This window comes from Aquarana catesbeiana, linkage group LG03 (genome assembly GCF_042186555.1).
Source record: "Aquarana catesbeiana isolate 2022-GZ linkage group LG03, ASM4218655v1, whole genome shotgun sequence".
NCBI classification, from domain to species: Eukaryota; Metazoa; Chordata; class Amphibia; order Anura; family Ranidae; genus Aquarana; species Aquarana catesbeiana.
Window position 1 is genome coordinate 602,293,776 of NC_133326.1, and position 72,089 is coordinate 602,365,864.

The 72,089-nt window shown below is 42.8% G+C and overlaps 1 protein-coding gene across 2 annotated transcripts; it reads right to left on the reverse strand.

Annotated features, from left to right (window-relative positions):
• Positions 1-2,588: 2,588 nt before the first annotated feature.
• SFTPB (surfactant protein B) lies at positions 2,589-43,942 on the reverse strand. Of its 2 annotated transcripts, none has more exons than XM_073622097.1 (11): positions 43,868-43,942; positions 18,769-18,899; positions 18,278-18,349; positions 15,480-15,605; positions 13,619-13,771; positions 10,402-10,488; positions 8,653-8,836; positions 5,289-5,428; positions 3,465-3,545; positions 2,983-3,090; positions 2,589-2,717 (listed from the first exon to the last, which is right to left on the reverse strand). In XM_073622097.1, the coding sequence occupies exons 3-11, from the start codon at positions 18,320-18,322 to the stop codon at positions 2,682-2,684; spliced, it is 960 nt and encodes a 319-aa protein (XP_073478198.1). In that variant the 5' UTR covers positions 18,323-18,349; positions 18,769-18,899; positions 43,868-43,942; the 3' UTR covers positions 2,589-2,681. The 2 variants fall into 2 exon arrangements, with proteins under 2 accessions (XP_073478198.1, XP_073478197.1); XM_073622096.1 differs by lacking the exon at positions 43,868-43,942 and adding an exon at positions 23,428-23,506.
• Positions 43,943-72,089: the final 28,147 nt, after the last annotated feature.

Sequence of the window (72,089 nt, forward strand, 5' to 3'; positions counted from 1 at the left end):
CCAACCATCAAAAATAACTTTTCCCGAGTATGCACAAATCGCTGTGTAATAGTGCAGCAGGTTGCTTAAGCCAGCCTGAGCTCAAGACAGGTCACAGAATGGTAATATATCAGGCTGCCTGGGCTCACCTGTGCCTCCATTCCCTCTTCGTCCGCGACGTTAGGCTAATCCCTGGGGAGAGGGGAGAGACAGTCCACTTCTAGTACACCCGCTAGTATGGCCACAAAAGCTGGTACCTTAACGCTGCCGGGTACCTGGGTAGCACAGGGACGCTCCTATTAGTGGCTCCTTTCTCTGAGAGCACGCGCCATCCCCGCCGTCTCCTTCCTCTAGTGCCGAAGCCGAAGCCGTCGCCCAGGCAACCGCCCCAAGCGGGGAGCCAAGGCTCCTCCTCTCCACTCCAAAGGATCAGGTGCACAGCTTCTCCCGAGCGGCTGGGCTAGTATTCCGGCGTCGCGCTCCAGGGGAGGCATTGGGGGCCGGGCAGCTGGATAGGCACCGGGTTCTGTAGGGGGAGAGAGCGCTCGCAGCCAGGTCGGAGGCGCTGGAATGATTTCCTACGGACACGGAGGCATCGGGCTGGGGGAAGTTCGCTCACCCCTCCTCTCACTCCCGCATCCGGTCACGCCCCCCCCCCCATTTCCCCTTTTTAACTCTTCACCTCGGTGCTTGCAGTGAGAGCTCTGCATGGAGGTAACGGCTGCTGGGGAGAGGGGCAGGGCATCATTCCCTGCAGAGAGAGAGGGGCAGGAGCCTGCATGGAAGGAAGAGCTGAGTGAGTGGCTGCTGTCTGGAACACAATGTAGTACTGAAGAATCCAGTGTGGTCACAGAGATCCCTACAGGTTTGATTTGATTTCTTGTCAACATCTGTTTTGTAAATGGTATTGCAGTGATAAAAGTTGCTCATATTCATGATTATCATTGTCACTAGGACATTAGGATTGCTACTGGAGATGTCATACTGTCATTATGATGTGTATGAAGATGTGGAAAGTTGTGAAAATGACTATATGCTCTGTGAATGTGGATATTTATTTGGGTTTAATATAGTTTATAATCGCTTTAATAATCCAAAAATATACATATGTTTACATTACCATTAAATAACTAACTATATAAGCACATTCACAGTACATATGGTCACTATAGCAGCTTTTCACATCTTCATACACATTATGATATCGACAATAGCAACCTAATGACAATAATAATAGATACAAGCAGTAGCATGCCCTAAATCCCTGGTGGTTGCCCAAGGTCCCTGGTGCTACAATCATCAACAGCACAGCAGAATCTCACCCGGCCGCTCCCCAGGCCCCTTCCACATGGGGTGGAATCCACTTTGCTCAGTAGGGGATCTGTCCGCTGATCCCCTTGCTCATCGAACCAGAGCAGGAAGATGGCAGGTCTGTGTCCGCTCAGTTTATGCAGAGTGGACACGGAGACATCTTATGCTGCTTTATAGGCAGCTGGGAGTAAACGGACCGGCTGTGTGTTTTACACCCAACTGCCCTCCAATCCCATCCAACTAGACAGAAGGGGCACAAGTCCTCCGCTTTTTTAGCAGACTGGTTTGGTTTGGAGATAGGTGGGTGTAAAAGGACACAAGTTAGTTTACGCCCGCTGGTCCATGGGGTGAATGAAGGGTTCGGTCAGGTCTACCTGAAAAACCGATAGGCCGACCTGATTGCACCCTTTGTGTGAAAGGGGCCTTAGTACATTTCAGAGCCAAGGAATGCTACCCCATAGTTGCCAAGTGTCCCAGAACTGCTGGGACAGTCCCATTTTCTAGACAGCTGTCCTGCAGCGGCTTGATTCCTGACCTACTGTATATTCCAGAATCCAAGCTGTGGGAATGGCTGCAGTACTGTACATGCCTGGGCAATTTAAAGAATAATTCCAGGCATAGGCTATTGTGCCAGCTCAGTCCAATGTAACTGTACATTGACATAACTGACTGATGCCCCTGAGGCTGCAGAGAGCTGGGGAATCTGTCTCTCAAAAGTGAGGCATCGGAGGTCTTTTTAGACCCCTAATATTTCACCAAAGCCCCCCAACAGGGCTCCTAAAAAAATTATAAAAAATAATATTGTAAAATATGAACTAAATCTTTGCCCCAGGTGAAAGAATGTTTAGCTTTGCCACTGATGTAAGCCCTAACCATTCACTTCTCTTATTTGCTCCATTTGGTCTGTTAAATATTCTATGTTAGGTTAAGTTTACATCTGTTCAAAAAAATGCCAGTTGATCCTGACAAAGGTCTTGTGAGCGAATAACTTCCTATGCTTTCTGCCTATGCAAACACATCCACCCTATGTTCTAAAGAAGAGGTGGTGGTGTTTTGTAGTTGTGTCCTAAGGTGATGTCTGCTTCTCCCTAGATTCAGTATGAACAATGAGCATAACCACCCGTGAGTGACAGGAAGTGTTTTACTGTCTGGATCTGGAGGTGAAAATGAAGGTATATACAGCCTTAAAAAAGAAAACAAATTCAGCTACATATAAGGACAGGCATCCCACAATATATAACGTTTTGGATACTTTTTAGTCTCTGCAGGTAATAATGACAGCACTTTTGGGGTGATTGTAACCAGACAGTATTTTATTGAAGTAAAACAGGAAAGTGTAAGGCTCATGTTCACAAAGTGCTTTGTAAGGTGCTCTGAAGAAAGCAGGTCCTTTAGTGCCATACGTTGGCCAGGCAGTGTCCGATGGCCTGGAAAAGAGAATATCCTATAAATATTCATTTAATTTACACAATTCATTTTGATCCCCCCATCTTAGTAAGATATACTGCTTCCATTTTAAAATAAAAAATAAAAAGTAGGAATGAAGGTAGAACTCCTAATCTGCATATCTGTTTCAGATCAACTCAAAGTATTGAAGCCATTCAATTAGCATAAAAGCCAGGCAACTAGCACTTTCAGAAGAAATCAACAGTGGCGGTCTCCAAATTATTAGTATAGGTTTTAATTACTCACATTGCATTCTCTTGCATTGTCCAGGTTTTGACACCAATAGGATGGCCCAGCTGCACACCCAGAATCCTCTGTGATGGCTGTAGAAGCTGCAGGACAGGCACCAACTACCTGTAAGAAGAACATAAGGGTTCTAAAGTTTTTTTTTTTTTTTTTTTTTTTTTTTTTTTTTTTTTTTTTTTTTAGGCTTTGGATTGAATGGGTTCTTGCTACATGTTCCCCCAAGGGGAATATTTTCCCCTGACATATAAGAAATTTTCACTTTTGTGTCCTGGTGGTAAAGATCACCAGCACAAATAGTAAGTACTCATCTTTACAATTTGGCTGCAGACACCAACAAATGTTTTTGTGACCCTTTCCCCACTTAATCCAGAACTAGCATAAAAAGGAGGATGGCCTGTTAGAAGCATGTAGCAGATAATATTGTGAAATGGGCTCATCTCAAAAGCTAAACATGGATAGCCCTGTATTGCCACATTATATACCTGACAGGTTGTCTTGTGATCCCATGGTTTGAGGAGAAGCTGAGACAGTTCTTTCTGGTGCTCTTGCAGGAATACATGACACTGGGGAAGAAAATAAACATTTCTGTACATTGCGAGGAACATTTCAAATTACGTTCAAGTATTGTACTCTTCATGTATACTAGACATGAGATTCTAACAAGCTCTACATTTTTACTAGAATAAAAGTCTTTACAACTGGGTTCTGAGGATGAAGAATTATGCCCTGTACACACGGTCGGACATTGATCGGACATTCCGACAACAAAATCCATCATTTTTTTCCGACGGATGTTGGCTCAGACTTGTCTTGCATACACACAGTCGCACAAAGTTGTTGGAAAATCCGATCGTTCCAAGCGCGGTGACGTAAAACACGTACGTCAGGACTATAAACGGGTCAATAGCCAATAGCTTTCGTCTCTTAATTTATTCTGAGCATGCGTGGCACTTTGTCCGTCGGATTTGTCTACACACGATCGGAATATAAAGGATCGGATTTTGTTGTCGGAAAATTTTATAGCCTGCTCTCAAACTTTGTGTGTCGGAAATTCCGATGGAAAAAGTCCGATGGAGCCCACACACAGTCGGAATTTCCGACAACAAGCTCCGATCGCACATATTCCGTTGGAAAGTCCGACCGTGTGTACAGGGCATAAGTGTTTAGTTCTGTATTAAGATGGCCTCGCAAATCAAAAGTTAGGCCAATTCCTGCTGAATCAACTTAAATTTTGTTCCATGGGTGGCCCTGTTGATACTACTAGGGTTGAAAAAAAAGGAGCCCAGTGGAAAATGCTCAGCCGAACAGCACCTGCATCCAGTCAGAGTCAGGCATTGTTCAGAAATTCTGACACGCACCGGTGCAGATTCATGCTTTTTAGGATTGGGGAAATCGGCTTGGCTAAACAAGAAAAATCTTGTATGGCCAGCTTTACAGTTTAAAACTGCTACAGACATGAATAACTCAGAATGATCATATGGTGGGAAAACTGCACAAGGTGAGGTAATGGCAATAGTCAAAAGGGCATTTCACAATGATTGGCAGACATAATCTTTGCTGGAAAAAGCCCAGTTGGGTCAGTAAGGCAACACATTGAACTAAAGTATTCATGTGGAAGAGACCAAGGACGTGCTCTACTTGAAATGTAAAGATATTCATATAACATTAGGGTCACTTCTGGTACTACTCATTGGTTTGAAATTCAGTTTGCACTAAATATATATATTCCCCTGCATATACATTTTTTTTTTCTTAGTGTTTTTCTTTTATATATATATATATATATATATATATATACATTTGAATTGTTTAGGTTTGTAAGAGGTTTACACTAAATTCTAGTTGACAGCATCGCAGGCTGTGATCATGGCCTCAGTTCCTTGAGTCCCTGGTCAGTCTAGCTTCTGTTGGACTTGAATGTGAAAATTTCTTGACTCAGATCAGTGACTCTGGAAGTACTAAATCACTAGAGATGAAGACCAGAAAAGGCAGTCTATATTTGTATCAAATAACTTGAGGCTTGTGGTGCCTTTTTGCCACTGCCATAGTATCAAAGAATCTAGTGAGGTTCAAGGCAACATTCTTCTCATAAGTGTTCATCCTACTTTACTCTTTAACAGAAAAAAAAAACCACACATATAAGCAGGAAACACACTATAGTATCTTTTTTACTCCAACTCAGCTGTGGTCCATCATATGTCAGTTCATTGCTTGGTGTATCTGACCGAAATGGAAAAGGGGGTCAAGTACAGTGAACATACTGTAAACCTTTTCTCTGTAGGAACAAGGTTTGTGTCTTTACCCACCTCCTTCCAACCCTGCTGTTCGGGGCACACACTGGATAGTGACTTGGTGATCTGCTCCTGGGTCACATTTTCCTTAGACATTGGCTTCACGAGGGAGGTGACAGCCAGGCAGGTTTCACAGGTGATGTTGTATTCTAGATCTGGAAATGCAGCAGAAAAGCAAAAGTCAGTCTGTTTACCTAGACAGCCATACAGCCATTTCAAGTCAGGCTCAGTACACCATAAGTGACTCAGTTCCATATGATGAACAGGCAGGAGTTGGCAGAACAAAACAGCCTGGATTTTAAAACATTCAAAAATGAGTTTTGAAATTATATTAACATGTTAAAGCTCCAGGCCATCCTTTATTTGCTTTGCTGAAAAAAAAATCTACCTTTTCAGTGTCAAGGTCAGCAAGCAGAGGTAGGGGCACAGGGCTTTTTAAAATCAGTGTGTTGAGCTATGTTGATCTACATAGATCAACACAGGCTAAACGCAAAGGAATAATTGTTTTCTATGTGCCCTATCCACATCATACTTGTGTGCTCTGCGTAAAAAATGCACTGCATGTCAATGCACCACAGAGTGTCGCAATGCTCTATGGTTTCATTTATAACCTTTAAGATCTATGTGAAGCTGTTTCAAACGAATTTATTTATGGCGAAGATAATGTAATACTTCATATAATAAGTACCACCTACAATGTATTCATGTCTTGTGTTCACAAAAACTGGAATAAATTAAATAATTTAAAAAAATCAACATTTTGTGACATTTAATAATAAAATAAAAAGAATCAATAAAAGGAAAGTAAACAGTGTGATATATTGTAACAACACACTGCACCACCTTTCATAACGCACACAGGCTGATGCGAGTCTCCCTTGGACTTCCGATAGCAGGACATTCTTTCTCCCAATGACAACCAACATTGGAACATTCTTTCTCCTATTGTCCAACAACACTGGTGCATTCTTTCTCACATGGACCACCAACCTCTGTCTTTTTATATCTTTTTTGATCACTAATGCCAAGGTATTTTTTTTTCTCCTTCTGGCCAATAATGCTGAAGCATTCTGTTTCACTGATCAGGGATTCTGGGGGATTTTTTTCCTCCCAATCATCAGCAATGTAAGAGACTGTTACATACTCCTGGCCATTGCATTCTGCATGGTATGCTCTACCTTACATTCTCATGACCCATACACTCTGCGCTGTACATTACAAGCTTGTCACATATCTATGCACTGCATTTGTGATATAGTGCAATACATACATTTCACACCTGTGCTTAGGGGATCTAACTGTACACTTTTTACATAAAGGTGAAATTTAAAAAACAGTTGCAGTGCTGATTAGGCTGCTAATTTTAGAGAGTTTGTTTCAAAACAGATGATGGAGCAGAATATGAGGGTATCAATACATATACATGCTGAAGGAATTAAAAGGCTCCCATTAAAAATGGAATATGATGATGATATACAGTACTTGCTTTGTGTTTATTCTTCTTTTATTGCAAAGTCCTTCATAATTGGTGAAGGTCTATGCCTTTTTTTTATCACTTTTAAGACGTTTATATATACAGTGGCTTGCGAAAGTATTCGGCCCCCTTGAACTTTTCAACCTTTTGCCACATTTCAGGCTTCAAACATAAAAATATAACATTTTTATTTTTTGTGAAGAATCACCAACAAGTGGGACACAATTGTGAAGTGGAACGAAATCTTTTGGATTTTTGAAACTTTTTTAACTAATAAAAAAATGAAAAGTGGGGCGTGCAAAATTATTCGGCCCCCTTGCGTTAATACTTTGTAGAGCCACCTTTTGCTGCGATTACAGCTGAAAGTCGCTTGGGGTATGTCTCTATCAGTTTTGCACATCGAGAGATTGAAATTCTTGCCCATTCTTCCTTGCAAAACAGCTCGAGCTCAGTGAGGTTGGATGGAGAGCGTTTGTGAACAGCAGTTTTCAGCTCTTTCCACAGATTCTCGATTGGATTCAGGTCTGGACTTTGACTTGGCCATTCTAACACCTGGATACGTTTATTTGTGAACCATTCCTTTGTAGATTTTGCTCTATGTTTGGGATCATTGTCTTGTTGGAAGATAAATCTCCGTCCCAGTTTCAGGTCTTTTGCAGACTCCAACAGGTTTTCATCCAGAATGGTCCTGTATTTGCTGCATCCATCTTCCCCTCAATTTTAACCATCTTCCCTGTCCCTGCTGAAGAAAAGCAGGCCCAAACCATGATGCTGCCACCACCATGTTTGACAGTGGGGATGGTGTGTTGAGTGTGATGAGCTGTGTTGCTTTTACGCCAAACATATCGTTTTGCATTGTGGCCAAAAAGTTCGATTTTGGTTTCATCGGACCAGAGCACCTTCTTCCACATGTTTGGTGTGTCTCCCAGGTGGCTTGTGGCAAACTTTAGACGAGACTTTTTATGGATATCTTTGAGAAATGGCTTTCTTCTTGCCACTCTTCCATAAAGGCCATATTTGTGCAGTGTACGACTGATTGTTGTCCTATGGACAGACTCTCCCACCTCAGCTGTAGTTCTCTGCAGTTCATCCAGAGTGATCATGGGCCTCTTGGCTGCATCTCTGATCAGTCTTCTCCTTGTCTGAGCTGAAAGTTTAGAGGGACAGCCAGGTCTTGGTAGATTTGCAGTGGTCTGATACTCCTTCCATTTCAAAATGATCGCTTGCACAGTGCTCCTTGGGATGTTTAAAGCTTGGGAAATCTTTTTGTATCCAAATCCGGCTTTAAACTTCTCCACAACAGTATTACGGACCTGCCTGGTGTGTTCCTTGGTCTTCATGATGCTCTCTGCGCTTTCAACAGAACCCTGAGACTATTACAGAGCAGGTGCATTTATACAGAGACTTGATTACACACAGGTGGATTCTATTTATCACCATCAGTCATTTAGGACAACATTGGATCATTCAGAGATCCTCGCTGAACTTCTGGAGTGAGTTTGCTGCACTGAAAGTAAAGGGGCCGAATAATTTTGCACGCACCACTTTTCAGTTTTTTAATTGCTAAAAAAGTTTAAAATATCCAATAGATTTTGTTCCACTTCACAATTGTGTCCCACTTGTTGGTGATTCTTCACAAAAAATTAAAATTTTATATCTTTATGTTTGAAGCCTGAAATGTGGCAAAAGGTTGAAAAGTTCAAGGGGGCCGAATACTTTCGCAAGCCACTGTATATATATTGCACCTTTTACATCAGACAAATGTTCTATAAAACCTTCTTGTACTTTTTTTTTCTTTGTCTGACTTCACATTTTCCATAAAAATTATTGAAAGTAAATAAAAAAAAAAACATCCTTGCCCTAACAGTCTTAAGACTGACAGTATGTGGTCATACTGACACCCACCTGCCTCACAGTTCTCTTCAGTAGCACACATGAGTAGTAGTCCACACACCAATTTTGGGCCCAGTTTTCCCAGTATGGTATCCAGTATAATAACTGTGTACTTCTCAATCAGACACTGGCACACTCCAGCAATCTTTCCCGGGAGGGCTAGGCACAGAGCTGAGGCACCCTTTGCAATGGCACTCTGTAAGCAAAATCAACATTTATTATGCACAGTATTTTAAGAGAACCTGTCACTAGTACAGGCTTGTAAACTTGGCAGACAGTTAAAGCAGGCACAACTAAAGGTGCTGACACAAAACTTGGTTTCAACTGTAGACCCCTGCCCCTTGGCGCTAAAATTGCAAATATCAAATTTCCAGCTATAAAAAAAAAAAATCTGATCTCCACCCACCTTCATATAATACCCATTTTTTCTGTTTAGAGAGGCCCTTTCACACCTATGTGTTCTACAAAGTGCGTTAAACCTCCTCTTCACATTTGGAAGTAGTACTGTTTACATTCTCATTAGTGGTGCACTCAACACAAATCCCTGCATTCAGCAGTTTGTTTGCCCCAGGGTGCTGTTATAGGGATTGTCATAGGATGCCTTATTACAGCACTTTAACTGCACTGAAAACCAGGTCTTTCTAACAAAAGCCTCAGTATGTCCTCAGAGTTTACGGTATGGAAGGTTCCAAATCGTTGGAACTTTTTAAATGGTACTAATGCCACTATATCAAGAGATGAAAACAACACTAAAAAATGTAAGTTGAACAGAACCCACATTACTTAGAGTTTGGCAAGTTAGTACAGATGGCTAACTCTAATATTACAGCCCAACTCTCGGCAAAGCAAGAACACCCTTCCTCCCAACCCATCTAGTTATTCGCTAAAACATTAAAAATAATTCATAAGCCCTATTTACTTACCGGAAGCCACAGCCACATGACATTTAGGTCCCAAGCCTCGTCTACTCTTGTGTACATCCAGTGGATCCTTTTTACTGATGTCCACAGCATTGCCATGTGGACTCTTTCTATTGGTGGAGGAGCATGTTCCAGCTGTGAGAGCCTCATCACAGAGGCTTCAAAGGCAGCAGAATTACAAAGGTTAGTGTGGGGACTGGTCCTCAGGAACATAACAAGTGGCCAAATCATCCCGTCTCCAGGGCAGGAAAAAAAGATTTCCAGTGTAAGTGAGAGGTGAGTGTTGAAGAATCCATCTCAACCCAGGAGAAAGGTAAGTCATTTGCCATACACTGTTAAAATTTAAATTTTGTAAAAATTTGGGCTTTAGGCTCTTCAAAGTGAAACACTTCAGAGGAAGTGCTCTAGGGGGCTAAGCATGGCCATGTAGTACAACTATAGTATATATCTTGAAGTGTGGCTTTCATAATTTCCTAAATGACATGTACGTGGGGCTGGTAGAAGCTAGGAAAAACCTGCAGCTGAGGTGGAAGAGGTGGTTTACAGTAGTGCCTTAAAAAAATAGACATAGCAATGTATATTGTCATTAAGAGGTTTGATGATAAGCAAATTACAGATGGTCTCAATGACCACATCTGTATAGGGTGATTTTTCATTAATGCCCATAAAGCAGTACAGTACTGTACATTGCTAAGCTAGATTCAATCCACTGCTCAGAGTACAGCTCTTGCATCTTGGTTGCAACAATGATAAATATAGTGGTAACAGCAATACCCAAAGAGGTTTGCTTTTTTACAACTGCAGAGGTCTAGCAGAGCATGGTTTGCTGAGGAATACATACCACTGGGATTGCTGCCTCAAATTTAGAGACAAATGATTTACACATCCAACACATTGGCTTCGGAATTGGCAAGTCTTCCTTCATATTCTGCAAAACAATGAAAAGTATTGAAATAGCCTGCATGAAGGCCCTCTTTGAGGCGGACTGAAACATCACTTTAGTCAGCTGAGTACATTTAAGATGCACCTAGGCCAATAACAATGTGTGATGGGACCCCATATCAAAACCATTAATGGCCTTGACGCCTTAGTAATCTCCATCTCAAAGAGAATTTCTTTATTGAAACATTATACCGTTTTCATAGCAATTTTATAAAGGTCACCACTCGATATATACATTTATTTGTTTGTTGTGTTAAATGCTAGTGCTGTGTAATCAGACTGTGCTGGGCCCTCTGTACTTCTGGGCCCCACAGCAGTTGCATGGCCAACTAAGTCTATAGTTAAATGCTTGAATGCTGCACACACCGAAGTGGATGTATTCAGTGAACATAATTCAGTCAGTGTTTCCTGCTGGTGGCAGATGAGATGTGGCCTGCCCTCTTCGATGGCTTCCGTACCACAATCCTCCAAATGGAGGATGGGTGAATAGGACATTGTATTCTCACTGAGAGAATGTGGTCAATGAACAGACAACTGATCACCTGTACTGACATGATACATAAATGTGTCATAGCACACAGGTTGCGTTGAGAATCACTACTGAGCTGTATATACACAGTTCCTATATAAATTATTAACTTTTTTTCATGTTTTAGTTACATAGTTGATTAGGTTGAAAAAAAAAAAAGATACAAGTTAGAGTTAAACTAATAGAAAAAATGATTAAATAAGTAAAAGTGAAAACATCCATATACAGAACCTTATACCTTACAGACAATCCAAGCAAAAAAAAAAAAAAAAAACCCTATAAAGTATGGTCCAATTTGCTCCAACAGGGGACAAAAATTCCTTCCTGATCTTCTAGGGCAATTGAATATTCCTTGGATCAACAATCTCTGGTGTTATTACTTATAAATTTTAATAGCTAGTTATATTCTGTGCATTTAGGAATGCAGCCAGCTTTTAAAAATAAATAAATAACTGAGCTAGATAAAACTAATGTCTGAGAGTCTATTCCTCATTTTCACAGCTCTTACTGTGAAGAAGCTTTTCCGTATGAGGAGGTTAAACTTCTTTTCCTCAAGATACAAGAAATGCTTCTTGTCTTTTGCAGTGATCTTAAAGTGAACAACTTTGCAGCAAGTTCACTATATGGAATATATTATGCATTTTTACATGATGATCATATGCCCCTTAAAGCGGATGTAAACCCTCACATATACCCAGTGATGTGAACAGCCTAAGATGATACACAGAGAGGAAACAAATCTCCCTATATAAGTTTTACATGTATATCTGCTGTCTTCATCTGTATATATCCTTTAGAAAGTGCACGTCCTGTTAAAGTTTTTCTCTTCCTGGGTAGCACTGGGAGTGGATTATTGGCATACAGCCAAGTAAGCTGATTGGAGGAAAGGCACACACCCCCTCTTCTCATAAGCAAAGGAAGAAAGAAAGGTGCAGAGCTCTGCTCTTAGACGGCAAGCTGACTGCTAATCTACCTCCCCCGACACACTTCTATCTCCCGTCTTGGAGAACATGTGAGATGTTATCAGGCTGATAACAGAAGAACGGGGCAGGAGAAACCTATGGGACTCAGTGCTTTGAAGAGAGATAACAAAACACTGCAGATATATGTGCCCAGCTCAAATTTCGTAAATCAGGTTTACATCCACTTTAAACACCTTTTCACAAGGAAGCATACATTCAGTTCAGATAATCTTTCCTCATAGGTGAGTTCTTCCATGCCTCTTAGCAATTTATTTGCCCCTCTCCAGTTCTCCAACATTCTTCTTATTGTCCAGTGCCCAAAACTGAACGGCATATTCCAGATTACTAATGATTGGTATAGGGGCAAAACTATGGGGTTGATTTACTAAAGGCAAATCCACTCTGCACTACAAGTGCACTTGGAAGTACAGTCGCTGTAGATCTGAAATGAGGGGAATCTGCTGATTTATTCCTTGCAGTGCACAGTGGATTTGCCTTTAGTAAATAACCTCCAATGCCTCTGTCTCTTGAACCTACATCTGCATGTTGCAGCCTTTGCGCCATTTCCTTACCGCAGTGATCAAGACTGTAATAAGCAGAAAAAAAAGATCAGATTATTTTGGGCCAATTTTCCTATGATAATAAAAAAAAATCAGTAGATATCCATAACCATTTACCACAAAATAAAAGCCCTATTTGTACTGAAAAAAACCCTGATATAATCCACCTGGATGCACAAAGCAGTTGTAATGATATGTAAGGTTTTACTAACACATGTCAAAGTTGCAAAATTGTGCTTAGGCATTAAGATTTGTTTTAGCCTTAGGCATGAAGGAGTTAATGTCTTAATTTTCAAAAAAATTGTGACAAAAAATGACAACTTCCAAAAGCTCCCCATGCCTCCATAAATACCGTGGACTATCAATTTTCCAAAATTGAGCCATTTTAGGAGTATCTGTTCTGACCTGGCATTTGTGTGCTCAGGAAATGACAACAGACTACATTTTCTAAATCTATAGACCTTAAAGAGACACTAAATTATATCCTTATTCCCTGAACATCATTCTTCTACCTCCACTGACAGTTTAATCAATCATTAAATAATTTAAAGAGTGTGGCACTGCTGTAATTCTATCAAGAACAGGCTCTCCACCTAAACTGAGCAACCATGCAGGCAGGGTACTAGTGAGGGAAGCCACCAAGAGACCTATGACAATTTGAAGTTACAAGCCTCAGTGGGTGAGATTCATTTGATAAATGCAAATGATAATTGCTACTCAGGTGCTTCACCAGTTGCAGCTTTATGGGAGAGTTGCAACAAGAAAGTCACTGTTTACTAAAACTTAAATGAAATCTCACCTACAGTTTGCCAAAAGGCACATGATAGATTCTGAATTAATTTAGTAAAAAATTGTATGGTCTGATGAGGCTAAAATTGAGCGTTTTGGACATTTAGACTAAATATCATGTTTGATATAAGCCAAACACTACACATTATGATAAACACACCATCCCCACTGTGAAGCATAGTGGTGGGAACATTGTTCACCAAAATTGCTTCTCTGCAGCAGGTCACATAAGGATTTATACTGTACATCAATATATAAAATAATAAAATATTTTACCTCTGCGTTTTTGTCATGCATAGCCTGTATATTTTCACGGACAACAGACAAGATATTTTCCAGAAAGACAGAGTCACTTAGCAGCTCCAGCTTCAAGTTATCAAAATGGTCGTGAGGACACAAGGAGAGTTGAGCGCACACTGAAGCAGGATTCTGGAACACAGTTAATTCATATCTCATAATTCATTTTTTTTTTGAGGGGGGGGGCTATTTATTAATTTTGTTTTAGGGCATAGGTCTGTTTCCAAACATGACTCTTCCACTGGGCAACTGCTACACAAAATATACCACAAGAGCTTGCAATCACTACAAAACATTACATCGGGGAGCTAATTAGTTGCTAGGGACAACACATCCATTTATATGAAGGATTATAGAAAACATTTGTTAGATTTCTTTGTTCTAGCCATGCTAGCCTGCCATACTGGGTGTGTGAGAATTCTGAAGCCAGCTCCATGCTCTGCTGAAAGTCAATCACTTTGTGGAGCCCTCAAAATTTCCACTCACCTCCTCGCATTTGGCGAGTGGAAATTAGCTGAGGACAAGTGTGGAGCAGGGACAGACAGGGCCTACAGTTTCTTGGCTGATCACTTCTGGCAGAAATGGTGCGGTCTTTTTTACAGGGTATCTGAAGCAATCAGCCAGGAAACTGTCAGGAGGATTGCCGGCCGGCTCACACAGAGCAGGGATCTCCCGCTGTGACACAGCTTGTATACGAAACGCCAGCCACTGTCAAGCAAAGTCTCACCTCCTGGACTGACTCCTATGATAGACAGCACACTGGTCCAATGCCGGTCTGGAGGCAGGACTTTGTTTGACAGCTGCTAGTGTTTCATATACAAGCTGTGTCACAGTGAGAGAGTCCCGATATATGTGTGATCCGGCAGGCAATCCTCCTTATTCCGCCCTGTGATTGCTGCATTGATGGGCACTGATGAGGCTGCACTTATGGGTACTCATAGGCTGCATTGATGGCTGATGGGCACTGATAAGGCTGCACTTATGGGCACTGATGAGGCTGCACTGATGAGAACTGATTTGCTTTATGTTACTATTGTTAAAGTTGTTGTTGTTGATATTTATTTTTGTAACTTAATTCTGCATAAAACATTATTAACAGTGTCACTTCATGAGATAATTTATGAGGGCATGTTTAGGGATGAAATTAGGGGCGGGGTAGGGTAGGGATTGGGTGGGGCAACTGGTGGTGAGTAATTCTTAAGGCCTGGCTAGTAGCTCAGGCCTTGAAATTTTGAGCCCTGACTTAGTGTAAGGTATAAACCGATACCGCTAGAATCACTAAAACACAGGCATTTAGTTGACTCCAATAAAGTTTTTCCTAGAAACAAAAGCATTAAAGAGAGTGATTAGGATCACTGCCACTAAACTGCTCATGTAACATGGCCCTAACTGGTTTATATGTAGTACAGACTCATCCATTTCAGCTGCTTCACATCTTCATGCACTTGCTTCAGCACTGGCGGCACAATATAGCCCTGGATGGATAACCTGTTGGTGGACCATGCCTGCTCAATGTGTGTTGGCAAGGGTGCTTATAGTCTCCACCAGATAAGTATGTGACAGGGTGAGAACTAAGGAACAGAACTGGGAAATAGTTGTTACCCTATTACAGGAAGTGCTTATACAAAGACCCTCATGGTGGATTCATTGAGTATTCTTTTTAATAAAAGCTGTGTATTAACAAAGATAGAATACAACAAGATAAGGAGACCTCAAGTTAGTTGAGCCTTGTGCAAATGCTCTGTTTCCCTGCCAAATGACAGCCATGCTAGACTTTACAACTATGAAGTCACTTATGTACACAAATTCATGGTAAAAGCAACATATTGTAAGTTCTTACCAGCCATTTTTCCATGGTATCGAACAGGATACTTTCATATTGATCCAATAGCTTTTTGCACTCATCCAGGAATATATTCAAAGGGTAATGATTGCACTGTTTGTGCAATAATTCTTTGATGGAGCTCTGAAGTGGCAAGACAGATACATGAAATTGGCCAGGTTGCCTGGCATTCATCTACAATATTATATTACTGTTTTACAAAAGTCAGACTTTAGGCTGGGTTCACACCTATATGAATTGGATGTGGATTTCCCCGCATCCAATTCGGATAGCAGGAGAATGTGACCAGCTCTCTATGAAGCAGGTTCACATATCTCCAGGGCGGCTGTGGAGCGCACTGCGCAGAAACGCTGTGCGTCTTTAGCTCCATTTTGGGGCTGAATTCAGGCAAAGATTCGTCCCTGAACCGGAGAATGGGGACACACAGTTGAACATTCCATTTAATTTGTTTAAATGCATTCCAGATGCATAAAACGTGTTCAATGTCTTATGCCGCGTACACACGAGCGGACTTTCTATCCTACTTGGTCCGGCACACTTTCCGACGGACTTTGTCCGCCAGGTGCGCCGGACTTTAAAACGGACGGACTTGCCCACACACGCCGGGACTTTCCGGCGGGCTAAGTCCGCCCGTCTTTCCGACGGACTTTCGCCGGAGTTCCGGCGGACTTTCAGAATGAACGGACTTGCCCACACACGGACAAGTCCGTTCATTTTGAACGTGACTCAGGTGCGACGGGACTAGAAAAGGATGTCAATCTTGCCGCTTTTATCGGCGAGATTGACACCTTGCTAGCCCCGTCGCGGGGCATACCAGGCCCTTAGGTCGACCACGCCCCCTAAAACGTCACAGTCCCAGCATGCCCAGGGACTGTGACATCATATGGGGGCGGGGTCTCCGCCTATATAAGTCACAACGCAGCCCTCAGAGACCAGTCCAGCCGGAGAGAGCGTCGTGTCAACATCTGGGGGAAGAGAAGAGAAGAGAAGCCAAGAAGCCAAGAAGCCCAGAAGTCCGGACCTCCGCTCGCAATAGAGCTACATGAAGAGAGCGGAGGGGCCGGCCGAAGACCTGCGACACCGGGAGAAGAGGCCGGAGAGCGGAGAAGAACCAACCGGACGCCGGGAGAAGATGAAGCGGAGGGACCCCCGAAGCCGGAAGAAGACCCCCGAAGCCGGAGGAAGATCCCCCCCCCGGAGCTGTTTAATAAAATATTTTAAAAACCTGTGTAGTGTGTTTTATTACTTACACTTTTTTCCTAGGTAAATGGGTAGGGGTACCATGTACCCCATACTCATTTACATAGGGTGGGGGGCCGGGATCTGGGGGCCCCCTTATTAAAGGGGGCTCCCAGATTCCGATAAGCCCCCGCCCGCAGACCCCGACAACCAACGGCCAGGGTTGTCGGGAAGAGGCCCTTGTCCTCATCAACATGGGGACAAGGTGCTTTGGGGGGGGGGCGCAGGGCGCCCCCCTCCCCCAAAGCACCCACCCCCCATGTTGAGGGCATGTGGCCTGGTACGGTTCAGGAGGGGGGGGGGCGCTCGCTCGTCCCCACCCCCTTTCCTGACCGGCCAGGCTGCGTGCTCGGATCGGGGTCTGGTATGGATTTTAGGGGGGGCCCCACGCCGTTTTTTCGGCGTAGCGGGGTTCCCCTTTATAATCCATACCAGACCTAAGGGCCTGGTATGCCCCGCGCTCGCCGCAATAGGAAGATTTGTTTTTCCTATTGCAGCGAGCGCGAGATGCAATACCATCCCCTCGTGTCGTATTTGGTCTGTCGGACCAGCACACACACGAGCGGACTTTCCGCCCGAAACTGAGTCCGACGGAAAGATTTAAAACATGTTTAAAATCTAGGTCCGGCGGGCTTTTGGGAAGAAGTCCGCCGGAAAAGTCCGCCGCCGCCCACACACGGGCGGATTGTCCGGCACACTCTGGTCCGCCGGACCAAGTATGCCGGAAAGTCCGACCGTGTGTACGCGGCATTAGTTTGTTTTCTTTCTAAAGCAGCTACAGCCTTAGTAGAAAAGCCTGTTCTCTGCCAGCATCCTGTAGATAAGGACCCTGGCTTTCTTTGTGGAAGCAGAGGCCCAACATTCGCCCCCTGCTGAGTCAGGCCTATAGCTCTGCAATTGGCAAAGCTGCTTTTCGCTGAATGTAGCCCTCTGGCTCTAACACTGGGGGCATGTGTGGCCTCTACAGAGAGAGCACCGCTTCCCCACAGAGAGCAATGGTCCCACTCTGCAGCATGTTGGCAGGACACAGACTTTTGTGCTCTGTAAACTGTAAGGCTAAGTTTAGATGTGAAGCTATCATCTGTGGTGGATCGCTCCTTAGAGGCTTCCGACAGGAGGTGAGAAGGTGATATGTTGCCTCCTCATGGCCTGTTTTAACCCTGTAAACTCCATGTTATTGTGCCACATCTGCATGCATCACATATGGTTCATGTGCGGCCCCATTTACTGAAATTAGTTGCATTTAGCAGTGGTACTGCCGAACCCAGCAGATGATATAATTGTTACCACGGCTGCACAACAAAGCATTGTGGCAAGTTGCATGTGTACACCTCCATCCAGCTGCCTTTACAGCTTAAGGGGATACGACAGGGGGCAGTAACAATACTCCCCAGCTGTCTCTTTTTACTGCTCCCCAACCATAAGTGTAATCAAGCCCAAGAGCCCAATTGCTAATATCCCAGATCTAAGCTTTATGCTGCCCATACATACATACAAATTTAACACATTCCCCCATCCACGCTAAACAGAGCCTCTTGCTGTGGCCATTGTATTACCTGGAGATGAGATGACTTCACCATGCTGATGAATAATGAGATCATCTGCTTACATTGGAGGCATACTGGGTCCTGTTTATGTGAGAGAGAGAGACAGAGGCATTATTTATTGTTAGACTTCTTCTAAGGAGAAGGTATGAATCCCATCACCTACATTTAGACCTCATTCTAAATAAAAACTGTGAATCTGACCTAGGAAGTAGAGAAAAGATGACGCACAACTAGGCTTCTGATTTTCTGTTTCTGAACAATTAGACCAGATACCATTATATCCTACCTGATACATGAAAATGTAATTAATTGTTTAGACACGCCCTTAGACCAGAATGCAGATTGCATAAATAAATTAATTTAAATATTGCCGATAGCAGCCAGAGTAATTTAATATTCAATTTTTCAAATTAAAGAATGAAAGCAAGCATCCTGTTCTGGGCCACCCTTTTGCTTTAAGTTGGCCATAAACCAGACCTAATTTTCTCTCCCACTCTTACCAGTTCTTCCTTCCACACATTCTGCTTGCAGTGATCCACTTCTCCACACTGAAAGGCACTGGCCAAATCCTGGCACCAGAACTCTGGACCCTGGGCACATCCATCTTTCACCAGAACCTTCCCAGACACAGCTGTGGAATGAAAACATAATATAATGTTTTAATTAGAATACCAGAGGAGGCTGAACTTATAGAGGTGACTACAAGGGATGAGAGTCAATAGAAGGTGACATCAATTTTTTGGAAATTGTATGATCATAAGATGGTTTAAAGCTCTATTTTTAAATGACCAGTTCCTCTGTTATGTATAAATGTATGTGTCCCTTTGGTTTGTTTTTCAGTCAGTTGATTTGATGTCATTTTCAATATTTGTGAAAATGGTGGACTCCTGAATAACTTCAACAAGCGACATCATGCACCTCTATTGCCTTTCGGTCAGTAGAAAAGCCCTACAGCCTATAGCAAGGAAAACTTTGGTCAGTCCATCCGAAACCGACATTTTATTTTTTTGTAATTGCTGCTGTTGGTGAGATATCATGTCCTTCTGAGGACACTTTCTCTGTTAGTTTTTTTAGTTTATTTTATAATATGGAGACTCCAAAAGGAGATGCTGGAACTTGATCAATGGGAACACCAAAATCTCCCAGGTGGTCAGGAACAGATTCAGAAACTATGGCAGGAGAGCTCACTGTTTGAATATTGAAGTCTAAAAAAAAAAAATCAGTGGCCAATTCAGCCAATGATGCTCCATCTATAATGATAATATCACTTTTAGGTGGACCAGTCCATTCCTAATGGACTGGCCCAACTGATTGCACATCATCAATGCACTTTGTACCACTACTATTATTTTTTCTTTTTAGCTAAACTTCAGCTTTGAAGATCTTTACTGCTTGTTAAGACTCTGTATATGGTTAATATCCATGGTCTAGGCACAAGTACACTGTTTCGTGATTCCCCTGGTCACTCCATCAAATGGGGGAAATACTAGGATATCTACCTGCATACACAAAGTTTAAAATAAAAGGAATTTTACAGCTTATAATAATGTATACAGCTTTAGTCATATCACTTACCTGTAGTGAAGGATGTCCCACATTGCACAAACATTTGGATCCTGGAAAAATCTTCACTGCAGGGATGACTGTCCTCTTCCTGTTTCTCTTCCTGTTTCTGAACTTCTATCGCTGCAATGGTTAACAGCTTCAGGTCTTCAGGCAGAACAACGGTACAGATGGTCTGAAGGGGACACATCCCCTCCTTCGTCCTCCTCCATTTTTTCATTGATTAGAGAGCTTGTAGCATGATCTGTGAATGATGGAGAGTCTAATCAGTCACATGATTCTCTCCCCAATTCACAGATCATGTTACAAGCACTGTAATTATTAAAACAAAAATAATTTATCAGTGGAGGAGGAGGAAGGAGGGGATGGTCCCCATCAAACCATCCGTACTGCTGTTCTGCATGAAGACCTGGAGCTGTTAGCTATTGCAGCGCTGGAAGTTCAGAAACAGGAAGAGGACAAGCATCCCCACAGTGAAGATTTCCCCGAGCACCAGCTGCCTGTGGGACATACAGGTAAATAAAATGACTAAAAATGTAGGTATATATATATATATATATATATATATATATATATATATATATATATATATATATATATATATATATATATATATATAAATATATATATATGCATATTGGCTGCAGATGCTAGATTTGTACTCTATACAAATCAATGGCTGGTGCCTCTGCTGTTCACACGTAACTGCTTATCTAAGCAGGAACATACAAATATTGTCTCCGACCAGCCCTGTGGTCACAGACAGTGTGTCTATGGTAGGCGTTTCTGTTGAGTTTTGGCCACAAAGAAACTGGCTGAAGCTAATCGTGCAGTTTGTACGCCACAATAGCACAGTGTTGCCGTTTAGCCACCTCTGAATACAGCAAACTATCCACTGCTAAACTGCCATGTGAATGTAACCTTAAAGATAGCCTCTAATGCCCCGTACACACGATCGGATTTTTCGATGGAAAATGTGTGATAGGACCTTGTTGTCGGAAATTCTGACCGTGTGTAGGCTCCATCACACATTTTCCATCGGATTTTCCGACACACAAAGTTTGAGAGCAGGATATAAAATTTTCCGACAACAAAATCCGTTGTCGTAAATTCCGATCGTGTGTACACATATCCGACGGACAAAGTGCCACGCATGCTCAGAATAAATAAAGAGATGAAAGCTATTGGCTACTGCCCCGTTTATAGTCCCGACGTACGTGTTTTACGTCACCGCGTTTAGAACGATCGGATTTTCCAACAACTTTGTGTGACCGTGTGTATGCAAGAGAAGTTTGAGTCAACATCCGTCGGAAAAAATCCTAGGATTTCGTTGTCGGAATGTCCGAACAAAGTCCGACCGTGTGTACGGGGCATTACTCGTTGATACAAAAAAACAAACAGAGTTCTGAAGCGCTAAAACTGGCAGTCATTAGAAACTTTTGTCATGTCATAACAATTATGCAAGGAATAGCTGGAGACCAGTGCAGCTGCAAACTTCTGGAAGAAAAGTAGACAACAAAAAAAAAAAGCTCTGCATTTTTGTTTATTCTTACTCGTTGATACCTGTTGCATCAGCAGTGCAGGTAGTGAAGGTAAATCTCCCTATTTGGACACAAATGAGTAAAAAAAAGCAACAAAATTATATGAAAAATTGAAAAAAAAAAGTATTGACTTTAAATATACAACTTTTAACTTTAACTTTTGAGCCCTAGTGTTATTATTATCAATTCATGAATATTTACAACTAAAGTGGATGATGATTCGTACTATGAAATATATTTTCACCTATCGCTAACACAGAGCATAAGTCCAGCAGCACGAAAATACTTTGACTCATGTTGTTCTAGTCAATATAAGTGACATTTTTGGTTCAATTTTCCAATAATATGCATATGAAGTGACATTTTTAAAATTCCCCTGCACACAATACACATACAGTATGAAACAAATACCCGTTAATTTCAGTAAATAAACTCAAATAAATTCAAAGACATAAGGCATAAGAATTTTCCTATAATGGTAATAATCCAAACATCCACTCACCAATTCAGTGTTGTCACTAAAACCAAAAAAAAACGAATATAATGAAAGGAACCCCTGTAATCAAGTTACCTTGGTAAAAAAGGGGTTACTTTAATTACAAAAGGCATGGTTGAGTCTATTCAAAAATTAAATAACTTTATTTAGAAATTTAGAAAATTGTTAGTGTATCAAAAAATTCCACAATTATGAAAAAAAAAAATTTTGGAATTTTTTGAAACACTACAATTTTCTAAGTATCTAAATAAACATATTTTACTTTTTTCATACTGTATTTCCCCGAAAATAAGACCTACCCTGAAAATAAGATCTAGTTTAAAATGCTTGTAAATCCTATAATCCAGTAGTATATAATGTACAATGTGTGTGTTTCTGTAATATTATTGTGGGGAAGAGAGCTCCGGCGGGTCACAGAAGCGCAGAGCGGCGCTATAACGAAGGTATTTGGTACAATTATATTACAGAGACATACATATTGTACATTATATACTACTGTAATATAGTAAATGATAGGATTTTACAAGCATTTTAACTCAGTTCACGCTGGGGATTCCTGACAGGCAGGGAAAGAGAGGGGGAGAGAAGACCACACATTACATGGTAAGACCTACCCTGAAAATAAGCCCTACTGTGTCTTTTGTTGCCAAAATTAATATAAGAACCGGGCTTATTTATGGGGAAACACGGGAGACCCAACCATGACTTTGTCACTTTTGTCTTCAAACTCTACAGTATATTTTCATTTGTAGCGTAAAAAATACAAAAACCCAGTAGTGATTAAATACCACCAAAAGAAAACTCTATTTGTGTGAAAAAATGATAAAAATGTCATAAGAGTACAGTGTTACATGATTGAGTAATTATCATTCAAAGTGTGACAGCGCTGAAATTTGGCCTGGGCAGAAAGGGGGTGAAAGTGCCCAGTATTGAGGTGGTTAAAGTGACCTCTTTTTACCCAGGTAACCTGATTACAGGGGTTCCTTTTATTATAATTTCAGTAAATAAGCCTGTGGTTCTGTGACCCCCCCCCAGATGCTATTACTAATAATATTAGTATTATCAGTAACCTAAACCTAAAAAAATTTAAAGGAACACTAACCTATTTTTTAAATTTCTTTTAGTATTGACTTTTGCAGTAAAAATATCTTACAAATCTATAAAATCCATGCAATAATACTTTTAGTGAACTGAAAATTTTTTTTTGGGTGAATAAAAATCATATAGCCTATGATGTTGAAAATTTTGCATGCATTATGCTTTTGTGAATACAAGCAGTAGTATCCTTCCTTATCAAAGTGCTGCTGAACCTATATAATCAGGTAGGGACTATTTTTTTTATTAGAATAAAAGAAACTCTTCTTTTATTTTACCCATTTGGAAAAAAAATGCAGCCAGCAGGAGAAAAAGTTTTGCTGAGTACTGGAACACAGTGATCACTTGAGGATGGACATACTGTCCCCTTTTACTGAATTTAATGACAGATGTATTACTGCATGCCCAGCCTATTCTCATAATAATCAGCATAGTACAGTTCATAGTCAATGGAAGTCACTTACCTGCAATGCCAGCCAGGAGACAAAACAGGCTCACCGGAGTCCTTTCCATGATGAGGTGGAATTGGCAGTGCCCGGTCATCGGTGACCCTATATATCCAGGCTGGAGGAGCCAGAGATGCAAATCACCCTCCAGAACACTGTGACACTCCCACATCTCTCAATGTCTTGGAGTCATATGTCACCTTCTTGTTCCTGTGTCACTACAGACCCTACATATTCTGCAGATCTCTGCTTCTTATAGAAAGTTATCAGATAATTATTGAGGGTTGATTAAAAGTATATTCAGGTTGTTTTTTATCTCTTAATTTGTATTTTGATCATAATAACTGTGATCTTAACCATAGGAGAAATGAAATACTACTATTGCTCTTCTTCTAACAATTCTGGCTGTGATACTTATCCTACAACAAGTGTGATGCCAAAGACTTTATTTATGTCATCCCTTCTATTACCTAATGCATTTACAGTTTTAATACTTTGACCACCTCTATCATAGGAGCAACTCACAATATGAGGACTAGAGCAGAGGAGAGCATGGTTTAACCAATCTTTCTAGTTACCTTATCTTTCTGAGGTACTGATCAGAGATAAGTGTAAAGATAAGTATTTCTGACTTGCATTTGCTGTATGTTTGTTCATAGTTAGTGACACAGAAAGTATTAAAGATGAACACAAAAACACAACTAACTACCATTTCCATACAAAAATACAATTAACTACCATTTCCAGATGGAAGCCACTCCTTCTCTTGCAAAAAATATACTTTAAAGGAGACACCCGGCCAAAAAAAAAAAAAAAAAAGATAAAAAGCGCTAGCCTGTAGAAAAAACAGCTTTAATTGGAATATTCACTTTCAATCTGGAGGTGTCTCCTGCAGTACTTCTTTTCTCCCACAAGATGTCCTCAGTCTAATGGCCAGGATCATGCTACCCACTTTCTTTAATGGGGTTGTAAAGGTTCTTGGTTTTTCACCTTAATGCATCCTATGCATTAAGGTGAAGAAACACCTGGCAGTTACCGGCCCCCCAGCTCCCCCCATTTTAGTTAACTGAACCCCTTCATGCAGGGACGCGCTGTCTCTCTCTCCACGGGCTCCCAGCTCTTGATTGGATAGATTGATAGCAGCACAGCCATTGGATCCCGCTGCTGTTAATCAAGTCCAATGACACTGGCGCTGGGGGGTGGAAGGTAATCCCCCGGGAAAGTGCTTCTCCCAAGGGGTTATCTGATGCGGGGTTGAGCCGCCAGGGGACCCCAGCAGAGCAGGTTTGGGGCCACTCTGTGCAAAACGAGCTGCACAGTGGAGGTAAGTATAACATGTTTGTTATTTAAAAAAAAAAAATTACCTTTACAATCACTTTAAGCCCAAGTCCTCCTGGACATGCCCCTGTCTGTGTGCGGGTAATGAAGAACACACAGATAGAAGCACCTTTCTATCTACACCCTGCATTCGCTTGCTATTAGCATGCTTCCTGTCAGTACATGAACTGATTGGCTCCTTGTACTGCTTCTTCCTTTCATACTCCTGCCCAGCTAAACAGGGATAGCAAGAGGCTGATACCAGGTCAAATTAAGGTTCTTACATGGTTAAATAAAAAAACACATTTAATAATGTATTAATGATTACTGTGCTTCATTAATGTGTGTGTTATTACATCATGGCTAGAGTTAATCTCTAACCACTTCAGTACTTTTACCCCCTTCCTGCCCAGGCCAATTTTCAGCTTTCAGCACTGTCACACTTTGAATGACAATTGCGCGCTCATGCAACACTCTACCCATAGGACATTTTTAGCATTTTTTTTCACCCAAATAGAGCTTTCTTTTGGTGGTATTTATTACCACTGGGTTTTTATTCTTTGCTAAATAAACTAAAAAGACTGAACATTTTGAAAAGAAAACAAGTTTTCCTTAGTTTCTGTTTTAAACTTTTGCAAAAGAAAAATAATTTTTCTTCATAAATTTAGGCCAAAATGTATACTGCTACATTTCTTTGGTAAAAAATAATCCAAATCATTGTACATTTAGTCTTTAGGAAAGTTATAGAGTCCACAAACTATGGTATATATCCAGGGCCATCTTAATAGCATCATGGGCCCCTGGGCAAATGAATGCACTGGGGCCCCTACAAGCCTTCCCCAATTTACGCACCTACTCTCAAGAATCAAGTATAAATAGTTGATAGACACCAGTAGATAGACACCAATACAGTGATTAGTGCTAAAGACATGCACTGTCACTGTACTAATGATACCTGGGGGTTAACTGTGTGCCTAGCCTGTGCTTGGTTACTGTGTAGGAAGTGCTTTTACTAGAAGGCATTGATCCATGTTCCTTATTTTGTGGGAACACAGGATCAATACCTTCCCTACTGACAGAATGGCAGTCTGTCTTGTTTACATAGGCAGACTGCTGTTCTGCTAGTGTCCCGAGCGATCGCAGGTGTCGGTGGACATCAAGTCGGCCGGACCTGCTGATTGGCTCCCGCTGTATCTAATCACATTGGGAGTGGATTGAGAGCGGCGTGTGTGCTGCACTTCCAGACCTGGAAGTTCAGGATCATGTACTAGGTATGTGATGCTGCGCAGGAGAGCCACTCCGCCACCGTAAAGATATAGATACAGTATACGGTTGGCAAGTGGTTAAAAAAGAAAGCACAGCATGTTGTAATGCGGCAGTTTGAGTGAATTGCTGACAAGGCAGTAGCTGGGGGTGTACACATCCTGGAGCCACGTTGCTTTGATTCGTGACTGCGGCAAGAATTATATCACCAGTTGCATTTGGCGGGCACTACTGCTTACCAAATACAACCAAATCAAATAAAGCCGCGTACACACGGGTGGACTTTTCGACCGGACTGGTCCGACGGACTTTCTGATGGAATTTCAACGGACTTTTGACGGACTTCCGACGGATTTTCTAACGAACGGACTTGCCTACACATGATCACACCAAAGTCCGACGGATTTGTACGTGATGACGTACACCGGACTAAAATAAGGAAGTTGATAGCCAGTAGCCAATAGCTACCCTAACTTCAGTTTTTGTCCGTCGGACTAGCATACAGACGAGCGGATTTCTGGGTCCGGCGGAGTTGCGACGTAAAGATTTGAAGCATGTTCAAAATCTAAAGTCCATCAGATTTTCGACTGGAAAAGTCCACTGAAGGTCCAATGAAGCCCACACACGATCGGATTGTCCGCCAGACTCGGCCTGTCGGACCAGTCCGGTCGAAAAGTCCGACCGTGTGTACGCTGCATAAGAGTCTGTGCTGCAACTTTCCCACAACCATGTGCAATGCACATAGTTGTAGTGAGGGTGATACAACATTTAGGGGGTTAAAATAGGTGGTGAGGAGGCAACATATCACCTCCCCACTGCCCATCTAATACCTCTGAAAAGCAATCCATGTGCAGCAGTTTTTCACAGTAAGAGACTAAGGCTGCTTTCACACTGAGGCGTTGGGGGCGTCGGCGGTGCTTGCCGTCCCCGACGCCTCAGTTTGAAAACAGCCTCAGTCTCTTACTATAAAAAAGGGTTAAAACCGCCCACAAAGCGCCACTGCAGCGGCGGTGCTGCCCATTGATTTCAACATCGCTCCTACAGTGCTGCAAAGATGCGGCTTGCAGGACTTTTTTACCATCCTGCAAGCGCAACGCTCCAGTGTGAAAGCCCTCGGGCTTACTGGAGTGAGAGGAGAGGCTCTTTGCAGGTGCTATTTTTAGCGCTATAGCGCCTGTAAAGCGCCTCAGTGTGAAAGCAGTCTAAGTGCCGGTTCACACTTTTGCGCTCTGAATTTGCAACAAATTCTGTGCAGATTCCACACCATATCCAAATCACAACCTGTTTATGCGAACCGCTGCAGGTGTGTATGTTAAGGTAACTACACCCTGAAATTGGTTCGCAAAACGCAGTGAGATTTGCAAAATTGATTTAGGGGCGGCCAAAGGGTCCTGCACCACTTTGGTGTAGATTTGGTGCGATTTGAGCCATACAGAATGTATGGCTCAATTCGCACTGCTGAAGAATTGCATGTGATTTGAACAGGAATGCAGTGCGATTCCTGTTCAAACTCGCATGCAGTTCCCGCACCACATGGTGTGAACCGACTCAGAGAAGCAGAAAAGAACATTTGTTATGTTGAAGAGGTGTCTGAACAGAGGACTTACTGATTTTCCAGCCTCTTCTAGTCACCTCCATTTGCAGTTTTTGTGCTGCAGGCACACCTGTCTAGCACCATGTGTGTGTGCACATCAGGGGGTGGGGTTGCTAGCCTAGCTGGGCACAGCAGGGAATCGCGGACTGGTTAGATTACAGGGGTCTTCAGCACCCTGAGGTCCTGTGCTGTTCACTTTGAATCCTCCTGTAAGATATATAGAGTGACAGTGCAGGATCGGCAGTTACAAGGCAGCACACTTCACTGGGAAGTTCTTGCCCCCTGCCTTCCCTGCCTCAGAGGTCGTAGCCAAATTTGCTGGAAAAATCCTAAATTCTTTAATCCATTTTTTAGCACATGTGGCACCATATTTTATTTTTATTGTTTCCAGTACTATACATTTTTCATCCTGCACATCTAAAGGGTAGAGCCTACATCGAGGAGAATTATTCATTTGATGGTATAAGAAATATACAGTATGTTAAATCTAGTCAAAAGTACAGATTAGACTAATGTGATGGCAACTTTGGAAAAATTAAGTTGGGTGGCTTATTGATGCAGCTAAAAATCCGACTACACCTTCATGGTAAATCTGATATTTCAAGGCAGGGTAGTGACTGGGGTCTGGGGAGTCCCAACCTTCTGCCGGGGAGAGTGGAGACCGTGGAGGCAGAGTTGCCATCTGCCAAGCAGTGCAGACATTCAGATCTCTCAGACAGTGAAGCAGAGAGGAGAGACAGTGAGACACTTGTCCCTCCTGACAGCCAGCCTGTCCCCGCAGGCAGAAGCAGACGCCCGACAGTCTCCCTAACCAGGCAGCCCCAGTGGCGCACCGATGATCGTTGTCCCACACTCACAGTGACAGTGCAGAGACCACACAAGTGCTTCCACACCTCAGCTCTGCGAACCGGCCCTGATGGGGCCCCAGGAGCAAGTGGGGCCCCCGGGCATTGCCCAGGGGTGCCCGCTCACTAAGACGGCCCTGTATATATCTGAAAATCGTTCAATCCTGATGTACTGACTGAGGCCCCATAATGCCAAGACAGTACAAATATCTCCAAAAAGACCCCTTTTTGGAAAGTAGACAGCCTGAGCTTAGATTTAGTAAGAGGCATGGGGAGGTGATCAATATATATATATATATATATATATATATATATATATATATATATATATATATACACATATATGATTTTTTTTTTTTTTTTTACACAATTTGATAATTACTGTTATAAGCAACCATTTTTTCTGAATGAAATCAATTCATTCTGTATGTGCTATTGTGATTAGCTGTGATTGGCCATAATTAATCGCATGGTACAGATGGGCTGTCATTGGCCCTGTCTGTACCGTGTGATCACTGTGACCAATCACAGAGATAATCAGAATAGTACACAATGAATTTTATGAATGGGAGCCATACATTGTGTACAATTGTCATGTGATCTGCTGTGATTGGTCACAGTGAACACATGGTACCAGAATTGGCCTGGTACACTGATCTGTTATCTGGTGGACATGCGGCTGACAAATCGCGCTGCAGTGTGGCTTGTGGTGGATGCTATATGATGTCCACCCAGAATGGAAGAGCTCCCACCCAGCTGTCATAGTACAAAAGGCAGGACGGGAAGCAGTTAAAGTTGACCTAAAGGCAATTTTTTTTTTTTTTATCTTGGATAGAGTAGGGGAGCTTTATAACCCCTATCAGGTTATTTATTTTTGTTTTCTTTGCTATCTGTGTCCCATTGGGGGATTTTTTTCACTTCCTGTCCCATAGCCAGAACAGAAAGTAAGGGGAAGTCTCACTAAAGTGAGAGAACCCCTGGTTGTCACTAGGGTCACCAGAACTATCGCTCCCATTGGAAGATTTCCCCTCTATTCCTGTTTTGCTGAAGACCCAAAATGTGAATTTTCTTTCACTCTAGGTAAACAGGACAAATAGAGGGGATGAATCTCCCTAATGGGGATACAGACACCAGAAAAAAACTGACAGGTGTTGTAATCCTTCTCTACTCTATCCAAAATGTAAAAACAAATGTGTTCAATTATACTTTAAGGAAAAGATTGAGTTTGTCACTTTATGCCATAAGGCATCAGGGCCCCATGAAACTCTCCCTCCTACTAATTCCCACTGATTTATTGGTAGCAATAGAGACTGCTCTACAATCACTGGCACAAGACACTAAGACCTACAGTATACAGTATGTTTATCATTGGTGTGGTATTTTACATTTTGTTAAATTTATTGGTTAGCAAAATACAGTGTAATGCCCCGTACACATGAGCGGATTTTCCGTCGGAAAAGTCTTGGATGGTTTTTCCGATGGAATTCCGCTCAAGCTTGCCTTGCATACACACGGTCACACAAAAGTTCTCTGAACTTACGACTGTCAAGAACGCGGTGACATACAACACTACGACGAGCCGAGAAAATGAAGTTCAATGCTTCCGAGCATGCGTCGAATTGTTTCCGAGCATACGTAGGAATTTTGCGCATCGGAATTTGTACAGACAATCGCATTTTCGGATAGGAACTTTTCCCGACCGAAAAATAGAGAACCTGCACCCAATCTTTTGCTGGCTGGAATTCCGCCAGCAAAAGACCGATGGAGCATACATACGGTCGCATTTTTCGCCAAAAAGCTCTCATGGGAGTTTTGCTTGCGGAATTTCCGATCGTGTGTACGTGGCATTATGATCACCAAACCTAGTACTTACTGCCACTATCCGTAGATACTGCCTGGAAAAGGAGGTCAATGTATCTGGAAGGCTGGCACTACAATTAATTTAGATACAATAAATGATATTGCCCTGAATCCAGACTTTTACTTTTGTTGATGACTAACGGTACAATACTCTGCTACTGCCATTGCTAAAGGCTTGACTACAACCTACCAGAGTGCCTCTGCTAGGAGCTTTGAGAATTACTCCACGGTGTCTGCAGCTATAGAGGTCAGTGAGGCCATGTTTTCTTTTACAGGTTGTTAATAATATGTAAATAAATGTAAATATTTCATTGTAATGGCTATAAGCACAACTTAAGAAAAGCTAGGATTTGAAGCATAATGGAATACATGTAATTTTGAAATACCTTCAACCAGTGCAAACAGTCATTTTTCCTGGACAGACAAAAATTACCATATTTTGCTAATTTTGCTAATTTTGGAAACAGTTTAGTCTTGACTGTGTTAATCTGTGTTGACATCATTTCATTTTACTCCCTCCCTCCAACATTGCTCCTATGTCTCAGTTTTCAAGGGCTCTTGAATCCTAAAAAAATTACAAGACCTCGTATGAAGTGTCTTACAAACACCAATTGTCCCTCATTGTGTTCCACAGGAAGGGATCCATGACTGTGAGAGGAAATTGAGGAACCTTTTTTTTTGTTTTTAAACAGGCTATAAGGCCCTTAAGAGTTAGTTATATTCAACTGTTTTGCAGTCAGATAAATTAAATCTGCTTTTAGATTAAATGCTTTCTAGACTACTGTGCTGTTCACACCAATATTGCTCTTCATAGTTACTTCCTAAATAACCCTAATTGAGTATCTTTCTTCAGAACCTGAGAAGAACTTTCATGCCCCTTTATTAGTAAGATAATTCCACTAAAGGTTTCCTCACAAACCTGGCCCTAGGATGTCCAAGGGACATCCTGGAAGGAGGGGAGTACTGTTAGGACCAGGATCTGTACCCACAACCTCTGCTGCATCCGGTGTAGTGTCGATGAGTGCCTCCCGTCGAATAGGCGTTCTTATATATATCTTTCTATTTTTGTTATTTAGATTTATTTTTATTTTTAATTTTATTTTTTTAATTTAATTTATTTATTTATTTATTCTTTTTTAATATTATTTTTATTTTATTTACATTTATATATATATATATATATATATATATATATATATATATATATTTTTTTTTTTTTTTTTTTGTTTATTTTGTTTGTTTTTATTTGTATTCATTTTTTAATTATTATTTTTTTATTCAATTTTTTCATTTTTTATTTTATCTCATTTTATTTTATTTTATTTCCATTCTATTTCTTTTTTCTTCCTTTTTTTCATTTTTTCCTTTTTCCCTCTGTTTCTGCCATTTCTGCCTTTTACCAGTTCTCTCCTTTCTATTGCTGTTCTTTCTTGTAATTTTTTCATATATTTTATGTGCTCTAATTATCTTCTCTTTTGCTCTCTTGTCTCTGCCTTGTGATCACTTTTGCTTTTCTCGAGCCTCGCTCCTACACTGACACTGTTTTCTCTACCTCCGCGTGCTCCCCGTGTCCCGTCGAAAATGCCTCCTACGTACTGCGCATGTGCAGTCGATACACCAAGCCGTTGTGGGCACGCGATGCTGCGTGCGTGCGACATCGCGACATCGCGCTATTACGGCGGATGTGACGGCTGTGCCGGGATATTTATCTTCCTGAACGCCGGGGGAGCCACATGTGGAGGGTTAATCCCTGCTGGAGGAGGAGGGGTGGGGACAGCCTGCATGCACCTGCAGCCTAATTAGGCATCCAATCAGCGGCCAGCACTTTATTTATAATGACCAAGCAGATTGGGGGATCTGCTTTTAGTTCCTACTGTTTCATCAGACTGATCAACTGACTTATACTCTGGAGACAGGTAATCACCAGTATCTGAACACATTGATGAGTTGGACCTGACATACCCTGTATTGTGGGTCTCTGTCACGTCATTCCTTCCCACTGTGATTAGTTATACTATCTTGTACAATTTACATCCGATTCTACCCACCCTCAATACATGTCCACCTTTATGGCACTTCAACTTGTGTGTTTCTTTGTCTCACCTTTGTCCCATTTTCTTCCCATCTTTACACCTCATGACCCCTTTTCCAGCACCCATGCATTTTTCAGTACACTATCACACACACCCATCTCTCACATATACACGGTTGAATATGTTTTTTGCATATGTTTTTGCTTTCACTGCTTTTTGATTGTTTTATTTGGCCCCTTGCACTGCACCTTCCCATTTCCCCACCCCCATGCTTCCCTTCCACTCACATGCATCACCCCACCTGCACTATCCTCACACTTCACCTATCTGTTCCCTTTTTTCCCCTGGATCTTTTCCTCTTAAGCCTTTTTTCCTTCACTCCCTGATCTTTTTTTCCCATTCTCCCCTTAACCATCCCCCCCTCCTTCCCGTTCTTTCTTTCCCATCCCCTTCCTTTCCCCTGGTTTTTTTTTTTTTTTTTCCCTAATAGTCTGCCCGTCCCCTTCTTTCCTCACATGTTCTCCCCACACTCGCCTTTTTCTTTATATTCCTATATTTTCACCCTACTTCGTCACTTGTTTCACGGCCAACACATAGACACCACTATTTACCTATTACATTACATACTCTGATATACTGATATCTATATGCAGTCCTACTTACCCTTGTTAACCCCTTCCCCTCCCCCCCTTTTGTTACCATCATCACTATAGGAATATTCATACATCGCTGACCCCAAGTACAGACAACATCCAACAAATATTTAATTAAATAAATTACAGAGTTATCTCTTTTTTTCAAAAAATGACACATGATACATATATCTCTATCCGTGCTAAACCGAACGCACTGATGGTACAGTTGTCTGTTATTTGATGCTTTGGCTGCAGGTCTCGCTCGCTTGCCCCTATGCTCCTCCCCAGTTTTGGGAGATATCCACTTGGTGTGACTCCTTGTAAGACACGCATGGACGATTAACCCCCCCTTTTCCCCTGTTGACGTGGTGGACGGCCGGGGACTCTTGTCGGGACCCGGTGGGGGAGACGTCGGAGAACTATAAGCTCAGGAGAAATTGCTCAAACACAATGTGATTGGTAATTATACTGTTAAACATATATATATTATATTGTATTTTTATGGTCACATCCATGAACTCTAATACGCAAATTTTGTCACAGCGCCTCAATCCTCTGAAGATGACCCAACGGGGTCGAAACGCGTCAGGATTATCATCCTATTTTAGCGCTTGATCATTGTATAATACTTGTGCCAGCTTCATTTGTGTTATCTCCTGCAGCACAGCTCCTATTTTAACCATTATGGTTAAGTTCCATTAATAAAAAAACTCTTTCAAGTAACAACCTATTATTTTCATAATTTTTTGCTGCTTTAAAACCCCACGGGGGATACCTTCTTTTTCTTTTTGATATATATATATATATATATATATATATATATATATATATATATATATATATATATATATATATATATATATATATATATATATATATATATATATATATATATATATATATATATTTTTTTTTTTTTGTTTATTTTGTTTGTTTTTATTTGTATTCATTTTTTAATTATTATTTTTTTATTCAATTTTTTCATTTTTTATTTTATCTCATTTTATTTTATTTCCATTCTATTTCTTTTTCTTCCTTTTTTTCATTTTTTCCTTTTTCCCTCTGTTTCTGCCATTTCTGCCTTTTACCAGTTCTCTCCTTTCTATTGCTGTTCTTTCTTGTAATTTTTTCATATATTTTATGTGCTCTAATTATCTTCTCTTTTGCTCTCTTGTCTCTGCCTTGTGATCACTTTTGCTTTTCTCGAGCCTCGCTCCTACACTGACACTGTTTTCTCTACCTCCGCGTGCTCCCCGTGTCCCGTCGAAAATGCCTCCTACGTACTGCGCATGTGCAGTCGATACACCAAGCCAGCTGATCGGGAAATCAGCTGGCGTGACGTCACGCACTGCGCATGTGCAGTACGTAGGAGGCATTATTCGACGGGAGGCATCATCGACACTACACCGGCAATAGCTCTCATTGCTGAGCCACCTGAGATGCTGGACAGCATCCTATCATCTACACCCTTGGATAATCTTGTCTTGTACCTTGTTTCTGGTGAACATTGTACTTCTTTCTCCCATGAATTTCCTATTTAAAGAGGAACTGCAGTCTGCTCACATAATTTTTAATAAAAACATCTTTGCCATTCTGAAGCTTCCCTCCAACCACTTTGCATATTATGTTATATATACTGTGATTCTGTACTTGCCAAACATGCTGCAGAAAGCTCCCTCCACTAAGTCTGGCTACAACCATGTTTAACTGTGGCCAGCTGAAGCTGCTGCCTGTTTACTTCCCGGATTTACACAGACACACAGAGGCACACCTCAAGCTCTGCAGCTCTCATTGAGCCCCCTTTACCAAACAAGAAACAGGAAGTGGCCTGTATAAGGTATTTACTGGCAGAAAATACATGTTTTTCTATCCAAAGTTAAAACAACAAGGGCAGAAGAATTAATAGATGGAAAGTTGAAAAAAGTACTGAAGGTCCGCTTTAAGCCATGCCTTTGCACTTCCTGTTTGCCAGATTATTGTGTTCTCTCCAGCTGATATCTTGTCCCTTTGCATATCTGCAGCTGCCTTATCTCCACTACCACTCGTTGCTATTCTTCCTCTTGGTCCCAACCTGCAACCACTTGTTGCCGACCTTTGGCTTGTAACAGTCAGTAAGACTACGATTCTGCTTGATCCTCACCTGCCATATTTGCTGTTGGACCTTGGCTTGGCCACCTCCTGGTGAGGTAATCCTGAAGACCATGACCTGGTACTAACATGCAGCAAAACCCATCACCACCATCAGGAGCTCTGGTGAATACTGGTTAGTGCTTAGACCTTGCACCTCGGATGAGCCTGCATCATCCATTAGGGTGGCTTGCTTGTGTACTTATCCAGCTGGTCAGTGGGATCCTCACTACTGCTATGGCTACTGGTTTTCAAGCCTGACAACCGACTACGAGAACTGCCTTAGATTCCCCCAACAAATACAATTCAAAATGCTAACAACAACATACAAAGCTATCCATTACTTCTCCCTGAGCTACTGTATATCACCAACCTCATCTAAAAATATCACCCAAGCTGTTCTCTTTGCTCCTGCCAAGACCTCCTGTGCTCTAGCTACCATGTCATCTGCTCCCATGCTTGCCTCCAAGAATTCCCCAGAGCCCCTCCAATCCTCTGGAACTCCCTAATTCAATCTGTCTGGCTATCTCCAACTCATCTCATCTATCTAGCCTCTTGTATTGAATCGTTTGTAACTATATGGTCTACTATAACCCCCCCCCCCCCCCCCAATCCAATTTTCTATAAAGGCTCAGTCCAGTTGAAACTAAATTTTTGTTTTGGTAAAGGCTGGAAAGGTAAACCACCTAGATATTTGTGGTAAAATATCTGTAGGAGTGGGATCACCCCAAAACCACCCAAAACTCCAAGGTAGGCAGAAAGAGTTCCAGGAAGATCGGGCTGCTGGATTAGAGTGGCAAAAAAACAAAGGATGACTCTACTGCACCCCAGATCAAACTAAAATATCTATTTATAATAAGACTTAAATTGTTAATACCCAGGCTATGGAAACAGACTAGATGTCCAACTCTGTTGGACTGGAAGAGGGAGGTCAATTTAATAATGGAGGCTGAAAGATGGGTACATACAATTAAAGATAGAAAGGAAAAAATTAGGGTAATATGGGCAGGTTGGGAATAATGCTCTATGGAGATTGTGTAGAGTAATAATATATAAAGCCGCATGGTCTCTGGGCTCGGATGCGGTTGCCCCTGGGAGGGAGGAGGAGAGGGGTTTTTTTTTTCTCTCCCTTTCCCCTTTCACCTCCCTATCCCCCCTCTTTCTTCCTTTTTTCTAGGTGATATAGGTAGGGGGAAGGAGTGATGCGCTTGATGTCGAGGAAGGTGGGATTAATAATGGGAAGAGGGGACAAAGCACATAGGGGGGAAAGGTAAAGGAAGGTGGATATATAGGATGGGAGGTAGAAGGAGTAGATATGGTTAAAGGAAGATGAGGTGTATATTCACTATAGATAGGTAAGGGGTGGAGGATGACTTATAGAAGCCTTGTAATTATTTATTTATTTATTTATTTTTGTGTCTGTTTTTTTTTTTTTCTTTTTTGGGTGTTAAGAGTAATATGGACATGGCTCATAGAAGCCTCTTAATTTTTTTTCTCTCTCTTAGTTTGGGTGAATTGGGAGCACATTTAATATAAGGTATTTGGAGGAGGGGGGAGGGGGGAGAAGGGAAGGTTTCCCCCTTTTTTGGGGGGGGGGGGGGGATTGGGAAATGGATAAAGATGTGTTGACTCTTTGTGATAAATATAAATATGCTATGAAGGTGGTTTTAATGGATATGTCAAATTTAATAAAAATGTAGTGATTATAAAAAAAAAAAAAATAATAAGACTTTAAAGTCTAACATAGAATCACTTTTACTGAACCAAATTCTAACTACTCGCATCTCTTTTAGATTGCAAGTTCTTATGAGCATTAGACATTTGCATTGTTTGTTACATTTGGTTAATCATTGTATGTGTATTTATTTAGTACTAATGAGTGCAAACTTGTATAATAGGTTGCATGTAGCATTTCTTTTTTATGTGATGTCCCTTCATGGAAATGCATGTTGCAAATGTTGCAGATTGCAGTAGGTAAAGCGTCTAATGAAAGAAGATTATAGGATGAAGGAATCAAACTGCATTGTAAAACATGCGTGTGTCAGAGTACAGGTCCTCTATACAGTGCACCTTGTGCCTTTTTATGTTTACTGACATTTATATTGATTGTAAACAGAAAGGTGTGTAGTGTGGTCTTTTCCATAATTAAACCTCTTATCCTGCTGAATATTTTCCTAATTTATTTCAGTGAAGTGGATGGTGGGAAACATTGATAAGGACTCTTCACTGTTGTGTGAAAAGACCTGTAAGCCTCCTTCATATTTAAGTTGTTTATTTTACAGGTAAGCGGTTCACATGACACAACACTGACTCGCCGTGCAGGCGTCATACAAAGAGTCAGCTCTTGTGCAATCAAATACCTCTCCAAAGACATTGTGCAACAGCCAGTTTTATGGATTTTCAAGTGGCCTACATTCTTGCTGAAATCTTTCTGACATATACTGTACATAACCAGCAAGGAAGATGGCAAACTCCAACCTTCTGATTTGATTGCCACTGGATTGATGGCATATGTATGTTTCCTTTTACTGTATTGGTGGTGGTGAACCTGGAAGTTTTTGGAGTGAATATAATGGGCTCCATTGACACAACGAACAAATCAGGATAAGTACTGTATATGTAGCGCCCTCCTAGTATAGGTCCTGGGATGTAAATTGTTAGATTAGAGTAATTTGCTCTTAAGTCTAACGGTGGGGCTGGAGGCAAATCTTTCTTCAGCATTCTGCATAACAGAATGCTGAAATTCATTAGTTAGGACTCCTCATGGTGTTCTGGTGCTGGGCAAATAGGCAGCATGAGTATGTAGCAGCCTCAGCCAATTACAGGGGAGGTGACCCTGGGCATGCTGGGATTTGCCTATATATTCAGGGAACATTTGAGTTCTGGGTCCTTCCCAGAGAGTGGAGTGCACCAGCCAGGGGTGAGGCAGGCTAGCCTCCCCTGGCACCTGCTGCCATGCGGCCTTAGGTGTGCGACCTGAGGGCCTGAAGCTAAAACAGGGTGGTCCTGGTACTTCTGAAGAGCTGACTGAAGGGGAGCTGTGCCTGAGAGGATCTGTTTGCAACTCCTGTGAGTACAGACCAAAGATCTATGGGTAGGGTTGCCACCTTTTCTTCAAGTAAAACCCGAACACTTTCGCGGCCTGGGACACTTTTGGGTGCCCTGAAGGAGAGTAGTAATGTGGGTGTGGCCAAATTGATCTTGCTGACATTATCGGCCTGCCCCTCAGTGATGCTGAACCTGCCCCCAGACAGCTGCCACAATTCCCAGACAGCAACAGATTTGTGTGACTATCTTCATTACTTGGGGAGCCACAGCTAGGCCTGAATAATGTGTCCGGGTTTCAGTCTGCCTGAAACCTGGACACATAATTCAAAACCTGGACTGTCCGGGTGAATCCTGGACAGGTGGCAACCCTATCTATGGGCTGTTTCTTTTTGGCTACCCCATGCCGTGCATACAGGGTGGACAAGGTGTGCCTGAGCACACCCTAATCACCCCATGCGCTTTAGCATTATCGATCTGTGTGTCAGTAGGAAGATGGGAAAGATCTCCCTCTTACTGGCTCTGTCATAAAAGAAGTGTTTAAGCACTTCTCTTTCAATGTGCCAGCAGGGAGATCAATATGCCGGGGTCATATATATGTAGACGCACACACATGTGTTTGAGCTTTAGGGTGCACACCCTTATCCAATAGGCTGCACACACCTATGGGCTACCCGTTTGTGCTAGTACATTCAACCAAGGGTCCTACTAAAGAGATCACTGGCTAGTGATCTGAAGAGCTTTGTCTACCTGTCCTTCATTACAAGAGACTTTGCTCATACTCTTTGTTCCTACACTGCTACACAGAAGAAGTCTTCCATCTGCTCCCAGCAAGGGACTTCACCTACTGTTCAATTGTAGATCATCTAAAGTCCTCAAGTTGTGGATAGTTTTGTTCTGGAGTATTCTACTACAAATCCCCTACCCTATCCAAGTTCCTCAAAAATAAAGCTAAGAATAACACCCCTAGACTTGTCTTTGATTACTTCGAGCCTAAGTGTGTGTACCTGGCTACAGGAAATACCTTGTACATGACTGCCAGTGAAGAAAGAAGGACTATCGGGGTAATACTCAAATGGCTGCTACGGGGGTAGCGCTACATATATTTATTTACAAAAATTGACACATAGTTAGCCAGGTTGAAAATAAACACAAGTCCATCTAGTCCACCCAGTAAGTATCCAGTTATCTTTTGTGCGATTAGGAATGCATTCAACTCCTTTTTTTAAAACAATCTACAGAGCTGGGCAGAACTAGTTCATCAGGGAGTCTATTCCACATTTTCACAGCTCTTACTGTGAAAAAGCCTTTCTGTATGTGGAGATAAATCTCTTTTCCTTCACATGTAAAGAGTGTCCCCTTGTCCTCTGTGATGACCTGAAAATGAATAACTCAACACCAAGTTCACTATATGGACCTCTTGTGTATTTATTCATGTTGATCATACCCCCCCCAATCTTCTCTTCTCAAGACAGAATTCATTCAGTTTCTCTAATCTTTCCTCATAGATGAGCTCCCCCATGCCTCTTATCAGTTATCAGGGGCAAAATGATATCTCTCTCTCTGGAGTCCATACCTCTCTTAATACAAGAAAGGGTTTTGCTCGCTTTGGCAACCGCAGCTTGGCACTGCATGCTATTTTTAAAGTGGTTGTAAAGTCACAAGGTTTTTAATCTTAATTCATTATTTAAGATAAAAAGCCTTCTGTGTGCAGCAGCCCCCCTAATACTTACCTAAGCCCCTCTCAATCTAGCAATGTCCATGAGTGCCTCGGCCGTCCAGGACTCTACTTCCTGATTGTCTGAGACACAGCAGCGGCGCCGTTGGCTCCCACTGCTGTCAAAGTCAGTTAGCCAATGAGGAGAGAGAGGGGGGCAAACCGCGGCTCCTTGTCTGAATGGAAACACGGAACTGCGGCTCGGTTTGGGTGCCCCCATAGCCAAGCTGCTTGCTGTAGGGGCACATGGCAGAAGGGAGGGGTCAGGAGCATCCAAGAGGGACCCAAGAAGAGGCAAAACCAACTGCACAGAGCAGGTAAGTATAACATGTTTGTTATTGTTATAGAAAAAAAAGGAGACTTTACAATCACTTTAACCACTAGCCGACCAGCTCACGCAGATATACTGCAGCAGGTCAGCTCTCCTGCGCAAACCAAAGTACCTGTACATCGGTCCGTGCAAGGAGGATTATCTTCCGGCAACCGCGATTGCGGTGAGGAGAGGCAGAACGGGGAACTGCCTATGTAAACAAGAGGATCCCCGTTCTGCCTAGTGACATGACAGAGATCTTCTGTTCCCAGTGATCGGGAACAGTGATTTCTGTCATGTCCCTGGCAGCCCATCCCCCTACATTTAGAACACACCTCTTCTCCTGAGGCTGTCTTCCTCTGATGTGACGTCCCCTGCTGTCTGACATCCCTTATGTAGCAATGGGGGCGTGGCCATCTGATGTCACCCGGAGAGCCCATCCCCTTGTGACGTCACAAGGCGACATAAGGGATGTCAGATAACGGGGGATGTCACAACGGAGGAAGACAACAACAGAAGAAGAGCGTCTTTTTTGTTTTCACCGGGTAACTGGCGGGGAGGAGAAGACAGCTTTGGGAGAGACAGCGGCAGAAGAAGATGGCTCGGGGAGAAGACAGAGCTAATTTTTTTTAAATAAAAGACAGATAACAGCTCTTGTTTTTTTTTTTTACATTTCACTGCATTTTTGGTGAATGGGTAGAGGTACGTTGTACCTGATACCCATTCACATGGGGGGGCGGGATCTGGGGCCCCCTTGCTAAAGGGGCCTTCCACATTCCGATAAGCCCCCCGCCCGCAGACCCTGGCATCAACATGGGGCAAGGTGCTTTGGGGTGGGGGGACGCAGAGTAATTTGAAAATTACTTTCACATGGCTAAATTAAAGAGTCTTATCTTTGCATTAAAGTAGAATTCCAGGTGTTGACTTTAAATAGCTTGTTTGGGCCCAGCTGTCCCAAGCAAACTATTTCCATTACTAATGAATGCGATCGCTGTTTGTGCTGATTCATATTAGAGAGAATAAGCCGAAAGTACCTTAAAATTTCCCTTTGCTTATAGCATTAATTTTTGGAATGAATGGAATTTCCCAATCAAAACCACATTTACTGTTAGAATTTCCATTCGTTCAAGAAAACATTTCTATTCTCCTCTTTCATTCCACTCTTTTTCCATCTATATGGTTGTAATCTATTGTAGATTTGACCCTATTGACTATTAGAAAATTGAAAGAAAGTTCCCAAAAATAAACATTTTTGAAGATTTTTTGTACACAAATTCTATTGATGTATGGCCCACCCTCTTTGTTGCTGCATATTTGAGCTATGCGGTCAGCAAAAGGTTAAATGTTTAATGATAAAATGGCGGCCGTTGTACGATCATTTAAATATTTTGAGTGGCTTTCCACTCTCACAAACCATCCCCCTATGAATACCTATTGTATCAAAGAGGAATTCCAGGTATGGATATTTTATACAGTTACACTGGTCCAGCTTGGCTTAATGTAAACTATGTATATACCATACCTGGCCTACCCCCCCCGGGAAGCTGGAAATCACTGTATAATCAAGTAGACACGGCTAATCTTAGTGATCTCCACTTGCTTCCAGGTCCTGTGCTGAGTGGCTGGCCTGATGCATTGTGAACACAGGAGGTCGGCTGCTCAGCACAGGGCATTATTCAGAGAATATGCATTCTCGCAATGATTGCGAAGAGTTCTCTGATTGGAGGAGGTGGAGAGGCAAGGAGGTGGCATTACACTGTCCACCTCGTTCAATCAGAGAATGCTTTGCAGCGCGGTGCCACTCAGCACAGGACCCGGAAGCAAGTGGAGATCAATGGGTTAGCGATGTGTACTTCTGTGATTTCCAGCTTCCAGGGGCACCAACCAGGTGTGGTACATACATAGTTACATTGGAATCAGTAGTGGACACTCATTAGGGGCGCACGGGCGCCGCCCCCCCTAATCCATGCGCCGGCCCCCTAATCTACATGCAGGGCGCCAGACACATTGATTTCTGTGGATTTTTTTTTTTTAGAAGCATATGATTAGAGCCTGAGGCTCTGATTGGCTTAAAAAAGGGTGGGCACTGCGCCCTGAGCCCACCCTGTTGTGTGACATTAGCAAATTATTATTCGCTAATGTCTTCCTGTTTCTCCTCCCAGACAATCAGGAAGCATGTCCTGAGACCCCATTGGCAGGGAGTCCGAAGACCCAATTGTTTGGGAGGAGAAACGACGGCCAGGACATGGAAGAGACGGAGGGGGGAAGCCGCCATGGGGTAAGTGCAGGGCTAACTGGGGCTTGGCGGGCGAGAGGGTGAGCTGGCGACCGGGGAGGGGGGGTGGGCGGTATTGTCAATGGTGTGCGGTGGCAGGCTGGCGTGACATCTGTGGTCTGGCCTGTCTGTTGCCCCCTGGCCAGTGGAGCACCAGCCAGAATTCTTTCTTTAATAGAGTAAGTATTCACTTACTTGTCATGGTTTGTTAGAGTAAAAAGCCAGACAAAGTATTTGAATGATCAAACAAAAGCCGCCATTTTATCAAAACACGTTTAATCCCTTGCCAACCGCGTAATGCGTGTATGCGGTGACAAAGAAGTTAGGCTTTAATACACAGCTGCTGCACCTATGCATCTACAATGGCCTGATGTTGTGTGCTAAGAGAGCGCTCATTGTGTGCTCCTAGCACATTGACCGAGCTGTCACCACCAGCTCTTGGTCACGGCTTCTGATCAGGAGCCAGCAACAAGGGCTCCCATTCATGGAACCACTGTGAGAGCCAACCAAAGCAGTCATATGATACAGGAGATGTCCTGCCACCTGGGCATATCTCTATTTTAAAGTATATGTAAATGATCACCTTGTAAAACAACCTGTCGAGAAAGGCTTTCCAGCAACCAGAGTGACAGAAGAATACCCCATTAGAAGAGCAGTTCAGCGCACGTGCATGCGCAACGGCGCAAATGACGGTGCTCGGACACACACAGGGACGCGCGCCCACTTCATGACAGCGCTGGGTGCCGAGATGCGCTATTTAAAGGAGACTGACGCCTTGCTGCCTTGCTGTCCGGTGTACAGCGTTTCCTGAGACCCCTGCTACTTGTTACTCTGCACATCTGATTCCTGTTTGACCTGGCTTGTTCTTGACCATCCCTGCCTGCTGCCCGTCTCCGATCCCAGCTTGTCCTGACTACTCTTCTGCTGCTCCTTTGGCCTGTTTGCTGCCTGCCTGCTACTGACCCGGCTAGTACCTTGACTCCTCTTTGACATCTGTTCCTGTACCTGATCTGCCCGCCAGTTTTTGACCCGGCCTGCCTGCACCTGCTCGTGATCGGAACTACAGAACACCTCCCTACCGTCTGCTGTATCCTGCTTCCTGCCTGACTACTGCTCCAGCCTGCCTCCAGCTGCCAGTCTCTTCTGCCTGCCACCAGCTGCCAGTCTCTTCTGCCTGCCACCTGCTGCCAGTCTCCTCTCAGTTCCATCGGAGGTCCGGACCAGCCCCCTGCATTGCTAGCCTGTCAGGCACTTGTGCACCTTTGGATTGCTGAGCCAATGTCAGCTCTATCAGGGGTTCTCGAGTCAGAGGTATACGAGAGGCCGCTCCTTGCATACTGGGCTCCATCACCAGGTATGTGACACAACCCATTTGGTTTAACATAGAAATGAAAAGCAAAACATTTGTGTATAGATATTAAAAGCCATTAAAAATACCTTTTTTTCCTTTTTCTTAAGTGATCACATTCCCTCTCAGCTGCATAGAAGCTGGGGAAGGAAAATCAGAATTACACTGAGCTTCCCAGCAAAAAGCTGTACAGGGGGATGTGTCTGGACAAGTCTGATCATTGGAGGAGAGCAGGCTGAGTTCCCAGCACAATCTAGAGAACTGATGACACCATGCTCTCATGCCTAGCGTGGTCAGTTTTTAATAGGAAAGGGATTTTACATAAAGGAAATTATACAAAGAGAACAGGATATTTTTATATACAAGTACATGAAACAGCATTGATATATCAGGAATATTAAGTGTTGGGTTTAATGCCAGACCCAGTGGCAGAACTACAGCCATAACGACACACGTGGGTGCTATGGGGCCCACAGCCAAGTGGGGCCCGGTGAGGACAGGCGGCTCCGTGGCTGAGAGCAGGTGGCTCTGCGGGTGAGAGCGGGCGGCTCCAAGGGTCCACGGGTGAGAGCACGGGCGGCTCCGAGGGCTGTCAGGCTGCTCAGTTGGTGAGACAGCTGGGCGGCTCATGGGTGAGCGGGCTGGCCAATCAGGGATCTGGCGGGCGGGGGAGCATAGAGATGACATCATCTCACACCGCCCTGCACCCGCCCTGCATCCCTGCAGTGCAGTTCCCCCCTCTCTGTGCAGGCAGCTGTGGGAAGCAGAGAGATGAAATTATCTCTCTGCTGCCTGACTGATAATCTGCTGCCTGACTCTGGGACACAGCAGGAAAGTGACACAGCAAGTGACAATCCGTAACGTGTGGCAAGTGACAATCAGGGATGTGGCAAGTGACAATCCGTAATGTGTGGCAGGTGACGGAGCAAGTGATAATCCGTGACGTGGCAAGTGACAATCCGTAACGTGTGGCAGGCGACGTGGCAAGTGACAATCTGTGACGCAGCAAGTGACAATCTGTAATGTGTGGCAGGTAACATGGCAAGTGACAATCCGTACCGTGTGGCAGGCGATGTGGCAAGTGACAATCTGTGATGTGGCAAGTGACAATCCGTAATGTGTGGCAGGTGACGTGGCAAGTGACAATCCATAATGTGTGGCAGGTGACATGGCAAGTGACAATCCATAATGTGTGGCAGGCGATGTGGCAAGTGATAATCTGTAATGTGTGGCAAGTGACAATCCGGGAGGTGGAAAGTGACAATCTGTAATGTGTGGCAAGTGACAATCCGGAACGTGGCAAGTGACAATCCGTAATGTGTGGCAGGTGACGTGACAATCCGTAATGTATGGTAGGTGACCTGGCAAGTGACAATCCGGGACGTGGCAAGTGGACAATCCGCAACATGTGACAATCTGCATCTGGTGGCAGGCGACATGGCAAGTGGACAATCCGCAACGTGTGGCAGGTGATGTGGCAAGTGACATTCTGTGACAAGTTGCATCTGGTGGCAGGCGACGGTGGCAAGTGACACGCTCAGGGCTCCCACTGATTCTGCATTATGGTGAGTTGAACTATTTCATTTTATATAACAGAACAGAAATTGGTTATGGCATTAGTTTTTTGTGTGTGTGTGTGTGTGTAGGGGGGGGGGGGGGCATATAACATTTTGCTTTGGGGCCCTGTGATTTCTAGTTACGCCCCTGGCCAGACCATTCATTTAAGAAAAGATTATATTTACTTTTTTTAGATAAAATTTTTATGCAGATATCCAAGCCCTGAGACTACTGTTGGGAACTGCCATCTTGGATGCAAAGTCAGCAGACTCAAAGCTGTTAATTACCCTCCACTCCTCCCACAGCTACATAAATGATTATATAGGGAGCGCAGGGGTTGAGGAGCTGGGCCAGCACAAAGAACAACAAGACACTTCCAGAAGAGCAAAGGCCCGTGACATGCAAGGAGAGAGAGGGCTGTGACTCTTCTTGAATTAGTCACATTGTCCGTCAAGTTCAAGGGCACATTGCAAATGAATTACAAAAAAAAAAAAAAAAATTTCAAATATTGATTTTCCTGAGCTTTTACCTTTCAGTTTTTAAAATGGTGACAGGGTCTCTTTAAATTAAGAAAGAAGTGACACTTCTGACCTCTCCTTCTGAAAATGCTGGTTTACTGGTTGTCGTGCTGAAGGTAATTGCAGCGGGGATACAGTTGTGATCCCACCACAGAAGTCCCATAAGATTTTTAATAACCAAGGATAACATTTTCCTTCAGTTCATGAAAAATGAATTACTGTTTCAGTTGGAGTTGTCCTTTAACAAAACATTAGGAGACAGAAAAATTAGTTTGGAAGGCCTGATTTTTGCTTCCATGTAAGATCAAATAGATGCAAATTAATATTTCAATTTGCAAATCGACTAAATAGGAAATCCATCTCACAACAAGAAACTGAGGATGTGGGGATACTGAGGATACCTATAGCATTGGAAAAGTGGTTTGGTTAAATGCAAATTTACTTTAGACTAGAGGTAGAACAACAGCTCCACCTGCTGGAGACACTGGGGCTTAACACTGCCTCTTTCATGTACAAGTGGTACTATGATAAAATACATGCAGAGTGATGAACAATGTGGTAAGAGAATTCTAAACCATTACAACCTGAACAAAGGAACAGATCACATATGGAGATCTAGAGTCTTGGGCTTAGTGGGGATGTTACAAGATAACCTAAAGTATTCAAAAACATTTAATATCTTGCAGTAGAAACAGGAAATTGACTTTAAAGTATAATTAAAGTGGTTGTAAACCCTTAGAAAAAAAAAAAAAAAAACATGCAAGACAAAGGCATAATGAGCTAGTATGCATAGCATACTAGCTCATTATGAATTACTTACCTTAGATCGAAGCCACTCCGGCGGCCGACATCTCTCCGGGGGGTTACTTCCGCGTAACACGGCTCCGGCGCTGTGATTGGCCGGAGCCGTGATGACGTCACTCCCGCGGGATCCCCCGGTGTCGGCACAGTATAACTGAAGCAACGCCACGTATGTGCCATTGCTTTAGTTTGCTTAAGTGCGCATGTGCCGATGACGTCGGCACATGCAAATACAGGTATGTCTCCTAAACCATGCAGGTTTAGGAGATATCCGAGATAGCTACAGGTAAGACTTATTATAGGCTTACCTGTAGTATCAAGTGGTTGCAAAGGGTTTACAACCATTTTAAGACAACACTTTATATTTAGATTTGGATCGAGTGGTGAGGGGTTAGAACCACGGTCAGGTTTTTATTGTTGTCTGTGTCCCCATTATGGAGAATTACTCTAATCACCAATGTCACCAGGAATGATAATGAGGGTAAATCCAAATGTTTGAGTTGCCACCAGAACAGGGACACGGGTGACATTTTCTGATGGGGAGACCTATTCCTGTGACAACTGTCTAAGGCCGCATACACGGGCGGACTTTTCACCGGACTGGTCCGACAAGCCGAATCCGGCGGACAATCCGACCGTGTGTGGGCTTCATCGGACCTGCAGCAGACTTTTTCGGTCAAAAATCTGACGGACTTTAGATTTGAAACATGTTTCAAATCTTTCCGACGGACTGGAGTACGGACGAAAAGTCCACTCGTCTGTATGCTAGTCCGACGGACAAAAACAAACGCTAGGGCAGCTATTGGCTACTGGCTATGAACTTCCTTGTTTTAGTCCGGTCGTACGTCATCACGTACGAATCCATCGGACTTTGGTGTGATCGTGTGTAGGCAAGTCCGTTCGTTGGGAAAGTCCGTCGGATAGACCGTCAGACCAGTCCTGTTGAAAAGTCCGCCCGTGTGTATGCTGCATAAGGGCTCGTTCACACCAAAACGCGGTGCGTGTGCATTTCCCACACAGAGTTCAAAACTCACTGGATGTGAGATTTTCTGTGGCTGTCAATGTATCACTAAGGACACCCCAAACGCAGATCTGAAATGCAGTGTGTTTGACTGGATCCTCTTGTTTCCTGGCTGCTGGATCAATGCCATGTTCATTCTGCTCCTTGCTATGGATACACAAGCAATTTTTTTCTTACAAATACTGTATATGTGACTTAAATCTTGTATTAGATTGTATTCAGTAGTTGAGCAATGCTGCACAGATTTGCTGTCAAAACGATGAGACATAAGATCAGACATTGTGATCTTTATCATGGGTAAAATTATTTCCGAATGGAGGACTGGATGTCAAACAATGCTAGAAAACGCGCCTTGACTGCTGTTGCCAAGATTTTGTTTAGACACCTTGGAACTTTCATTTCTCTTTACAGCCACAAGATGGCGATAACAATATACATACATAGTTGGTTGTTGTTTATGGTAACAATATGCAGTAAAGAAAAAGCGTAACAAAGAAGGCTTTTCCAGGAAACTACCATCATAAACCTCCCTATTGTAGGTTGTAAGGTATATTTAATGACTTAATTGTTAGGTTCTCCTTCTGTGGTTATAGTATTGAAAAAGTCTTCAACAGCAAAGAAGAGTAATGGAAATGATCATGGAAAATCAGCTCAGCTAGTTATTCAATGAAGAGGACTCCATTGTTCTTTCTGGTGGGAAAGTTTCCACTTTTCACAAAGGGATCAACACTTCAGAGTGGCAGAAGCCCCAACTCCCATCCTCACCCAAAAGTGTTCTCAAGTCCCAAGTCCTCTGGGTGACACTTCCCTAAAGAGAAATGACTTCTCAGATGGTGAAGAAACCCCCTTCGATGAGCTTTATTCTCCTGACCCCCTACACTGCATTCACTATGCTGTACATTGTATACTGTTGCTCTGTATATGCTATATTGTAAATTATACTCCTGACCTCTGTACTATATACGCTAGGATGTACATTATACTCTTGACTGCACTATGTATGCTATGTTGTACAATATACGCCTGACCCCTGCACTGTATTTGCTTTGTTGTATGTTATGCTCCTGACCCTTGCACCGTATATAGTGTATGGAAACATGTATTCACACCCCTTGAAATTTTCCACATTTTGTCATGTTACAACCAATAACGTAAATGTATTTTATTGGAATTTTATGTGATAGACCAACACAAAGTGGCACATGATTGTGAAGTGGAAGGAAAATGATAAAATGGTTTTCAACATTTTTCACAAATAAATATGTGAAAAGTGTGGTGTACATTTGTATTCAGCCCCCCTGAGTCAATAGAACTGTAGAAACCACCTTTTGCTGCAATTACAGCTACAAGTCTTTTTGGGGATGTCTCTACCAGCTTTGCACAACTAGAGTGTGACTTTTTTTTTCATTCTTCTTTGCAAAATAGCTCTGTCAGATTGGATGGAGAGCGTCTGTGAACAGCAATTTTCAAGTCTTTCCACAGATTCCCAATTGCATTTAGGTCTGGGCTTTGGCTGAGCCATTCTAACACATGAATATGCTTTGATTGAAAGCATTCCATTGTAGCTCTGGCTGTATGTTTAGGGCCGTTGTCCTGCTGGAAGGTGAACCTCTGCCCCAGTCTCAAGTCTTTTGCACACTCTAACAGGCTCCTTCCATCTTTCCATCAACTCGGACCAGCTTCCCTGTCCCTGCTGAAGAAAAGCATTCCCACATGATGCTGCCACCACCATGTTTCACGTTGGGGATGGTGTGTTCAGGGTGATGTGCAGTGTTAATTTTCCGCCACACATAGCATTTTGATTTTAGGCTAAAAAGTAACATTTTGGTCTCATCTGACCAGAGCACCTTCTTCCACATGTTTGCTGTGTCCCCCACATGGCTTCTCGCAAACTACAAACAGAACTTCTTATGACTTTCTTTCAACAATGGCTTTCTTCTTGCCACTCTTCCATAAAAGGCAGATTTGTGCAGTGCACTACTAATAGTTGTCCTGTGGACAGATTCTCCCACCTGAGCTGTGGATCTCTGCAGCTCCTCCTGAGTTACCATGGACCTCTTGGCTCTTCTCTGTTTAATGTTCTCCTTGCCCGGCCTGTCAGTTTAGGTGGACGGCCATGTCTTGGTAGGTTTGCAGTTGTGCCATACTCTTTCCATTTTCGGATGATGGATTGAACAGTGCTCCATGAGATGTTCAAAACTTGGGATATTTTTTTATAACCTAACCCTGATTTAAACTTCTCCACACCTTTATCCCTGACCTATATGGTGTGTTCCTTGGCCTTCATGATGCTGTTTGTTCACTAAGGTTCTCTAACAAACCTCTGAGGGCTTCACAGAACAGCTGTATTTATACTGAGATTAAATTACACATAGGTGGACTCTATTTACTAATTAGGTGACTTCTGAAGACAATTTGTTCCACTAGATTTTAGTTAGGGGTATCAGAGTAAAGGGGGCTGAATACAAATGCACGCCACACTTTTCAGATATTTATATGTAAGAAAATTTGAAAACAATTTATCATTTTCCTTCCACTTCACAATTATGTGCCACTTTGTGTTGGTCTATCACATAAAATCCCAATAAAATAAATTTACGTTTTTGGTTGTAACATGACAAAATGTGGAAAATTGCCAAGGGTATGAATACTTTTTCAAGGCACTGCATATGCTATGATGTATATTATATTAATCTGAGAGACAGGGTCCTAAATAGCTTTATTAAACTTGATTATTTTTATCCCACTGACACCACTTATGTGGCTTATTTAACTTCCACTGGCACCATAATGGGCCTTTTTTTACCACTGTCACCGACAATAAGGAGTTTATTTTATCCCACTGTCACCGACCAATAGGAGTTTATTTTATCCCGCTGTCACCAACAATTAGAAGTTATTTTATCCCGCTGTGACGGACCAATAGGAGTTTATTTTATCCCGCTGTCACCAACAATAAAGAGTTTATTTTATCCTGCTGTCACCAGCAATAAGGAGTTTATTTCATCCCACTGTCACCAACAATATGGAGTTTATTTTATCCCTCTGTCACCAACAATAAGGAATTTATTTTATCCATCTGTCACCAACAATAAGGAATTTATTTTATCCAACTGTCACCGACAATAAGGAGTTTATTTTTTCCCACAGTCACCGACAATATGGAGTTTATATTATCCCACTGTCACTGACAATAAGAAGTTTATTTTATCCTACTGTCACCGACAATAAGGAGTTTATTTTATCCCACTGTCACCGACAATATGGAGTTTATATTATCCCACTGTCACTGACAATAAGAAGTTTATTTTATCCTCCTGTCACCGACAATAAGGAGTTTATTTTATCCTACTGTCAACGACAATAAGGAGTTTATTTTATCCCACTGACCCTTATTTCCACACACCATGATGGGGTTTATTTTTACTTCCATCAATGGTGGAACTTATTTTACCCTCACTTTGTCCACGGTGTACCACCAGGCACGATTTTGTTTATACACAATGCAACACATAAGGAGAAGGGCACTGCAAATCATATGTCATAAAGTCACACCTATATTTGCCATTTCCACTTTTAGCCATACCCTATGCGTCTGGTCCCCTCTTCCACTCCATGCACCACATTTTTTGTATCCAAAATATCCTTCCTGGTTCTTACTATATGTAACACTTACCCCCTAAGGAGCTGATGGTTTTGATTGGGCCTGTACTCTGCTTTAGCACCCCCAATACTTGGCTCAATCCCCTTGACACAGCTGTGGTGCAGTGTTGGTGTGAAGCTAGCAACACAGGATAACCACACAATGTACAATATTACAATAGTGTACCTTTACCTTTAATATCCATTGTTCCACCTGCAGGGAAAAAGGAACAACGCTTCACACCAATTGTAATTAACCAGAATGTATTCTTTACTGGAACTGGTATAAAACAATAATTACAATGCCGTACCGTCACACAAACGTAATGCAACAGCACAGTGAATATTCACAACAATCTTAACACATAAGGAACTCCTAGATGACCCATACAGGAGCGTCTCCAAGTGGGACCAATGCTCAGAATGACAATGTCTTGACTCTGAGCACCATCCCACTTCCAGCACGCTGTAATAAACACTGTAAGGCAAAGTTATCTACCCAGCCCAACACAATTGGTAAAGAGCTCCCCCTGCTTGATAATACAGCAGTAACTTTAATCATGTAAAGTATATGTGTACTCCTTCCCTGGGAATGAACTTCCAGCGGCAGTCACTTAGTAATGAAATCAGGCTTGAGGCCTGTGTAAGTGTAACTCTATTTAATTGAACTGTTCCGTGGGACTACCAGTCCCAGCAATACTCTGCAATCAGTTTAAGTGTGTGAAATGCGGTACAAACTTCTGGGCATCAGCCCTCTCACCACACTAGGTCCAGACGGATGGATGCCTCCACTCCACAAGATCTCAGTTTGTTTGCTGCGGCCACGCCGTCACGCTGTTCCGTTCACAAGATGACCGGGAGTCCTCAGTTAACTCCGTCAAGGGTCTCTGGATCCTTCCCGATCCGACCACACTGCTGCTTCAGCAGGCTGTGGCGTGAACTTCTCCTCAGGCTTCAAGTTTGCTCCGCACAATGTAGGCCGCGGCTCTGTGGGACACACACCCCCACAGGGCCCTGCTGGCAGACAATGCATCCCAGGAACAAGAGAAAGAAAATGGCCACATGGGGCCTTTTATTGTCTACCCAGTATGCAGTTCAGTCACCCAGTGTTCATGGGTAGGTAGATGAGCATTCTGGGTAAGTGAGTTCTTTCACAAGGTAAACATTAAGTCACTTCCTGCTTAGCTTGTGTGAAAAATAAAGAAGTCTATTCACATTTTTACCACTGGAGGGAGCCAAATACCAGTATATAACATTGTCTATCACTTTTGCATTATATGGCATTAGAAAGTAAAAATATCAGCGCTACATACTCCCCCTGCTTTAAATCTTTGGTCCCCAAAGACATTTAAAATCTTATCTCTATAACACATTTTTTGCCTCTAGGCGATTGTACAATACCAACAGAGGAGCCTCCCACCAATTCTCATATGATGGGAGATGGTTCTGTGTACCCACAGCTGACACTATGGTGTCTGGTACAGATGTGTCAAGGGGTGACATGGGGTTTTCTCTTTCTGAATTGGCATTAGAAGGATCAGCCATCTCAGAGTTTCTTTTGCTGGTAACTTGGCTCACCTCAGAACATTCGCCCAATGTATCGTAAGTTAGTCTTTTTGGTGGGCGAATGTCTCTTTTAACCCTTTGTCCTTTGGGCATTTTCAGCACTTTTGAGCAAGCATTCTCATTTCTCAATTTAGGCTCTTGCACTTCACTGTCAGTAGGAGTCAATTGCTCTTCCGAGTGCCCAGTTAGTGGCACAAATTCTGAGGCTTCTGCCCTAAGAGTTCCATTATTTCCTCCTCCTGCCTGAGGTGAAACAACGGCTTCAGTTTCAGGTATCTCCGATGACCACAGCCAGCTTATCTGTTTCTTCTCCCTCACAGTCTTCAATTTCGAAGGGTTCAGGCTGAGACCTAGTTACTGGTCGACGTACAGCAGTGGATGTAGATGGTAGATCCTCCCGTGAAGTTATCCTGACCGCTTCTGTGAGAGGTAGAAGGTGGTTCCGATGCCAGGTCTTAAGTGGTCCAGTCCTCCCTTCCGGTCTGATCTCATACACTGGGATCCCTGGAAGCTGTCTACACACAACATATGACTGTGACCTCCAACGGTCAGCCAGCTTATGTTTCCCTGGGATGCCCAAATTTCTTAATAGGACTCGGTCACCAGGTTGCAGGTCCTGAATCCGTATTTTGAGGTCGAAGTTCCTTTTGTTCCTACTTCCTCTGGTATCCGACGTGGCTCGAGCTTTTTCATATGCGGTCTTCAGACTCTTCCGCAATCTATTCACATATCCTCGATGAGAAGTCTCTGAGGTGTGATCCAAAAAGGTTTCAAAAGCCAAGTCTATTGGTAACTTGGCTTCCCGCCCAAACATCAGACGGTAGGGTGAATACCCTGTAGCGTCACTCCTATTGCTGTTGTAAGCATGTACTAAGGCAGTGATGTGCTTACTCCATGCGGTTTCTGTTCAGAGGCCAGTATCCCCAACATGTTGAGAAGGGTTCTGTTAAACCTCTCTGGTTGAGGGTCCCCTTGTGGATGGTAGGGAGTGGTCCTAGACTTCTGGATACCTAGTAGATCCAACAGTCGTTTGATCAGAGTCTCTTCCCTGATCTGAATGAATCCGTTGAGGTAGGCCATAGTGGATGAAGAACTTTTCCACCAGGATCTTTGCCACTGTAGACGCCTGCTGATCTTTTGTAGGGAATGCCTGAGCATAGCGTGTAAAGTGATAAGTGACTACTAGGACGCTTCCCTGCCCACTCAAATCAGATTCTAGACATAGGAGGTCTATGCATACCAGATCCATTGGCCCTTGACTCTCTAAATGGCCCATTGGGGCGGCTCGCTGGGGCAAGGTCTTCCATTGTATGCACCTGAGGCAAGAGCTCTCCACTTCCATCCTCAAGTGAGGCCAATAGAACCTGTCTCTTACTAGCTGAAGGGTCCTTTCGAATCCCAGATGTCCATGATGGTCATGTAAGGCGATCAGCACCCTCTCCCTATGTTTCTCTGGCAAAAACAATTGCCACTTCTCTTCAGGATCTTCAGAGGGGCCCCTTCAGTGGACCACCCCTTGCTGCAGCTGCAACAGATCCCACTCTTTATGCAGCAGGTGAGCTCCCTTCTGAGGGCTCTTGAGTAGTAGATCAGGGTGTTGGCTCTCCAAAGCCTTTAGTGCCAGGCTACAGAGTGGATCTTCTTGTTGGTCTAACCGGAGGTCCTTTCTGGATAGCTTAGGTAAACCCTCCTCCACAATCTGAATGACATTGCAGTAGCACTTGGGCACCCCCACAGCAGACACTCCGATTTCCTCAGCTCTAGCTCCACCTTTCCCGTGTTGCTCTGCCCCTTCACAACTTGGCTGCTGTGACAGGGCGCCCAGTTGACTCCTTCACTGGGGCCCTCTGAAGTTTTCCGCCGGCTTTTGGCATTTTGTTTCAGCTTTTGGACTTGGGCATACTCGCCTATGATGCCCAACCCCACCACAGTTGAAACAGGACTTGTTTTTTTCCGCGACTGCAGGGCTTTAACCCCCCTGGCGGTATTCCCGAGTCTGGCTCGGGGTGAGATTTTAGTACCAAAAGAGGTAACCCTGAGCCAGACTCGGGATCGCATCGCTGGATCCTGGAAGACGCGACTCACCTTGTCTCCGGGATCCCGCGATGTTCTCACACTGTGTTTGGCGGCCGGATCTTCCGCCCGATGCACTGTGTGCTCTGTGTGCCCTGGCTTCCGTTCCCTGCGAGCGTAGCGACGCAGGGGGTGGAACCGGCGGCAAATTCAAATAGTATATAACACAAACACACTGATACATTGTAATCCTATTGGATTACATTACTAAATATAGTAAATATAATAAAATTGACCTCAGATTGCCCCCCAGTGCTTTGTCCAGTGCCCCTGCCTGCAGTTTTACTGTACTTTGTGTCTGGAAACTGCAGAGCGACCATGGCATCCAAAAAGCGCGCTTCAACCTCAAAAGCGACATATGACCTGCTGGAAAACAGCGACAGCGAGACAGAATCGCTTGCAGAAGTGAGTGATAGCGAATCATGGGGAAGTTCATCATCAGGCACGGAAGGCGATTTCAGCGATGATCCTGCAACTTTGCCCAGCGATGTGCGGACTTGGTGCTCGATTGATTGCGGTACGGAGCACACAGCACCCCCAAGATTCCCGTTTACCGTAGCGCCTGGTATCAAAGTGGAGGTTGAAGATGACAGCCCCTTGGGATACCTCCAACTCTTTTTGACTGATGAGGTCATAGAAAGAATTGTTACGGAGACAAACCGATACCAGGAGCAACAAGCTGCTATACCTCAGAGGTTTTCAAGGAGCAGAAAATGGGAACCAGTGACCAAGGAGGACATCTGGAAGTTTCTGGGCCTAATTATTCTCCAGGGAGTGGTGGTGAAACCCCTGCAGAAATGGTACTGGACAACCAACAAAATATTAGCCACTCCTTTTTTTGGCACCATCAAGTCGGAATACAAATTTTCTCTCATAATGAAATATCTGCATTTTCAAAATAATGACGAATTTGATGAGACTTCTCATCCAGCTCCAAAACTGAAAAAAATTTGGGACTTATATCAAATTATTCAGAAAAATTTCCAGCAGACCTATATACCAGACAGAGACGTCAGTATCGACGAAAGTCTTATGGCCTACAAAGGAAGACTTAGCTGGATACAGTACATGGCATAAAATCATTCATGCTCTGTGAAGCCAGCACTGGTTATATATGGAATTCGGTCCTTTACACCGGCAAAGGGACCAAATTCAACGACAGATTCAGTCAATATGGAATGGCAACCGCTTCTGTTCTCACTTTGATTGAGCCATTGTTGAATCAGGGGTACTGTGTAACCACAGATAATTTTTATACTATCAGAACTCTATGAGTTCCTTCTACAACACAAGACGGATGCATACGGGACTGTTAGAGCTAACTGGCGTGACATGCCGCCAACCTTTGCCAATAAAAAGCTCAAGGCAGGAGAAATAGTTGCCTGGCAAAAAGGCAAAATGATGGCACTAAGATGGCGAGATAAAAAAGATGTGTGCCTAATGAGTACCATTCACAACACCTCTACTCTCATGGTACATACAAAAGGTGGAAAAGACGTTATGAAACCTCAACTCGTAATGGACTACAACAACACAATGGGAGGTGTTGACAGAGCTGACCAGGCCATGACTTTTTACCCTGCTATGAGAAAGCAACAAAAAAAATATTACAAAAAAATCTTCAGGCATCTTCTTGAACAGTGCCTGTGGAACGCTTTCATTCTTCTAAAAAAAAAGAGTGACAGGCCTATGATTCATGCAGACTTCGTTTGGAAAGTTGCAGAACTCATATTTCTGAAGCACCAAACACCCACCACTGTAAATAGATCTGGACGTCGTGCTGCTGGCGTTGTGAACCCGGAACGTCTGACAGGTCGACACTTTATGGACCACATTCCACCAACGGAAAAGAAGGCAGCACCCACAAGGATGTGTGTGGTTTGCTGCTCTAAACGTGACGACACAGGAAGGAAAGTCAGAAAAGAAACCCGGTTCTACTGTCCTGACTGTGACGTCGGACTTTGTGCTGTACCCTGTTTTAAAATTTACCATACCCGAGACGTTTACTAAAGCAATATGACTACTAATATTGCACTCTTGTTTGGCCAAAAAAAATGTCAGTGTTTTTGATTTATATTATTTACTAAAATTTATTGAATAAAAAGTATTATTACTATTATATTATATTATTATTTGTTATTATTTATAGTTATTTATTATGTTATAATTTATGATTTTGTGTTTTAAACTTTATCATACCCAGGATGTCTACTAGACTCTTGTTTGGACAGATTTCAGTGAGTTATTCCTAAGAATTACAGGCCAACAATATAAAACGCCACATTTTGCAAAAATAATGGTACCGCTTTCAGCACCTAAAATCTGAAATAATCATACCGCCAGGGAGGTTAACAGTGTTTTTGGTACTTAATCTCCTCCATCAGGTGGAATAGTGGGCCTGGCGGTCAGCAGAGCCATCATCACCTGAGTCTTGAGAAGCTCAATCTGAGGGTCGCCATCAGTTGCACCAGCCGTCCTGACTCCAACAACAGGTTTTGCCCTTTGGATTTTTCCTTTTTTCCTCTCAAGGATGGGCTCCTCTTCCTGCACAAATCGGATCAGGTCTGGGTACTTCAGGATGCCACCATCTTGGCGGGTTCTTAACTGGAGTGTGATGGGGTCCAAAGGCTGGGCACCCCTCAGGACTTGCTTGGCTCGGACTTCATCCACCTTCCAGGGGTCTAAACCCTTTTTCAGCAAGATCTGGTGTATGATTTTATCCAAGCGCCTCAAATATTCTGACAGCTTCTCTCCTTCATCCTGGTAAGTGTGCTCCAATTGATAAATTAGGTTGGAAACTTTTTCTGTCTGCCCAAACACATCCTGCAGAATGTCTAAGTAGTCCTGAGCCACACAGTCCCGTTTGCTGAGCTTCAAATTTCGGATAGCTTCCGAAAGCAGGCCCTCTTAAGCTCTCTGCGATTCTATGCTTCTTGTGAGCCTCAGGGATGTCCCATTCATCTAGGGCTTGTGTGGACTGCTCCAGCCATTCTTCAAAGCTGTCTTCCTCTGTGGGTATGGGCCATTTTCCAGAGAAAATGCTAAGTTTCTGGTATGCATTTCCTGAGTATGTGGGGTGTCCCTTCTGGCATTTGGCCACAAAGCCCCCCAGGGCTGTGAAAAGCTCTGGTTTAACCACGGCCAGAGGTGACTGGGTGGACACCTTTGCTTTTGCTGATTTCACCTGCGTGGAGCTGGTGGGGCTTTCACCTGGTCCCTCCGGGTGTGTCAGGTAAAACTTGGTCTCATCAGCTAATTTCACACTGGTGCCTTTAAAGTTCTCAGGGACTCCCTTTCTCCACTCCAACAGGGCGTAGGTGCGGGAGGTCTCATGGTCTGGCCTTACAGCAACCACCACTGCCTTTCTATCTGGGGACAATGCCTTCACCACTTTGCTGATTTGTGCTTTCTCCCAGACATCTCCCCAGAGCTCAATCGCCATGCTCGCTTCTGAGCGGGAGCCTTCTGCTTCGCACCACTGCGTCACTGTGAGGGGGTCCATTCTAGGGCTATGGAGGGTGGGCTTGATTGCAGAGTAACAGTTATCCCGGACGAGCCCCCACATGTAGCACTTACCCCCTAAGGAGCTGCTGGTTTTGATTGGGCCTGTACTCTGCTTTAGCACCCCTTGACACAGCTGTGGTGCAGTGTTGGTGTGAAGCTAGCAACACAGGATAACCACACAATGTACAATATTAAAATAGTGTACCTTTACCTTTAATATCCATTGTTCCACCTGCAGGGAAAAGGGAACAACGCTTCACACCAATTGTAATTAACTAGAATGTATTCTTTACTGGAACTGGTATAAATGAATAATTACAATGCCGTACCGTCACACAAACGTAATGCAACAGCACAGTGAATATTCACAACAATCATAACACATAAGGAACTCCTGGATGACCCATACAGGCGCGTCTCCCAGTGGGACCAATGCTCAGAATGACAATGTATTGACTCTGAACACCTTCCCACTTCCAGCACGCTGTAATAAACACTGTAAGGCAAAGTTATCTACCCAGCCCAACACAATTGGTAAAGAGCTCCCCCTGCTTGATAATACAGTCCTTCCTTAGTGTGATGGAATGCAAGGCCTTGCAATAATAGAGGTAGTCCTTTATCTTCTGTCTTCTGCTAGCTATTGTGTTGTAATACTTATAATTCGCAAGATTTCCGACCAATAAAGCAGTGTAGAATAATGTACAGCAGTAACTTCAATCATGTAAAGTATTTGTGAACTCCTTCCCTGGGAATGAACTTCCAGCGGCAGTCACTTAGTAATTAAATCAGGCTTGAGGCCTGTGTAAGTGTAACTCTATTTAACTGAACTGTTCCGTGGGACTACCAGTCCCAGCAACACTCTGCAATCAGTCTAAGTGTGTGAAATGTACAAACTTCTGGGCATCAGCCCTCTCACCACACTAGGTCCAGACAGATGGATGCCTCCACTCCACAAGATCTCAGTTTGTTTGCTGCGGCCACGCCGTCACGCTGTTCCGTTCACAAGATGACCGGGAGTCCTCAGTTACCTCCGTCAAGGGTCTTTGGATCCTTCCCGATTGACGCTGTGGTGTGAACTTCTCCTCAGGCTTCAAGTTCGCTCCGCACAATGTAGGCCGCGGCTCTGTGGGACACACACCCCCACAGGGCCCTGCTGGCAGACCAAGCTAACCCCAGATGAAAGAAAAATGTTGATTATCTTAATGTTGATGAAAGCCAGATTTACGGTAACTAGGCTATATTGAGAAAATAACACTTCCTAATAAGTCACGCCCACCTTAGATAAACCCCGCTCAATCTTCACCATCCACTCACCTACATGGACAAAAAGGTGGCAAGCCAAGTATGTGTATGTGTGTGTTACACACTAAAGCTGGCCATACACTAACATTTTGTTAATGGAGGAATCTCCCCCCGCTGGTTATTGCATTCTGACAATTCAAACCCTGGTTAGATTAGCTGACAATTTTCTTCCCCAATGTCCATGGTGCCAATTGGACCAGCCATGGAACTGGATGAAACTTGTTCTGTGTATGGCCAGTCTAGGGAGTTTTTCTTATCTGTATATATCTATCTATATATATAGATAGATATATATCTATCTATATAGATATATGTCTATATATATATATATCTATAATATATATAGATATATATCTATATATATATAATAACACATATTTACATTCACTGCATGTGTTTTTGCATGCAATTCATGGGAATTTAAAGCAAACTCTGGGGTTAAAACAAAAAATAGTCTTGCAGTAGAGATCCCCCCACACCATCTAGGTGGTAGATGTAAAATTTAACTTATTCCATGCTTTCCTGGCTGCCGGAGCCCTTCTCTCTCTGACACTCACATACAATTCAGGACTATTGGTGCTGCATTGTATGTGATGATGTCAGAGTGTAACTGCCAACAATAGCGCCTTAGAGAGGAGGTGGTGGCTACAGGAATGCAAGGCATTCTCTGATTGGACAAGGTGGATAGGTGGGGAAGGGACACCAAAATCCTCACCTTGCCAATCAGAGAACGCTTATTATTAATGGAAAGAAATGCAGCGCAATCTCTAAATGGCACCCAAGCAAGCAACTCCCTGTGGTTAGTGCTTTCTCGATGCTGTCTCGCTAGGAGGACGGGAGTCTGTTTACAGCCGGCCGGCTCTGTAATTTTATGCACGATTTTTAAACTTTCAAGATGTAAGTGCAATACTGTTTTTTTACTATTAAATTTATCCGAAGCAATATTACACTATGGTAGTTCTCTTTCCTTTGGGTTACTGCTGAGTGAGTTGCTGATTTAGTGGTCCTGGATTGAGCGGTGTCACCAGTGTTTGAATATACCTGTGAGATTATCCATCCATACCTATCTCTACAATCTCCGGTGCAAGCAAAGGCCTTGGCTGGGCTATAGCCACATGCTGGTTTTGCTTGCCATCTGGTAAGCGAGTTTTTCTTCAGGTGGTGGCACACTTATTGAATTATACTCACTGTGGTGCTAATTAGACAATTGACGTATATTATCCCACATTATGAGAGATGTCTTCCATTTTTACAATCAATTACTGTATTTATTGGCGTATAAAATCGGGTGCAAATAGCGTGTGCGTGTTATACGCCAATACTTCAATTTCAGCTGCCTCGGAGGGGACAGGGAGGGGGGGCGGGACGAGCACCGTCAGATTACATACAGTGAGAATCTCCTGTTTACTTGGCGGCCTCTGTAATAGGAAGATCCCGTCTCCTGGGCCACTATTGGACCACTGTTCTGTCTATCATAGGAGATTCTCACTGTATGTAATCTGTCGGCGCTCATGCCACCCCCCTCCCTGTCCCCTTTAGGTTGCAGATGGGCATCGATCAGGGTTCACCGATGGAAATGGAGAGGCTGCTACATTAACGGCAATGGTGAGGCTGCTGCATTGATGGCAATAGTGAGGCTTCTACATTGATGGCAATGGTGAGGCTGTTGCATTAATGACAATGGTGAGGCTGCTGCATTGATGGCAATGGTGAGGCTGCATTGATGGCACTTGTGAGGCTGCAGATGGGCATTGATCAGGCTGCATTGATGGCAATGGTAGGGCTGCAGATGGGCACTAACCCTTATTTTGCTTCAAAGTTCCTTATTTAAAATTTAAGTTTTTTTCCTGAAACTTCCCTCTTAAAATGAATGTGCGTGTTATACGCCGATAAATACGGTAACTGTTATTTGGACTTTACTAGCGCAGCTTCTTCTCTTTTTTAGGTGAATGCAACCTACCACCAACAGTTTCTGCCCACACTCTGAAAAGTTTGTGGTAAGATCCTTGATCTGGTTGGTTTTGTCATTAAATGCTGAATCAATTTGTTGTGTAAAACCAAATAAATGTACCTTTTCTTTTCTGTTGGCACAGAAAGACTCGTCAACCTGAAGGACTGGTGAAACAATATTTGAACTGGTGTTATGGAAGATATGCAATTATACACTTGCTCAATAAAAAATAAAAAAAATCTACTGTAATTGATGAATCTCAGAAAATGTAAAAGAATAAAAGTAGTAAACTGGCCATATACTTGGCAATTTTCAGTCAATTTCAACTACTTTTTTATTATTATTATACAGAATTTATATAGCGCCAACATTGTGCACAGCACTTTGATCCAAAGATGCAATTAAAGTAATTGCTGGAAACTAAGCATTTTACCACTCACAAGTTCAATTGAAAAGTCAAAACTGGGCAGTAAATTGACAGCTTTAATACAGGTCATTTAGGCTCCATGCACAATGGGCTTAAAAAAACGTCTGTTCCCTTGGCAGAAAAAAAATGCTCATTAGAGTGTTTTTTGTACAGAGTTTGGGCGCGTTTAAGAGAGTTTTGCATTTTTTTCTGCCAGAAAGCTCCAATCAGAAACGCAAACCAGAAGGTTTTTTTCCCGCCTCTAAACGCTGAGCTCAAAATTTGCCTGTAATCGTCCTAATGTGTATGGACACATAGGATAACATTGAGCTGCTTCTACAAGCAGAACACAAAACTCCCGTAAAAGCAGCGATTTTTAAGCCAGTGTGCGTGGACCTTTAACGATCAAATAGAAAATTAGTATATAAATACAGATTATTGAAAGATCAAATAAAAAAATGTTCCAATAATTCCATTGAAATTGATTGGAGTTTTCCACTACATTCAATCTGGGCAACTGGAACTAAAAGCTGGATTGCTCTAAATTTGCAAAATGTATGGCTAGGATAAGTTACTTGCTAAATTGAATATACATATTTCTTTGGTTTATAAATGGCCATTGCAGTTGTGGGACTGGAGATTCAAACATAGCTCCTGGCAATAATGACATTGACTGCAAAGCTCATAAATACCTGTAATGTTTTAATTTTGTAAGGAACTTTCCTGGTGAAATAATTATCAGAAATTTGCATTGTACAAAGTGTTTGGCCTATAGTGGCCTATGGAGATTAGGGCTGGGAACCGGCGATCTCACGATGCATTGATCAGCGCTCATTTCTCTATAGCTGCCATTTATTATCTGTAATGGCTAGACTATGGGGGTTATTTACTAAAGGCAAATCCACTTTGCACTGAAAGTGCACTTGGAAGTGCAGTCGCTGTAGATCTGAGGGGGACATGCAAGGAAAATAAAAAACAGCATTTTAGCTTGCACACGATTGGATGATAAAATCAGCAGAGCTTCCCCTCATTTCAGCTTTTCCCCTCACATTTACAGCGACTGCACTTCCAAGTCCACTTGTAGTGCAAAGTGGATTTGCCTTTACTAAATCAACCCCTGTGTGTCTTTATTTCTGTATTAGATCTGTCATTGATCCCTTTTTTTTGTTTTTGTTTTCACGAAGCTGGTAAAAAGTCGCAGCACTTGAAACTTGGAAGATCTATCTTTTAGCCTGTCTGTCTGGATAAAGTTTTCAGTGGAAGCCAAGTTCATCGCTAAAATATGTCTTCCTGATAAATAAATTGTAATTATGGTCAAACTGTTTCCTAATTCAGACAGCACAGCCAGGCTCTGACCTTACTTTCCTATACAAGTAGTAGTAGTAAAACCTGACATGCTTACAGTGCTAACCCTTCCTCTTCCAGTTGGATTCATGCTAGTCAGTGAACTATAATGCCCCGTACACACGGCCGGACATTGATCGGACATTCCGACAACAAAATCCATGGATTTTTTCCTACGGATGTAGGCTCAAACTTGTCTTGCATACACACGGTCACACAAAGTTGTCGGAAAATCTGATCGTTCTGAACGCGGTGACGTAAAACACGTACGTCAGGACTATAAACAGGGCAGTGGCCAATAGCTTTCGTCTCTTAATTTATTCTGAGCATGCGTGGCACTTTGTGCGTCGGATTTCTACTTTACTCACTGACAGTACTTGTCCTGGCCGGCTGAAACCCATTTTACCTTGTTCCATCGCTGGCTGTACAGTGATTACACGCAAGAGGCGGGATTTATGATTTCTCCAATCAAAAGCAGGGGGTGGGGATTGTGCCTCTCTAGACATTCCCGGCCAGGACAAGTACTGTCAGTGAGTAAAGCGGCGATGTGGCGGCCTTTTTTGGGGGCATCAGATGAGCCCTAGGGGTGGGTGGCAGTGTCAGTTTCATTCCGGGACACTGTATTGTCCTGGAATGAAGGTGCCCGGGACAGACCTGCAAAATGCAGGACTGTCCCGGTCAATCCGGGACACGTGGTCACCCTAATAGCAGGAGATTGTGACTGGCTCTCTATGGAGCCGGTTCACACATCTCCGGTGCGAATTGCACAGGAGTCCTGTGCGTTTTTGGTCTGTTTCAGGACCGAATTCAGCCTAAAATTCAGGCTGAAATAAAACCTGAAATGGTGAATGGAGACGCACCGGACTCCTGCCGTGAGCCGCTGCGATCTCTAGTGTGAACCCAGCCTTAGTGAGACATACCTCTGGATGAAAGAGCACAGGAGGCACAGCAGACAGCAGCACAGTTAGTCTGGGAAAGGGGAAGAGGGAAGTGTTCATTTATTTATAAGTGCTAAATGTATTAGCTGATTTAAACACCCTAACATATTGAAGCCAAACTCCAGCTCACACTTTATAATCAGTTACAGCAAACATTTTTTTTCCTATTGGGATAAAGGTTTTACGTGAATAAACAAAAGCTGATCAGTTTAAGCACCCTTGCCATTGTTAAATGGTTTGTCTCATCCATATAAACTGATACATTCTGCTGGAGAGCTTGTCCTTTTGAAAAACAAAAGCCTTGTTGGCAGGATCACCAGATGGAAATAGTAGAAAGAAAGCCTAAAAAAAAGAAAACGAATGCAGCCATCACATCTAAGAATTGGTAAGCTGTGATATAATAAATGTTTGTTTTTGGATTTAATACCTCTTTAATTTAAGTTTTCCTAAACACAATTTTTTAGGGGGATATTCTGGGTTTACCAATATGCACATCAATACTTGCTTACTAACCCAGTTTCCTTTACCTAAATTAATTTAAAAGAAGTTGTGACTATAGATCTCGTCATTCCTTGCCATTGTTGTTGTGAAGATATCCTGATGGATGGGACAGCAGTTTCCCAGTAAAAATTCTGGATTTCAAATAGACCTTTAGAATGAATGATAACTTTCTTTCAGAGAAGAGTCAGGTGCAGAAAGTGAAACCAAGCCTCCAGAAATCAAATCTTCTGCTTGGTTTTCATAGGGTAAGCTGATAGCTCCTGGCAAGGAAAGGGTTAATTGGCCCCACTAGAAGCCATGGGAGAGAAGACTCAATAGAGCCTTGTGTCCTGGCCAGTGACTGATGACCATCTGACCTCTAGTCTTCTACTGACTAGCACATGAAAGACCAGGGGCTAATTAAAATGATAAAGAAGAAGGGAGGAAATTGGGAGTTAATTAATATAGACACTTTAGCCAACTATTCGCAGATTCCCCTCTGTATCATTAGAAAGACCTTAGAGCAATGCAGAGAGGTAGAACTGGATACCTAGTACACACACTCCCTACAATTAATACAACTTTGTGAGGCTCTCCTGGAAATGGCTAACAAAGGGGGAATACAAACTTGGTATCGTCTTTTAATCTTGTAAGGCTTATTTATACTAGATCAAAGGAAAAAAAAAGTAATTTCTAATAACAGCCAATCAGAAGCCATGCATTATTTTTTAGTATACATGGCACCTGATTGGTTGCTGTGATAACATACATTTTTGTCTTTGCTCCAAACAAATAACGTTTAGAAAAATTGTAAAATATTGTATTATCTGTATTTACTAGGGCTGTTACTGATTAAAATTTTCGTGTTCGATTAATCGTTTTTTTTAAAAATCGATTAATCGACTAATTTCGATTAATTATAACGCACATACAGATCCAACTACTTTTAACTGATTTAGCACCGTTGTTATGGCAACGACCGAAGCCGGACATAGCGGGGCATGGCTAGGACGTCACGCGTCATAAACTCAGCCTTACCGTGCCCATAATTGCAGCCTTACCGTGCCCATAATCGCAGCTTTACCATGCCCATAATGCAGTCTCACCGTGCCCATAATCTCAGCCTTACCGTGCCCATAATGCAGCCTCACCGTGCCCATAATCGCAGCCTCACCGTGCCCATAATACTATCTCACCGTGCCCATAATCGCAGCCTCGCCGTACCTATAATCACAGCCTTGCCGTGCCAATAATGGCAGCCTCACCGTATCCATAATCGCAGCCTCGCTGTGCCTATAATGGCAGCCTCACCGTACCCATAATGCAGTCTCACCGTGCCCATAATGCAGTCTCACCGTACCCATAATCGCAGCCTCACCGTGCCCATAATCGCAGCCTCACCGTGCCCATAATGCTGTCTCACCGTGCCCATAATGCTGTCTCACCCTGCTCATAATCGCAGCCTTGCCAATAATGGCAGCCTCACCGTATCCATAATCGCAGCCTCGCCGTGCCTATAATGGCAGCCTCACCGTACCCATAATGCAGTCTCACCGTGCCCATAATGCAGTCTCGCCATGCCCATAATCGCAGCCTCACTGTAGTCAATGCCTGTGCCTGGATTACACAGTCTACGGGCATCTCCCGCTGTGTGTCTCCGAGCTGTGTGTGAAGACAGAACACTGCGTCTATCACATGAGCTGATCTAGGAGGAGGGCGGGACTTTTCTCATAGTGCGGCCAAAGTTTTCACATTCAGCTCAGAGACACACAGTGGGAGATGCCCGCAGACTGTGTATGAAATATAGTGGAGGAGGAGAGATCGGAGCGCTGCGCTGCAGCCACAGCTTGGCCCAAAGCGGCTCCAGGGCAAGCTGCCTAAATTTTGATCGATCAAAAAACGTAACGATTAATCGAGGAAATTAATCGTTAATTTCCGCAGCCCTAGTATTTACTGAAGCACACAATATTTATTGGGGGTTCCGAGTATAGAACATTAAAGTGGTTTTAAAACCCAAACCAAAAATGTAATGTATTGAAGCTTACCAATTCTTAGATATGGTGGCTGCATAAAATTTTTTTTTTTTTCATTTTTTTACTTTTCCCCCTTCTATTTTTACCTGGTGATCTGGCCAGTAACATACCTGTTATGCCCCGTACACACGATCGGACATTCCGACAACAAAATCCATGGATTTTGTCTGACGGATGTTGGCTCAAACTTATCTTGCATACACACGGTCACACAAATGTTCACACGGAAATTCCGAACGTCAAGAACGCGGTGACATACGGAATATTTACGGCAACGTTAGAGGCAGGAAAAAACACCTTCTGGTTCACGTTTCTGATTTTAGCTTACTGGCAGAAAAAAGGTAAAACTCTTCTAAACTCATCTAGACTTTGTACAAAAATGCTCTATATGAGCGTTTTTTTACTTCCAAGAGAACACACGTTTTTTTAAGCCCAGTGTGAATGGAGCCTAAGGGTGCCTCCACTCTGGATGAAGGAGCAACAGAGACACCTTTTGGAATGCGGCATTGTCAGTCTTGGGGGAGGAGAGTGTTAGATGTACTAGCAGATTTAGATGCACTAACAAATAGAAGCCAAACTCCAGCTAACACGGATAAGCAGTTACAGCAACAGTTTTTTTTTTTTTTTTCCTTTTGGGATAATAGTTTTAAATAAATAAATAAGAGCCAACCATTGTAAGCACCCCTGTCAGTGGTTTGTCTCAAACCTCTTACTGCTAAATTCATTTATTTATTTGAGGTACTTATATAGCGCCATCGGTTTACGCAGCACTTTACACAATATTTACATTAGTCTCAGCCCTAAGAGCTTACAATCTAAGGCCCCTAACTCACATTCATACACATACTAGGACCAGTTTAGACAGGAGGTAAGTTTGTTGAAAAACAACAAACTTACTGGCCAGATCCCTAGAGGAAAATAAAAGAAAAAAAGCCTAAAAAAAGAAAACAAATGCAGCCACCCCAATTTAAGAACTGGTAATCTGCAATATAAGTGTTTGCTCTCAGGTTTAAAACTGTTTTACGTAGATAATCATAAATAAAGAATAAAGTGGATGATTAATACAAAATGTTCTTATTCTTATATGTATTCAAGTATTGTACTTTCAAATTGTGTTTTTTTTTTTTTGTACTATTCTTTTATATCCCTCCTGCAGGGTTCTCCTGCTTATCTCTTCTGCTTTATTGCAGTCTTCTATTTTTTTTCTAGTTTACTTACATCAATCTAGCACATGGGGTCAAGTAGGGATTTAACTTTTTGCCACCAAATGGTGCTCTCATACATCCCTGAGTACGCAGAATTATACAGGCAACCAAAGCCATGCTCAGCAGTTTATTTTTGGGATGTAACTTATCATGGGTGACCAATTAACAAAGAAGTAAATAAATAGTATTTTAATTAAATAGCTTCTAGCACAAGCTAAAAAAAAAAAATCACCAAACAGATACAAGTTGGTTGCAGTTGTGTAGTATCTTTTTTTAGACATTAAATTTTGTGAATAATACTGAAATAAATCCAGTGTAATTTACTAGATAATTTCTCAATAAATATGCTCTGTATATGGTAATGATTGTATGATACAGTTACAGACGGTAAAATACATTTTAAATCCTGCTCTGCTCATTCCAGTGGAGCAAAGCCTTTGCGCAGACACTTTGCATATCTTCTACACACTTCAGGTACAGGGAGAACAATTGTATTTACAGATCCACCAGGAAATTCCTACCAGCACTGGCTGGGGAGCAAGGCTCGGGAGCAAGTTCCTTCACATCATGAGCAATGCGGGGCAGACACAAGCACATTGGCTACAAAGAGAGAATTAAAAAGAATTAATAGCTAGCTGGCAAAGGGATCCTCTGGGTATATTCATGTGAATGCCTGCGGCAGAGTAGGGTATTGTGAAAATTAAAAAGGTGCTTAATCTACTATATGTTTTTAGGTAATTGGTTTATACTAATTATTGAAAAAAATACAAACTAGAATTGAAATTAACTTTATTGTTCCCAGATCACATAAGCAAATATATAGATTACACGAATGTGCAAAAGTTTTAGGCAAGTGTGAAAAAATGCTGTAAATTAAGAATGCTTTCAGAAATAGAAGTGTTAATAGTTTTTTTTTTTTTTTTTTTTAATAATTAATCAAATGGAAAGTAAACAGAAGAGAAATCCAAATCAAATCAATATTTGGTGTGACCTTTGCTTTCAAAACAGCATCAATTCTTCAATTCTTCTAGGTACATTTGCACACAGTTTTTGAAGGAACTCGGCAGGTAGGTTGTTCCAAACATCTTGGAGAACTAACCACAGATCTTCTATGGATGTAGGCTGCCTCAAATTCTTCTGTCTCTTCATGTAATCCCAGACAGACTTGATGATGTTGAGATCAGGGCTCTGTGGGGGCCAAACCATCACTTCCAGGACATACTTACATAGTAGGTGAGGCTGAAAAAAGACACAAGTCCACCAAGTCCAACCTATGTGTGTGATTATATGTCAGTACTTTATGCTGAAGATAGTTCTTAATGACATTGGCTGTAGTTTTGGGGTCTTTGTCTTGCTGCAGAATAAATTTGGGGCCAATCAAACGCCTCCCTGATGGTATGACGTGATGGATGAGTATCTGCCTGTATTTCTCAGCACTGAGGACACCATTGATCCTGACCAAATCTCTAACTCCATTTACAGAAATGCAGCCCCAAACTTGCAAGGAACCTCCACCATGCTTTAGGCCCCTTTCACACTGGGGCGGTTCGCAGGCGCTATTGCGCTAAAAATAGTGCCTGCAAACCGACCCGAAACAGTCGCTGCTTTCACACTGGGGCGGTATACTGGCAAGTCCTGCTAGCAGCATCTTCGGAGCGGTGAAGGAGCGGTGTATACACCGCTCCTTCACCGCTCCTGCCCATTGAAATCAATGGGGCAGCGTGGCTATACAGCCGGAAAAGTGCCTCTGCAGAGGCGCTTTGCAGAGGTTTTCAACCCTTTCTCTGTAAAACCGCCCCGCTAACGGCCAAATACCGACGGTAAAGCGCCGCTAACAATAGCGGCGCTTTACCGCTGACACCACCCCCGCCCCATTGTGAAAGGGGATTTACTGTTGCCTGCAAACACTTATTATTGTATTATTTTTGCACACTTTGTAACTGCACAGGAGCACTTTGCTGTATTATTTATATATGCCTTTGGTATTATGCACCAAGCACTTTTAAATTGAGTTTACCATTATATGTTATATGCATTTATTTTATGTATTTACTCATATAAATATTTAATCTATTTATTATTCATTTGATTCAATATTTACATTGGAAGCATATACACTCTTTTAGGTGTACACTACAACTAATATCACTTTTTAGCCCAGAGTATATAATTTATTCATTTGTTTTTCCACGGTGTATGTGACGTGTTTAACGCTAGCAGCTTTTGGGTAATTTTTTAATTCAGGCATCTAGGCAGTGGTGGCTCGCAGGACTTCTTCCATTTTTGTTTACTCATTATTGTACCGCTCCAAATACCGACAAATATTTAAAATTTTGACTCATCAGTTCAGAGCATCTGCTATCGTTTTTCTGGACCCAGTTCAAGCGGGGTTCCACCCAAATTTTGAACAATATCTGTATGTATTCTCTTCCTTGCCTAGATGCTGACAAAAATTTAAATCGCGGTAATTACCTTTTATTTTTCTATTCTTCTTTGCACTTCCTGGTTCTCCTCCCGTGGGAGTAGGCGTGTTTCTAGCCTCTCCCAGACTCCGCACAGACTCCTGGGAGCTAGTCTCAGGCTTCCCAGGATGCCACTGAGCATGTGCGGGAACGAGCGGTGAATGCTGGGAGCACAGCATTCACCGCATCCAGGAAATAAATGCTTGTGGGCTTCAAATGCCCACAATGAAGATGGAAACCGCCTGCAGTGAATAATATAAGTTATTCTTTCCGACGAAATCTGACACAGGCGGACATATTACACACAATATGTGAGTATGTAATGCTGAGAAGAAAAGTTTGTGAATGAACTCAAAAAAAAAAAAAACGATAGATATGTGGATCCCCGCTTTCGGTTTTCTTGCATAGCTAAGTTGCTTAGCCTTGTTTCCACATCTGAGGAATGGCTTTTTGGCTGCAATTCTTCTATGAAGACCACTTCTGGACAGACTTCTCTGGACAGTAGATGGGTGTACCTGGGTCCCACTGGTTTCCACCATTTCTGTGATGATGGCACTGATGGACATCTTCTGATGTTTAACCACTTCAGCCCCGGACCATTTGGCTGGCCAAAGACCAGAGCACTTTTTGCAATTCGGCACTGCGTGGCTTTAACTGACAATTGCGCGGTCGCGCGACGTGGCTCCCAAACAAAATTGACGTCCTTTTTTTCCCACAAATAGAGCTTTCTTTTGGTGGTATTTGATCACCTCTGCAGTTTTTATTTTTTGCGCTATAAACAGAAAAAGAGTGACAACTTTGAAAAAAACGCATTATTTTTTACTTTTTGCTATAATAAATAATCCCAAAAAATATATACATTTTTTTTCCCTCAGTTTAGGTCGATACGTATTCTTCTACATATTTTTGGTAAAAAAATTGCAATAAGCGTATATTGATTGGTTTGAGCAAAAGTTATAGCGTCTACAAAATAGGGGATAGTCTTATGGCATTTTTATTTTTTTTTTTTTTGTTACTAGTAATGGCGGCGATTAGCGATTTTTATCGTGAGTGCAACACTATAGCGGACACGTCAGACAATTTTGACACATCTTTGGGACCATTGGCATTAATACAGCGATTAAAAATGCACTGATTACTGTAAAAATGTCACTGGCAATGAAGAGGTTAACACTAGGGGGCAGTGAAGGGGTTAATGTGTGTCAGTTTGTGTTCTAACTGAAGGGAGATGGGGACTGTGCAGGGAAGATAACAGATCTTCCGTTCATACTCTGTATGAACAGACGATCTGGCAGTTCTCCCCTCAGAGAACCGGAAACTGTGTTTACATACACAGTTCCGAGTTCTCCGTGTGCCCCAAGTGATTGCGGGAGCCCAGTGGTGATCGAGACCGGCGGGCACTCGCATTGGCTCGGGGAGCAAGCGGGGGGGGCGCGCCCCCTAGTGGCCACAGTGTAAAGCGACGTTACATAACGTTGCTTCGCCCAGCCGTGCCATTCTGCGGCGGC

Excerpts from the sequence above, each read along its gene's own strand:
- SFTPB (XM_073622096.1), bottom strand. The coding sequence starts at position 23,506 with ATGACCGGGCACTGCCAATTCCACCTCATCATGGAAAGGACTCCGGTG. Across the intron at positions 5,429-8,652 it reads TGAAGAGAACTGTGAGGCAG|ATCTAGAATACAACATCACC; the intron begins GTGGGTGTCAGT and ends CTGCATTTCCAG. Across the intron at positions 3,091-3,464 it reads ATCACAAGACAACCTGTCAG|GTAGTTGGTGCCTGTCCTGC; the intron begins GTATATAATGTG and ends TTCTTCTTACAG.